The sequence below is a fragment of the Ipomoea triloba genome, chromosome 11, assembly GCF_003576645.1.
Source record: "Ipomoea triloba cultivar NCNSP0323 chromosome 11, ASM357664v1".
Classification (NCBI taxonomy): domain Eukaryota; kingdom Viridiplantae; phylum Streptophyta; class Magnoliopsida; order Solanales; family Convolvulaceae; genus Ipomoea; species Ipomoea triloba.
This window is the reverse complement of record NC_044926.1, coordinates 17,143,522-17,214,835: the sequence shown is the minus strand read 5'-3', so window position 1 is coordinate 17,214,835 and position 71,314 is coordinate 17,143,522. Positions and strand designations below refer to the sequence as shown.

The 71,314-nt window shown below is 34.6% G+C and overlaps 5 protein-coding genes across 10 annotated transcripts in view; 1 reads left to right on the top strand and 4 right to left on the bottom strand.

Moving 5' to 3' along the window:
* Positions 1-26,891: 26,891 nt before the first annotated feature.
* LOC115997568 lies at positions 26,892-28,945 on the top strand. Its single transcript, XM_031237151.1, has 4 exons — positions 26,892-27,023; positions 27,129-27,282; positions 27,398-27,461; positions 28,199-28,945. The coding sequence occupies exons 2-4, from the start codon at positions 27,158-27,160 to the stop codon at positions 28,502-28,504; spliced, it is 495 nt and encodes a 164-aa protein (XP_031093011.1). The 5' UTR covers positions 26,892-27,023; positions 27,129-27,157; the 3' UTR covers positions 28,505-28,945.
* A 2,907-nt stretch (positions 28,946-31,852) lies between these two features.
* On the bottom strand, positions 31,853-49,138 carry LOC115996281 (kinesin-like protein KIN-14K). Of its 4 annotated transcripts, XM_031235464.1 has the most exons (24): positions 48,979-49,138; positions 48,309-48,431; positions 48,059-48,213; positions 47,850-47,960; positions 47,378-47,651; positions 46,928-47,055; positions 46,434-46,517; positions 46,246-46,323; positions 46,052-46,147; positions 45,915-45,944; positions 45,568-45,601; positions 42,374-42,708; positions 42,212-42,293; positions 42,008-42,103; positions 41,717-41,896; positions 41,476-41,582; positions 41,226-41,404; positions 40,824-40,988; positions 40,483-40,736; positions 39,504-39,667; positions 33,219-33,338; positions 32,953-33,063; positions 32,291-32,362; positions 31,853-32,190 (listed from the first exon to the last, which is right to left on the bottom strand). In XM_031235464.1, exons 2-21 carry the CDS (start codon positions 48,409-48,411, stop codon positions 33,255-33,257), a joined length of 2,739 nt encoding a protein of 912 aa, XP_031091324.1. In that variant the 5' UTR covers positions 48,412-48,431; positions 48,979-49,138; the 3' UTR covers positions 31,853-32,190; positions 32,291-32,362; positions 32,953-33,063; positions 33,219-33,254. The 4 variants fall into 4 exon arrangements, with proteins under 4 accessions (XP_031091324.1, XP_031091322.1, XP_031091321.1 ...); XM_031235462.1 differs by lacking the exons at positions 45,568-45,601; positions 45,915-45,944; positions 46,052-46,147; ... (6 more) ...; positions 48,309-48,431; positions 48,979-49,138 and having other exon boundaries at positions 32,291-32,386; positions 42,374-44,081; XM_031235461.1 differs by lacking the exons at positions 45,568-45,601; positions 45,915-45,944; positions 46,052-46,147; ... (6 more) ...; positions 48,309-48,431; positions 48,979-49,138 and having other exon boundaries at positions 42,374-44,081.
* Positions 49,139-55,436: 6,298 nt separating this feature from the next.
* Positions 55,437-58,750, bottom strand: LOC115995622 (anaphase-promoting complex subunit 10). 3 transcript variants are annotated; one of them, XM_031234714.1, is made up of 7 exons: positions 58,607-58,750; positions 57,841-58,047; positions 57,679-57,739; positions 57,496-57,588; positions 57,266-57,336; positions 55,946-56,050; positions 55,437-55,853 (listed from the first exon to the last, which is right to left on the bottom strand). In XM_031234714.1, exons 2-7 carry the CDS (start codon positions 58,014-58,016, stop codon positions 55,784-55,786), a joined length of 576 nt encoding a protein of 191 aa, XP_031090574.1. In that variant the 5' UTR covers positions 58,017-58,047; positions 58,607-58,750; the 3' UTR covers positions 55,437-55,783. The 3 variants fall into 3 exon arrangements, with proteins under 3 accessions (XP_031090574.1, XP_031090576.1, XP_031090577.1); XM_031234716.1 differs by having other exon boundaries at positions 57,841-58,044; XM_031234717.1 differs by having other exon boundaries at positions 57,841-58,009.
* Positions 58,751-59,173: 423 nt separating this feature from the next.
* On the bottom strand, positions 59,174-61,954 carry LOC115996005. Its single transcript, XM_031235148.1, has 3 exons — positions 61,406-61,954; positions 61,140-61,306; positions 59,174-59,618 (listed from the first exon to the last, which is right to left on the bottom strand). The coding sequence occupies exons 1-3, from the start codon at positions 61,952-61,954 to the stop codon at positions 59,174-59,176; spliced, it is 1,161 nt and encodes a 386-aa protein (XP_031091008.1).
* Positions 61,955-70,131: 8,177 nt separating this feature from the next.
* The window catches only part of LOC115996004, a 2,012-nt gene continuing 829 nt past the window's right edge, over positions 70,132-71,314 (bottom strand). Inside the window, exons 4-9 of the mRNA XM_031235147.1 lie at positions 71,248-71,314; positions 71,031-71,163; positions 70,665-70,943; positions 70,585-70,588; positions 70,367-70,473; positions 70,132-70,290 (exon numbers count right to left, since the gene is read on the bottom strand). The exon at positions 71,248-71,314 is cut by the window's right edge and continues 21 nt beyond it. Coding sequence (XP_031091007.1) covers positions 70,132-70,290; positions 70,367-70,473; positions 70,585-70,588; positions 70,665-70,943; positions 71,031-71,163; positions 71,248-71,314 — 749 coding nt within the window. The remainder of the gene's footprint in view (positions 70,291-70,366; positions 70,474-70,584; positions 70,589-70,664; positions 70,944-71,030; positions 71,164-71,247) is intronic.

The window sequence follows — 71,314 nt, the reverse complement described above, 5'->3', positions numbered from 1 at the left end:
AGGCTTTGTCTGGCTTTGTTAGAATTAGTCTCCATATTATTAGCTTAGAAGTTGTTGTATGCAGGCTATTTAAGCTATCTTCTTTCCCATAATAAATCATTCACTTACTGTCTCTATATGCACCTCATTTAATCCCAATATTCATTTTGCATGAATCTTAAGGTCATTGAGATGAAAACCGCTCATAATTGAAGTGTTTTTTATTGTAGGTAAGGAAGACTGTGCAAAGGCGTGAACATGTAAGGGAGGCAATTTGCAAGTGAAAATGAGATAAGGAAGCACAAAACGAGGGGCAAAAGGGCACAAAGCGAGTCAAGGAGCGATATCGGAGCTTAGGCAAAGGTTAGGGATGCTCCTGGTCATAGTCATGGTCGTGGCTATGACAGTCACCTTCCCAAAGCATTTTCTGATTCCAGCTGTGAGCGTCAGCGTGAGGCCGGGAATCAAAAAGTTTTCTGGGATTGTCATAGGTCTAAAATCTGTTGCAGCTCCCAGTGATCACTGTTAAATCTCGGACGAGAGGTAGACCGTGATCACATGTCAAGAATTTGTTGAGTTTGTTTCTTTGACACAAATTGAAGGGTATAAATAAGTCTTGGCGATTATTTTTATATCACTTTTTCATTTTTAGCTTCTCTCTCTAAGTTTTTCTAAGGAGAAAACATCTCTTCATTTAATAATCAACCTTTAATGAAAAATTGAAGTTCATTTCAACTTGTAATTCATTTTTGTTTCAAATTCAAGATTGTGTTGTTCTTTGTTATTGAACTTTTTGTTATATATGGATGCTATATGATTTTAATTGCAACAGAGTCAGTTAGTACTCAAAAAAATATATGATTTTAATTGCAATATTAAATAGTATAATGACTCAATGATATTTCTAGTTGTGAGCTTGGTGATTTAAATGGACTCTTGCACAATTTGAGCCCAATTATGCAAGAGGTACATGGATAAGGGGTTGTCACTATGAGAATGGAGCAACATCATTGACGCACCTCTCACTAGTTCAACTTTACTTTTAAAAAAAGGGAGTTGGAATTGAAGGAGATTGAACGCCTCGTGTTCGATGAATTTTTTCAATTGGTTTGAGCCACCATGAAAATAGAGCTTAAAGCTAATTAAGAGCTCAATGTACACGAGAGTGGCATGGGCACTTAGTAGGGTCTCTTTAATTCCTTTTGAGACATTACATGGTCTATATCCTAGGCATCACTATAACAGCTATACGCAAGTGGGTAAGTCCAAGTCCCTCTATTTACAATTTTTTGATAATTGTTTGTTTCATTGTTCATTTTCATGTGTTTACTATTCAATTCTTACATGATTCTCATCTCTTCATTCATTAGCTTGATAAATAAAATAAAATAAAAAGTTTGATTAGCCCAAAATTGATATGTCTGATGACTTGAACATGCTAGCCAAAAGTTTTTTTGAAACAAGAAACTTCAATTCATTAAACCAAAACAGAGTTCAAACAAACAAGACCGGCCAAAACCGGGGAATAGAATCAAAAAGCTCACAAAACTCAACGCCGACCATAGACAGCAGGCAAACTCGATAGCCTGAGATGCTCAAAACTACTCTTAGTTTCACAAGTGGTGTGAAACAAAATATATATACACGTGAGTTTTTAAGTAATAAATTCATAAATTCATTTTTAGTACTTTATTTTTATTAAATTTTAATAAATATATTAATAATTTTATTACAAAATAAATTTTTTTTTATATTATAATTGTAATATATTAAATCTTCTTATTAGCAATTTAGAAATAGATGTTTGGAGTGTTAAATGATGCATAAGTTTATATTTATTATTGTAACTGTAACACCCCCCCCCCCCCAATTTCCTATAATAAAAAAAAATATTATTCTTTTTTACAACACTTATACAACACCTTTTTTTTTTTTGAAAAATCTTATACAACACTTAAAAATATCCTTTTGGTTTGATATGTTAGAATTTGTAAATTCAGTCTATTTCTCATAAATTTGATCTTTAATCATTAAAACATTTTACCATGGGCTGAAAGTTTGGAATTTCAAAGTATATATCCATTATGCCATTATTAAAAACGTTGGGTCTCTTTGGTTTGGACTCATATTCGTGTTTGGATATTAATTATATACTTTGAAAGCTCATATTAAAAATTATTTTAAGTTATGCAATTTGTTTAGAATATATGAGTTTAATGTTTAATTTTATGCATATTTGTCCTAAGCATAATATTTTGTTTTAAATTATGCAATATTTTTACTATGCCTTTAGCAATGCATAAATTTAGGATGGAATTATATTTCGACTATTAAGTCTAGCAAATTAAGTCCTTGACAAATATTTTATCTATATTGAAAATGAATTTATGCTAAGGATATTATTATCCATATATTCTTGTGGAATGGATTATGGTTACCATATATATTATTTCGTAGAAACATAGAAGTATATTTATATACTTAAATATTCAATTATATAAAATCTTGAATAACATGGATTATTATCCCATTTGTTACAGGAAAGACTTGCATGATATATGGAGCATGAGCGTGAATATTCAAACCTCTAGTCTAAACTTGGAAATTTAGACAACTTAAGGGTTGTTTTTGGAAAATGAATTAACTTTTATTAAATCAATTTTAGCCTGTGCGTTTGGGTGTAAGATAAATATCTGAAGTGCACAACATCCATTTTCCTTCGTTGGTATGCTTCCGCTAAATTATACAAATGAAAAGAATACTCATATTTTTGTATAAGGAAATTGAGGGTGTTACAAAAAAGGCCAAGTTGATCGTCATCACAAATAACACAATGGTCATCACCATGGATATCATCGACATTGAAATCGAGCATGTCCTGCTTGATACCAAAAGTAATACCAACGTCCTCTACCTAGACATTTTTCAAAAACTTAAAGTAAGCATAGACTAGTTTATCAAACTGGTGGGGGGCAACCTTGTGGATTATCCTTTGCCTAGGGGATAATCTTTGACGTCTACACATACACTAGCCTTGTAAATTGGTTTGCTGCATAAGTGCATAGTCCTTTGTGGATTAGAATATGTGATATTAATAAAACTCATAGCTAATGGCCTCAACCCGCCTCTTTAGAAACTTGGCAACTTGGGTATATGTGTATTTGATATTGGAATATCCATTCATTTGGGCCCTAGAGTTCGCCATCATACCCAATAGAAATGAACCTATTCTTCCATCCTTTATTGTTCTCGATGAAACTTAGGATGTTGCAAGTCAAGCTCTAACAATGGATCATCATAAGCCCACCCTCATACTTTGAGAGCAAGGGTCAAACCATGAAAAATATAATGGAATAGCTCGATAGTATAAGGGATCTTATACCAACTACAAATATGAGGAAAACATTCTAAAATATGATGCTTGTTCAGGACAATTTGACTACGGTGCACCTCATGGTTTTGTAAAAAGACCTGGAGGAAAGGGGTGAAGAAATCCTCAGTACAAAAAAAAAGGTGGAAATAACGACGGATTTAGTGACGGATTCATTCCGTTGCTAATTTAACAACAGAATAGCGACAGTTTAGTACGGATGAATTTTTTTTCAAAAAATTGAAAGTTAGCGATGGATAGTATGACAGAAAAAAATTTTCATTAAATACGTAGCTAATATTAGCAGTAAATTTTCGCGCAAAAATTTGAGACAGATTAGTGACGGATTTTCCGCGGGATGTTTAATACGGAAGCGGGAATTTTTTTCTGTTATGATATAAGAAGTAAACCTATAAGATATAGTCCAACTGACCAAAATGAATTTGAAATACAGATAAAAGAATTATTAGAATTAGGAATAATTAAAGAAAGTAGCAGTCCACATAGTAGCCCTGCCTTTTTAGTAAGAAAACATAGTGAACAAAAAAGAGGAAAAGCTAGAATGATAATTGACTATAGAGAATTAAACAAGAAAATAATATTTGATGGATACTTTTTACCTTATAAAAGAAATTTAATAAACAGAATAGCTAGTAAAAAATGGTTTAGTAAATTTGATTGTAAAAGTGGATTTTGGCAAATAAAACTTACTAAGGAAGCTCAACCTTTAACAGCTTTTAGTACCCCTCAAGGACAACATGAATGGAAAGTATTACCCTTTGGATTAAAAAATGCATCACAAATATATCAAAGAAGAATGGATCAAGTCTTTAGACCTTTAAATGAATTTTGTATAGTATATGTAGATGATATTTTAATATATAGTAATACTTTAAAAGATCATGTAGGACATTTGAATGAATTTATAAAAACTGTTAGAAAACATGGAATCTTATTATCTGAAAAGAAATCTGAAATATTTAAAAATACAGTTGAATATTTAGGATACATAGTCTCAGGAGAAGGATTACAATTACAAGAACACATAGTAACAAAAATAAAAGATTTTAAAGAAAAACTAGATAATAAAAAAGAAGTACAACAATTCTTAGGAATAGTAAATTATGCATCAGATTATATTAAAGATTTACCAACACTTAGAAAACCCTTACAAAATTTAATTAGAAAATCTAATATATTTGAATGGAAAGAGGAACATACTAATGCTATTAAAACTATAAAACAAAAAGTAAAATCCCTACCAAAATTAAGATTACCAGAAAAAGATGATCAACTAGAATTATATACAGATGCTAGTGATGTAGGATGGGGAGCAGTATTAGTTGCTTATACTAAAGAAGATATAGACAAGGAAAAATCTTTAATATGTGGATATGGATCAGGAACATGGAAGCCTAATGAACAAAATTATCATATAAATGAGAAAGAGGTATTAGCAGTAAAATTAGGAATAAAAAGATTTCATTATCATCTATTACCGGCAAAATTTATAGTAAGAACAGATAATACTCAAGTTAGAGCCTTAAAATTTATAGTAAGAACAGATAATACTCAAGTTAGAGCCTTTATTATGAATAAAATAGATCCATTACCAGAATTAAACAGAAGGAGATATTGGCAATCTTTCTTTTGCTATTAATTAAACAGAAGGAGATATTGGCAATCTTTCTTTTGCTATTATGATTTTATTAGGAGATATTGGCAATCTTTCTTTTGCTATTATGATTTTATTGTTAAACCTATATCAGGAACTAAAAATGTGTTAGATTTTATTGTTAAACCTATATCAGGAACTAAAAATGTGTTAGCTGATTTTTTGAGCAGGTACAAAAATGTCAAGTAGTAGAAGTTTCAGTGAAAAATGAAGAAAACAATAGAAGAAATTACTAAAAAACATGAATTAATATTAGAAACTCTAGAAGAGTGTGCAGAACTTATTAATATATTAAGAGAATATAAAGAGGAACCCAGTATTAATTCACCAGTACAAGCAGTATTAGAACCCCTAAAAACTTTTTCATCAAAATTAATCAACCAACCAGAATCTTCCACCACTAAAATTCCTTTCACCATGGCAGATAAAATTAAGTACCCCTCTCAAGTAATAGAAGCCTATGAAGTTATTAATAAATTTTATGAATATAAGTCTAATAATTCCATATTAAGAGTAGGAAAAGTAACAAAATATCCTAGATTTTTATGTACCGAAGAAGCCAACCATACAGCAGTATATAAACTATTTACTTATGGTTTTATTGATAAAATAATAGTAGATGAAAGCATGTATAATATAAGCAAATTACCAACAATAATAGGAGACTCATTATTAAAAATGATGGAAACATTTGGAAGTGGAACTTTTGGAATACAATTTTTTGATGCCTCTACAGACTTCTTAGGAAAACCAATAGTAATATGTCAACTATTTAAAATGAGAAAAAATACTACAATAGAAGGAGATAATAATAGCCTCAATATGAAAATCCCCTGTACCCTGGATAAATTCAAAGAATGGATGAGTCAAAAGAGAGCATGGGGAGTAGTAACATTAAAATCAAGAATTGAAGATATGTTAAGGAATAAAAAAGCTTGTGTAGTAGGACATAGCAAAGGAGGAGAAGTAGAAGAAATAATAACATTATACTATAATAATTATGAAGTAATAACCAGTGATCCCACATATTTAATAGAAATGCATAACAAATTAAAAAATTTAGAACATAAGCATGATCCAGTTACTATCGAATATTATACAAATGTCATCGAGCAAAGGAAAAAGCAGGTCACAGCCAAGGCGATCCCAAGTTCTGAAGATCCATTCTGAAGAAGTATTAACTGGCCTGATGTAACATCAGGTGTATTATCAATTATTAGCTATTAACTGGCCCAATGTAGCCTAAAAACTACAGTAAGCCAACGGCTCTCTGGCCCAATGGGCGTATTAACATATTAAAATATTATCATGGCCTAGCGATGGCGTATCATGGCATCAAAATATTATCAAGGTTCTCTAACCCAAGTGGCGTATTATCTGGTCCAATGGATGTATTAGCAGAATATTATCAAGGAAGATCTGTCCTGACGAAAAATTCAGGAGAATTATCATTATTAGCAAGTATTAAAGGAAAAATCTCAAGAGAAGAAATAAATTTCAACAAAAGATCAGTGGCAAAATATTATTATCAGATGGTGGCAAAAAGGAGATCCAGAAAGAATCCCTTATCAACAATGGAGCAAGAAGACAAAAATGCTAGAAGACAAAAATGTAGATAGCAAAATAAAGAGACTTTATTAGAACTTATCTTATTGTACTTAGTAGTTATCTTATTGTACTTGATGTAATAAGTTAGATCTTGTATAATTGTACTAAGTGTGTACTAGTTTGAAGACTTTTTGTAACTTGTTAGATAAGTTTGAAGACTTTTCTTGTAGTAGTTATCTTTTAGGAATGGTAAAAACTTTGTAAGTTTCCTACGAGGTTTTCTATATAAAGAACCTCTTTGTGAAAAAAAAAGAAGAAAAAAGTTATCAGTTAAGTTCAATCTCTTGTGTTTCCTTATGGCCTTCTAAACTTTCTTTCTTCTATAACCAACTATCAAGAGTATAAACATACTACCCTTAGAAGAGAAAAACTCTAGAAAAAATTATTAAACAACTGTTGGCGAAAGCTTGATAAATTGTGTGGAAATATCAAGAAGATCCGTGGAGGACTCCCAGCTTCTAGCCTATATCCCGTAGTTGAGTGAACAGTCAAGGGAGCAGAAGGGCAGGAAGGGTTGAGTATCCGGTGACTTGAGACGTCTATACAAGGTAAGAGCTAAGCTGACTTTGTTTGATGATTTTTAAGAGTAATATCTGAAGGGGTATGTTGTTTAGAAATTGATGGGAGGTTATAGATGTTTAAACTCAATGATGTTTATTTCTAAGATGATTTGTGTTTTCTTTATAATGTTTGTTCATATTATTTGCTTTATTAAATCCTTGAGTATATTAGATATAATTAGTAACTTATCCACCTTTTTTAAGGTTTAAGAAGATCTTGGAAAATATTAGTATGGAGTATAATGGAGAAGCTTCAACTAGTAATAGTCCTAATAATTTTACTAAAGAATGGAATAAAATTATTAATAATAAAAATAAATTAGAGCAGGAGAAAAGAGATTGGTATCAAGTAATTAATTACCATAGAACTAAATATATATTTTGTGAAAATAAGACAGGAAAATACTATCATTATGATAAATGTAAACAAACAATAAATAATTTAAACAAACTAGATAAAAAGATAGTAGAACTTGAAAAACTAGCAGCAGAACAAAGAAGAGCAGTATTAACACGTATTACAGCAAGATTCAAGAATTTAGAATACCCAGACTAAAATCATGAGTAGTAAATTTAGAGCAGGAAAACTTATTAAAACACTTGATAGAGCAATAAAAATTAATAAAGAAGCCTTAGTAGAAATAAAAAGGACTCATGAAATTCTTAAGGTAATACACAACAAGAATCAAGAAAAATATTACAAAATAATCCATAATTTTTCCCAAGAAATAAAAGAAACTAATACAAACATTACTAAGATAGAAGCAAATCTAAGAGAAGAAACTGAACAAATAAACCAATCCGCTCAACAAATAGAAGTTATTGAAATACAAATTACAAGGTTAGATACCATGAGGTATAGGATATTAACCAATTTCGGGGCGGGAGGCTAGTTAGAATTTGTAGGAGTATAAGGAATTTCTTGTATATTAACCAATTTATTTACATAATCCATAACAAGAAATTCCTTATACTCCTACAAACCTTATAATCCATAATTTATTAATTTTATATCGGCATATATTTTTTCTTTATCCCATAAGGTAATAGGGTTTTCTCCAAAGTTTATTTTTAATAGTTCTAAATATTTTTTCTTTAATTGTTCTAAATTATTATTTCTTTCTATTTTAATGTTATATATTTTTAAAAAATGTACTGGTAAAATTCTTTTTAGTATAATCCATTTATTACAGGGTGTTAATAGACTTAATGTTTCACTATTTATTACTTGTGTTTTAAAAAAGTCTAAAAAGTTGTTTCCTAATAATAAAGGGTGTTTCATATTATTTTCTTGATATATTATTGGTATTTTAATCATTAATTTGTCTAATATGATTTTTACATCTTCAGCTACTACATCTAGTTCTTTATTATGTTCATTAAATCCTGAGACTTTTATTCTATGTCTATTTGATTTTTTCCATCTGTATGGTGCTATTATATCTTTTTTAGCTAAACATATATCTGCTCCACTATCTATAAATATTTTTTGTATTCCCATCTTATTAGGTTTGTATTCTACATATGCTTCTATATAAACTACTACCATCTATAAAGTAAATAGTTATAATAATTTTCCATAATTTTGTCTCTTAGATCTTCTCCTAATTTTTCTTCTAATATTTTTTCTACTCTTTTTAAGGTTATCATCCTCTCAATAAAGTTTCTTTCAATGTTTTTTATTCCTAATTGTAATAAAACTAACCATCCTTTATGCGTATCCATTATTCCGAACTTCCATCCTCACTACTCTCATTATTACTACATTCATTAATATTTTCTTCTTCTTCTGGTTCTGTTTCACTGATATAAAATACTTCATATTCATACCATTGATCATTTTGTTCTTGTATTTGCTCTAGATTCATTATAAATTCAGTAGTATTAATATATTTTATTCCTTTTTGTTTTAGCTTAGGGCATTTATTAGCATAGTGTCCTTTTTCATTACAATTCCAACATCTACATTCATAAGGTTTTTTATTTTTATTTTCTCCTTCTAATGGTTTTATATTTCTTCTTCTTTTCCTGAATTTTCTCTTATATCTAAATCTTCTTCTAGTTTCAGGGGTATTCTTATACTTTCTAAATTTTTTCCTTTTATATCTTCTATAAGGTTTATAATATGGTTTATAATAAGATTCATTATTTCTATTTTTCCTAAATTTCCTATATTTGTTAGAATATTTTCTTTTTCTTCTCTTATCTTTATAGTCTCTATCACATCCAAATATTAATCTTTTCTCTGTAAATCCACATATTTCTCTTAATCCTTTCCTCTTATCTTTTTAAATCTTTTGTTGTATCCTATATTCTTCACATTTTCTCATTAAATATGACCTTAATACTCTAATTCTTTCTCCTAAGGTATTTTCTTTTGGTTCATATTGACTATATTCCTTAGTTATTTCTGTATTATATGGTGTTGGTAAATGATCATAATATAATTGTTGATATGTTATACCTTCTTCTTGGGAAAATCTTGCTTCATAAAAGAATTTGCTAAAGCTTATAGTATATTCTGGTAATTTACTAATTTTACAACATTTCATATTATTTAAATTCATTATTATTTCGGTTTTTCTTTCTGCTATTACTTTTTCTTGTGATACAAACCATCTTTCTCCTAAAAATTCTCTTTTTAATACTATATCAAATATTGATAACATAGATTTCCAATCTGTAGCATAACTAGGTGCTTGTGCTCTAAATTGAACTGTTATAGATTCAAACCAAAATCCTACTTTTCCTATTAAAGTTTTTGATATTAAGTCATAAACATAATCAAGATCTGCAGTGTAATTTGAGTTCATTAGTGCTATAAACATTCCTAAATTCCAGTCATGTATTCTTCTATTAATTTCTTGTTCATCATAAACATTATCTAAGTCTAGAAAATATCCATTTAAATTTACTCCTTGACTCATAGATCCTACAAAATCTTTAAATTCAGATTGTTGTCCTATTGGTATGTGGTCTGGTAGTCTTGTTTTTCTTTTGCTGATTAATTCTAAGTTTGGGTCTACTAATTCTTCTTCAGGATAATCATTAGCATCTTCATTTATTATATCTTCTGTTTCGGCATCCGTTTCTATATTATTATTGCTTTGGTCAAACTCTTCTTCTATATCGCTTGTTGGTTCTTCTTCTATTATAGCATTGACTGATTTCATTTTTCTTAGTACTTCTATAATTTGATCATTTTCTTTAACTATCTCTGTATCATCTTCTTCTTCTTCTTCTACTAATCCTTCTATGTATCCTACTATTTTTAAATCTTTCTCATTATTTTCTATTTCTTTTCTACTATCATCACTACAAGTATCTACACTACTAGTATCACTTCTTATCTTATCTTTTCCTTTTAGTTTTTTCATAGAATTTCTTAAATCTTCTACTTCTAGTCTTAAATTTTCCATTTCTTGTTTCATTTGCTTTAATTCTAATTTAGTATCTTTTAATTCTTTTTTAGTGTCATAATAACTATGTTTATATTTCTTATATTTATCTATCCGGTCTTTACTAGAATTTTTTATTAACTTACTATTTTCCTTTTTTAATTCTTCTATTTGTTGTGCTTGTTTTTCTATTTTTAATGACAAAAATTCTGTATATTCTGTTTTTTCTATAAATACTTATCTTTTTTCTTTTTGGTTTATTTTTTCAGTCATTTTAGATTCTTGTTTTATTGGTTCATACTTGTATCTCTCTTTATCTAATATTTCTTTTCCATATTTTGCGAGAAATGTTGCTATACTATTTTCTTCCATGATTCTAAAATTTTCCTCTTTTACTTAATAAAGCTAATTTTTCTATAGTTTGTTTTACGGGTTCTGTTAATTGAGGTTTCATCTTACTTATATCTATCATAATTGGTTCTTTAGTTCTTCTCCAAGCATCTATAGGTACTATTTCTGGTTTTTCTTCTAATTTTTTAAGGTCTATTGTTTCTTTATTTATTCCTGAACTTTCTATTCTTTCTTCTATTTTTTGCTTTTGTTTGTCTTTGTTTTCTAGTAAATCTATCTTTTCTAATATCATTTTAAAAGTTGGAACTTCTGATATATTCCATAATTTAGTCAATTCTTCTTTTACAATTTCTTGTATATTTAATTCTTGTATTTTACTTTGTTTTTCTTTGATTTCAGTTAACAATTTTATTATATTTTCAAGTTGTTCTTTTATTACTATCTCATTCCATATTTGATCTATTTTATCACTTAAGTCTATCTTATTCATTTTTATATACTCTTTTTCTCCATCCTCCTTCAAGTATTATCCATTCTTTTCTTGGTTCCTTTGTTCTTTCTCTTAATATTTTTATTTCATTTTCTATTTCTTCTTGTTATGATATATAATCTATGTATTTTAATTGTGAAACTATTAAATTTTCTTCTATTATGCTCTTTATTTGTTTTAATTCTTTTTCCTTTTTATCTATTTCTTTTGATATATTCATATTCTATTTATAAATCTAATTTTTCCTTGATCATTGATTTCAATTCCTTCATTTGTTATTTTATATCTTATAGTGCTTAAAAAATCATTTCCTAGTAGCAATTCATAAGGGCTATCATATTCTAGTACTCCTATATTAATATTATATTCTAAATCTTTTATTTTAAATTTTAAAACTATTGACTTAGTTACTATTATTTCTCTTTNAATGATCATAATATAATTGTTGATATGTTATACCTTCTTCTTGGGAAAATCTTGCTTCATAAAAGAATTTGCTAAAGCTTATAGTATATTCTGGTAATTTACTAATTTTACAACATTTCATATTATTTAAATTCATTATTATTTCGGTTTTTCTTTCTGCTATTACTTTTTCTTGTGATACAAACCATCTTTCTCCTAAAAATTCTCTTTTTAATACTATATCAAATATTGATAACATAGATTTCCAATCTGTAGCATAACTAGGTGCTTGTGCTCTAAATTGAACTGTTATAGATTCAAACCAAAATCCTACTTTTCCTATTAAAGTTTTTGATATTAAGTCATAAACATAATCAAGATCTGCAGTGTAATTTGAGTTCATTAGTGCTATAAACATTCCTAAATTCCAGTCATGTATTCTTCTATTAATTTCTTGTTCATCATAAACATTATCTAAGTCTAGAAAATATCCATTTAAATTTACTCCTTGACTCATAGATCCTACAAAATCTTTAAATTCAGATTGTTGTCCTATTGGTATGTGGTCTGGTAGTCTTGTTTTTCTTTTGCTGATTAATTCTAAGTTTGGGTCTACTAATTCTTCTTCAGGATAATCATTAGCATCTTCATTTATTATATCTTCTGTTTCGGCATCAGTTTCTATATTATTATTGTTTTGGTCAAACTCTTCTTCTATATCGCTTGTTGGTTCCTCTTCTATTATAGCATTGACTGATTTCATTTTTCTTAGTACTTCTATAATTTGATCATTTTCTTTAACTATCTCTGTATCATCTTCTTCTTCTTCTTCTACTAATCCTTCTATGTATCCTACTATTTTTAAATCTTTCTCATTATTTTCTATTTCTTTTCTACTATCATCACTACAAGTATCTACACTACTAGTATCACTTCTTATCTTATCTTTTCCTTTTAGTTTTTTCATAGAATTTCTTAAATCTTCTACTTCTAGTCTTAAATTTTCCATTTCTTGTTTCATTTGCTTTAATTCTAATTTAGTATCTTTTAATTCTTTTTTAGTGTCATAATAACTATGTTTATATTTCTTATATTTATCTATCCGGTCTTTACTAGAATTTTTTATTAACTTACTATTTTCCTTTTTTAATTCTTCTATTTGTTGTGCTTGTTTTTCTATTTTTAATGACAAAAATTCTGTATATTCTGTTTTTTCTATAAATACTTATCTTTTTTCTTTTTGGTTTATTTTTTCAGTCATTTTAGATTCTTGTTTTATTGGTTCATACTTGTATCTCTCTTTATCTAATATTTCTTTTCCATATTTTGCGAGAAATGTTGCTATACTATTTTCTTCCATGATTCTAAAATTTTCCTCTTTTACTTAATAAAGCTAATTTTTCTATAGTTTGTTTTACGGGTTCTGTTAATTGAGGTTTCATCTTACTTATATCTATCATAATTGGTTCTTTAGTTCTTCTCCAAGCATCTATAGGTACTATTTCTGGTTTTTCTTCTAATTTTTTAAGGTCTATTGTTTCTTTATTTATTCCTGAACTTTCTATTCTTTCTTCTATTTTTTGCTTTTGTTTGTCTTTGTTTTCTAGTAAATCTATCTTTTCTAATATCATTTTAAAAGTTGGAACTTCTGATATATTCCATAATTTAGTCAATTCTTCTTTTACAATTTCTTGTATATTTAATTCTTGTATTTTACTTTGTTTTTCTTTGATTTCAGTTAACAATTTTATTATATTTTCAAGTTGTTCTTTTATTACTATCTCATTCCATATTTGATCTATTTTATCACTTAAGTCTATCTTATTCATTTTTATATACTCTTTTTCTCCATCCTCCTTCAAGTATTATCCATTCTTTTCTTGGTTCCTTTGTTCTTTCTCTTAATATTTTTATTTCATTTTCTATTTCTTCTTGTTATGATATATAATCTATGTATTTTAATTGTGAAACTATTAAATTTTCTTCTATTATGCTCTTTATTTGTTTTAATTCTTTTTCCTTTTTATCTATTTCTTTTGATATATTCATATTCTATTTATAAATCTAATTTTTCCTTGATCATTGATTTCAATTCCTTCATTTGTTATTTTATATCTTATAGTGCTTAAAAAATCATTTCCTAGTAGCAATTCATAAGGGCTATCATATTCTAGTACTCCTATATTAATATTATATTCTAAATCTTTTATTTTAAATTTTAAAACTATTGACTTAGTTACTATTATTTCTCTTTCATCATTTGGATAATTATATATTTGAGGTTCAATTGTAATACATTCTTTTTCATTGATCTTACTTATATGGACAAAACTATTACTAGTATCCGTAGTTATTACTGCTATTCCCTCTGTTACAATCATTCTATTAAATATTGTTACGTTTATTTTTAATTTATCTAGTTTTTCATGTTGTTTATTTATTAAATCTAATTTTTTGGGTATAAATTGTCTAATTCCTGATTCCATTGGTCTTGATATAATTTGTTTTTGAAAACTTAGCTTAGACCCTTCTACTAATGGTATTAATTTTGATATTGGTGTTAGTCTTCTATTTTCAAAATCCATACATATATCTTCTGGTATTGTAATTCTAGAGTTGTGTTTATGTTCTATAGGTTCTAAAATATCCTGGTATAGTTTGGGTACTATTATTTCCATTTCCTGTTGTTTTCTTATTTGGTGATTTCCTGTTAAAGCATAAATCATTTTTGTTTCTATACTCATTACTTTACTTCCTGGAGGCATATCAATTCCTTGTAATCTATAATATAGAGTTAAGGCTAATTCTTTATGTTCATCTTCTAACGATATACTAAAATCTGGTTGTACTGTAAATTTTAATTTTTGATAAATTAGATTTCCTCTTACTACTGTTATTAAAGCATCTAATATATTTCCTCTTATCCTATCATCAGCTATATATATTTCTATAGGTGTATCTACATTTTTCTAAAAATATGCTTTTATAGTGAATTCTATTGCTCCAAAATAAACATTCTTGTATCTCTTAGCTTCTTTTCTTGATAATTTTGCTAATTCCCTTTTTAATATATCATCTGTTATCAAATTTAATTTTGCCTTTCCATTAATAGTTGTAATATCAATATTATTTTCATGTTTTTGTACTACATATCTTATATCTTTATTTCTATCAAACCATTTAGTTTTAAATATTTTATTAATAGTTAATTCTGATTTCTCATTTTTTAACGTTTCATAGACATCTTGTTTAAAGGTTAAGGTTTGTGTTGTTCCACCTTCATAAGTAACCATTTGATAATGTGTTCCTGATTCTTCCATTATTACCTTTTCTTTTCCCTTATCCATAATTTAATTTGTTGATTTGAGAGTAACATTCTTCTATAATTTGTCTATATTCTCTTATTTCTCTATCTTTTTGATTTTCTATTCTTAATTTTTCTTCTTTTAGTATTCTTATTTCTACATCCTTTTGTCTAATTTCTTCCTCTTTTACAATTAATCTATTATTTAAATAATTTATTTGTTGTTGTAGTCTCTTATTTTCTTCTATATATCCTTGTATTTCTTCATCTTTTTGTTTTATGATCTCTACACTTATTCTACAGCTTATAATATGTTGGTTAATATCTCTACTATATTGTAAAGGTTTTGCTGCTATATGTTCTAAAGCTTCCATTTTCTAGCAGATATAATACTTATATTGTTCATATAATATTTTTAAATATGCTTCTATAGTATTAATTGCATTTATACAATCATTTATTTCTATTATTATAAAGAACCAATCTTGTGACTCTTTATTAGTGTTTTCTAATATTTCTTGCCAAGTTTTTAATTTTCTTCTCCTATTTTTTAATACAAAACATAGCGACAAGATTATTAATCCACATATACACCTTTTTCATGGGACTCACAGAATTGCTTAGGCTCATGGGGCATAATACTTTGAATGCAATTTTCCTTTTTATTATCTAAGATTCTATTTTAACTATTTCAGGTTAGGTTTCATCCATTGCATTTTGATATACTTGCTAGTGGAAGCTTAGACCATGAAGTTCGCTATGAACTATGATAGCCTTTAACATTTGAAATTAAAATAATCTGTATTTCAATTTTCTTTGTGTTGTATCAACTGTGAAACTTTTCTTAATATAATATATTTTGCGATTATATTATTGAAATACTATATTATAGATTAATACAGGTATGCGATATAAAATAGTGGCATTTTAAAAAAAAATAAAAAATTTAACAATGAACAAAAATCGTAGCAAATTCATAGCTAAACATCTTATAACAATAACAAAGAATGACAACGAAATAGCGACGGAAATATCCGTTGCTATATTTAGCGACAGATATTTCCGTCTCTATTCCCTTATAAATTTCGTCACAAGTGATGGATTTTTTGTTGGTTTAGCGATGGAATTTCCGTCACTAAATTTAGCGACGGAATTTCCGTCATTATTCTCTCACAAATTTTGTCATCAATCGTTTCCGAGAGGAAAATAGCGATGGATTGTTTTCGTTTAGCGACAGATATTTCCGTTACTAAAGTTAGCGACGGAAAAAAAAATTCAGTCGCTAAGTTCTAGGCTTCTAGCGATGCGCCTTTTAGCGACAGACTAAAGCAACGGATTTTTCCTATTTAGCGACGAAATCATTCTATTGCTATTTACACTTTTTTTTTTTGTAGTGATTGGGGCATTCAGATAATCAAAGTAGACCCCAATCTAGTTGCCTTGGTGCAACTCAATGATGTTCTTTAGCACCCAACTTGTGTCATGCGTGACCTTACCTCGAAGCACAGTAGAAACACTCTCCAGTTCATGCAGGGTAAGGAGAGGTTGGCATCTTTCTACACTCCATAGCAAAGATACATATGCCTCTTACTTACTAGATTAGAAACACTCTCCAGTTCATGCAGGGTAAGGAGAGGTTGGCATCTTTCTACACTCCATAGCAAAGATACATATGCCTCTTACTTACTAGATGAGTAAGGGGCTTAACCCCAAGACCGGGGTATTGGGTATTATGGATGTCTCACATTGATCAAGTCTATAGATTTGTTTTGGTCATTCTATTATTATGTATTGTCTCCTTTTGAATAGGTATTATTAGTCTGATAGTTGTGCTGTATCTTTGGCATTTAGTTATTATATTCTTGTATAAATAGGATTCATTATTTGGTTAATAAATGAATTAGATTACTTCTCCGTATGGTATCAAGAGCCTCTTTTTTTCTCCACTGAGATTACTTGATCCTCCTCCCCTTCCTTTATCCAACAGCCTCTTAAATGGCCACCACAACTCCCATTCCTGCTGTCATTCATTTGAATGCCCCTACCCATTTTCCCATCCGGTTAACCGAGTCCAACTTTCCTGTATGGCAATGTCAGGTGACATCAACACTCATTGGTCATGACCTTTATGGGTACATTGACGGAACAACGAAAGCACCAACCAAATTTGCCGATGCGACAAACACTGCTGTCACTCCAGAATACACTGCGTGGTATAGACAGGATCGCATCATAGTTGGTGCTCTCCTAGGAAGTTGCTCGGAGACCATTCAGCCTCTAATCTCATCGGCTAACACTGCTTTTGAAGCCTGGTCACGACTCTCGACCAGCTATGCTAGTGACTCACAGGGACGTATTATCTATCTAAAATCCAAGCTAACCAACAACCCAAAAGGAAATAGAACCATTGCTGAATATTTGAGTGACATGCGCAAGATTTCGGATGCCTTAGCAGCTGCCCAAAGCCCAGTCAGTGAGAATGATCTCATTGCCTATGTTCTCAGCCAATTAGGAGACGATTACGGATCAATTGTTCCCGCCATCCGCGTACAAAAGTCAGGACTTACTTATGGTGATCTTAACAACATTCTTTCTGACCATGAACGTGCGCTAAAGAATTCCGAAGAGCAACGCCAATCCTTGTTGGTTACTGCTAATGTCACACAAAAGCAAAGTTCGTCAACTCACAATCGTGATGCCATGCAAAGTAACCGTGATGCTATGCAAAATCGTGGTCAAGGGAATTACAGATACAGGCGTGGCAATGGAAATAGGTCCAACAATGGAGGTTATCGCCAAAATATAATTTGTCGCTTTTGTAATTTTCAGGGCCATGAAACTAAATTTTGTAGGAAGCTTGCCAGATTTCTTCGTGAACACAATGTGTTCGAGACTCCTCAATCTCATAATTATGCCTCAGGACCTTCTGTTAATTCTTCTGTAAGTGGTACATCGCCAACTCAGTCATGGCTTTTTGATAGCGGAGCGTCTCACCATGCAACGACTAGTCCTGTGTCGCTGCCAACCTTCTCTGAGTACGGCGGACCTGACCAAGTGCACCTCGGTAATGGTAATTCCTTATCTATAACCCATACTGGTAGCACAACTTTACCCACTTCTTCTAGAAATCTTTCCCTTACCAATGTTCTTTGTGTTCCAAGTTTACGTCGTAATCTAGTTTCAGTTGCCAAACTCTGTCAAACTAACAATGTTTCGGTTGAATTCTTCCCTTTTTCTTTTCGTGTCAAGGATCTTCACACGGGGGCGTGCCTAATGCAGGGAAAGAACATCAATGATGTTTACGTCTCAGGAGTGTTGCCTTCGCCTCAACTTCATCTTACCACCAAGTCTGATATTTCTGAGTGGCATCATCGTTTAGGCCACCCTTCAAACAAAACACTTGAGTATATTTCCAGATCAAATAATTTGAGTTTTAAGCCCTCTAATGTTCGTAGTTTTAGTTGTGATTCATGTAGTTGTCACAAGAGTCATAAACTGCCATTTTCTGAGAATTCCCTAAAAAGTTCCAAGCCACTTGAATTGCTTTACACAGACGTTTGGAGTACGAAAGATGTTTCAGTAGATGGTTATTCGTATTATGTCATATTTGTTGACTATTTTACAAAATATATATGGTTGTATCCGCTAAAAAGAAAGTCTGATGTTAGCATAATTTTTCCTCAATTCAAGCGACTAGTAGAAAAATTTTTTGGCTACTCTATTATCTCAGTCTTTTCTGACAATGGTGGTGAGTTTGTTAAGCTCATTCCACTTTTCAACTCTTGTGGCATTTCACATTTCACAACTCCTCCCCAAACTCCTGAGCGAAATGGAACGGCTGAGAGAAGACATCGCCATATCGTTGAAACAGGCATGTCACTACTCAGTCGAGCGGCTTTGCCTACGTCATTCTGGTCATATGCTTTCGAAACCGCGGTGTTCTTGATTAATCGATTGCCTACATCAATCATAGGTAATATTTCTCCCTTTCAAAAGTTGTTTAACCGGGTTCCCAATTATAAAAAACTCAAGTGTTTTGGTTGTTTGTGTTATCCGTGGTTGAGACCCTATAACTCTTCCAAACTTCAACCGAAGTCCAAACCATGTGTTTTCCTTGGCTATTCGGTGTCTCAAGCTGCCTATAAGTGTTTTGATCCGATAACCAAAAAAATATATGTTTCATGTCATGTTCAGTTTGTCGAAACTGAATTTCCTTTTGGAAAATTTATTGCGTCTAAAATTAACCACAACCCTGGGTCACAGTTACCTTGTAGTGTTTTAACTCCATCATATACTATACCATTGGTTCTCCCACCCATGCCAAATTTTAGTGGTCACGATAGCCATCCTACTACTGAGAATTCAACTGCTTATTCTCCACGTGCTTCGGCGGCCCCTCTAGAAAATCTAACTCCTTCTCCACAGATGAACACTGAACCCATCTTTGCTGCATCTCAATCTCCCGCGTCGTCCCATGGTAGTCCTCTCAGTCAGTCAACTCATACCACTACTCAGACTCAACCCACTGAACCTAACCCTTCAGCTCGCACCTCTGAATCTAACCCTTCCTCTCATACCACTGAATCTCAGCCCCAGTTTCAGCCACGCCGGTCTACTCGACTTCGTGCCCCCAATCCAAAATATTATTCTGATGCTTTTATCAATGCTACCAGTACCCATCCGTTACCTGCTGCCTTGGAACCGTCAAATGTTGCTCAAGCGTTGAAACACCCGTTGTGGCGACAAGCTATGGACGCTGAATATTCAGCTCTACAGAAGAATGAAACTTGGGATTTAGTTCCACCGAGTGGGCAGAAAACAATTGGTTGTAAGTGGGTTTTTCGTGTTAAACGCAACTTAGATGGTAGTGTTGCTAAATTTAAGGCCAGGTTGGTGGCCAAAGGTTTTTTGCAGGAACCCGGGCGTGATTACTACGAAACTTTTAGCCCTGTGATGAAGCCAGTAACTATTTGGGTGGTTCTTACAATTGCTCTAACTCATCAGTGGCCAGTTCGACAGTTGGACGTCAACAATGCATTCTTGAACGGGACACTCCATGAAGACGTGTTTATGGACCAACCACCTGGTTTTGTTGATCCTAGTCGGCCGGGTCATATTTGTAAGTTAAAAAAAGCGTTGTATGGGTTGAAGCAGGCACCTCGTGCGTGGTATTTGGAGTTGTCTACCTTCTTGATTAATTTTGGGTTTAAAAAATCAGTTTCTGATGCGTCTCTGTTTGTGTATCGGTTGCATGGTGTGGTAACTTACTTTCTTGTGTATGTCGATGACATTGTTCTTACTGGAAATGATGTGGTCTTTTTGGATAGATTTGTGAGTCTTCTGTCTCGTCGTTTTGCATTAAAAGATTTGGGTTCGCTTCATCATTTTCTTGGGGTTGAAGTTGTCCCTGTTTCTGGTGGATTTTTCCTATCTCAGAGTCAGTACATCACTAATATTTTGTCTAGTTTTCATATGGATGCAGCCAAATCTGTTACAACGCCTATGTCTACTTCTGTTCCTTTGACTGCTGGTGGTTCTGCTGCGGTAGAGGATGCCACGGGTTTTCGAAAGTTGATAGGCTTACTACAATATTTGGGTGTGACTAGGCCGGATGTTGCGTTTGTGGTGAATCGGTTGTCGCAGTTCATGCATGCTCCTGAGGCTTCTCATTGGGTTGCTGTGAAACGTTTGCTTCGTTACTTAAAAGGATCGCTTCACCATGGGTTGTTTTTGCGTTCCGGTACTCCGCTTGTTCTTACAGCTTTTTCGGATGCTGATTGGGGTGGCAGTTGTGATGATGGTCGGTCTACTACCACCTTTGTAATCTACTTGGGGTCCAATGTTGTGTCCTGGAAGTCCACTCATCAGAAAACTGTTTCTCGCTCTTCCACGGAAGCTGAATACCGAGCTTTAGCGAATGCAGCGGCTGAACTTGTTTGGGTTCAAAATCTTCTTTGTGAGCTCGGTGTTCCGGTTCCTAAAGCCCCGGTGTTGTACTGTGATAATCTTGGCGCTACATATGTGTCGAGAAATCCTGTTTTTCACTCTCGTATGAAGCACTTGGCTTTGGATTACTTTTTTGTTCGAGAACGCGTGCTTGATGGTTCTTTGTGTGTTAAGCACATTTCTTCCCGGGACCAGGTTGCTGATGTTCTTACTAAGCCTTTGGGACGAGATATGTTTCTTCGTTTTCGCTCCAAGATTGGAGTCTCTGATGGATCCTCCATCTTGCGGGGGCGTATTATGGATGTCTCACATTGATCAAGTCTATAGATTTGTTTTGGTCATTCTATTATTATGTATTGTCTCCTTTTGAATAGGTATTATTAGTCTGATAGTTGTGCTGTATCTTTGGCATTTAGTTATTATATTCTTGTATAAATAGGATTCATTATTTGGTTAATAAATGAATTAGATTACTTCTCCATATTGGGCACTGGTGGTATGCTCAAAGGAGCCTGATTTGCCTACATCTTCATTATATCTAAAAGAGCTCGCTTCAACCACTTCTCCAGTGTGAGAAGAAGACGAAGAGGATGAAATCAACTCCGATCCAAGGTGTGAGAGAAAGACGCCAACGAGACCCTATAATTGTACTTGAGCTCAACATAAGCTAGCGTATATCACATTTTTGTTGTCAACATAATCATATGAGCTCATAATGTATAGCCCCTTGATTGTTAACACTCTCAGAATATAAATGTTATAATGTATAAAGGTTTGTGTGTTTTCTACTAATAAACATTTCTATAAATATATAGAAACTTTTCATACATCAATTTAACAACATCATTTTGAAAGCACCCTCATTGTTTTAAACTCAATACAAATTGGATTGACTCGCTTTACATGCATTACTAGCTTTAAACTAAATACCTACAATCCAAACATGCATTATTGCTTTCTATCCAACATTGTATTCTTTTTTTTCTAAATATGCATTGATTGACCAAAAAGCCTAAACCTGCATCGTTTTTTAAATAAATATGCATAGTTTGTTCATTCAAATTTTAATATATTTATAAAAATATCATTGCTTCTTGATTTAAACATAAATATCTGTTTTTTTTCTTTTTTCTTTGTATGATAAACAAACAAGATTTAATTTATTCTAACAATTATTTTTACATTCTCCAATTTATAAATATAACCAATTATTTATGGAAAAAACTTGGTGGTTTATAAAATATATTTATTCATATCTCTCCTATTTATACTACTAAGTAGGTGGTTCCTTGTGCGCAGTGAGAAAAAGTCTAGCCTCTATTGATCAGTTGTTTATCCTTCCACAAACTGACGGGTCGAGGTGTGGGAGCGCTGGGGGGGGGGGTGATTTCACCTTTTGTCACAAGAGTATTTGTTTAGAAAATTAGTGTTGGGCACTCCACTATGGGAGCATCATAGTTAACTTCTCCCAAAGTTACTTATATCAAAGTATTTGGGAGAAGAGTATCATAGTTAACTCACTAATACTCTCCGATAATTGTCAAGTAGTTTGTAGCTCAATGACACCTCTGTGACCCTTCTAAATGGGAGGTCACAGGTTCGAACCCTAGTAGGGACATTGACTCTTTGTGTTTCAATAGGTGAGAAAATATGTATAGACAAAGTAGACTCGAATCTAGTTGCATGCACCCTACTAGTTGCCTTGGTGCAACTCAATGATGTTCTTAAGTACCATACTTGTGTCATATGTGACCTTACCTCGAAACACCATAGAAACACTCTCAAGTTCATGTTGCCTTGGTGCAACTCAATGATGTTCTTAAGAACCCTTACTTGTGTCATATGTGACCTTACCTCGAAACACTCTCAAGTTCATGCACGGTAAAAAGATGTTGGTATCTTTATACAACTCCATAGCAAAGAAGCCGAAGCCAAAGATACATGTGCATCTTACTTACTAGAGTAGGGGGCCTAACCCCGAGACCTAGGTATTGGGTACTGGTGGTCAGGGGGTCCACTCAACTGTGGTGCTTGGGGGTTGGAGTACATTTCCCATACATGACGAATATCGTATGCTCAAAGGACAATTGTTATACCATGGATCATATATAGTCGCATTGTAGACCTTGGTCCAAGAATTATTTGTCTATGATTGATATATTATGTACATGCAGTTAATTATATGTTTGTAAATAAATTGAATGCACATAACATGTTAATTACAAACACATAAAATTATAACTATAGATACACAAACTGTTAACTGCAGGTACAAAATATATTAACTGTAGAACATAATATGTTTGTTAACGTAAATTAGTGTTGGGCACTCCACTATGCGAGTAATAGTTAACTCACTTCTCTGATAAATCCAAGAGTTGTTATATAGTGAACCATGGACCATGATCATCGAATGAGGTGTACTAAAATTAAAATGATACTTTAGTGTTGAGCAAATACCAATTTTGGTCCCACGACTATTAACAAAATGACAATTTTGGTCCACATTTTTAATTTCTACCAATTTTGGTCCCACGACTATTATTTTAGTACCAATTTTCATCCACAACTATTGTTTTAGTGTCAAAATTTATCGCGCAGGTCACCCATCCATTTAAAACGTTCAAAAATCTAAAATTGTTCAGGATGTTTTCGTCATTTTCAACTTAATATCTCAATTTCAGTATAAATAAATGGATATAAGTCCTAAGATCGATCAAAATTCGCAGTTTGTGAATTGTGATCGATCTTAGGCTTGAATCTCTTTATTCATGCTCAAATTGAGATATTGAGTTGAAAATGATGAAAATACCTTTAAAAAATTTTAGATTTCGACACGTTTTAAAGGATGGGTGACCGACGTGATGAATTTTGGCACTAAAACAATAGTCATGGGACCAAAATTGGTACTAAAACAATAGTCGTGGGACCAAAATTGATAGAAATTAAACATGTGGACCAAAATTGTCAGTTTACTAATAGTCGTGGGACTAAAATTGATATTTGCTCTCATTTAGTATTATTATAATGAAACTAGTGCGTGTGGAAAATGAACTTAAAAAATAGAGCATATTATTGTCAAATGAAATTGTAGTATAATTAAAATAATACTTTAATAATACACTAATAATATGACTCTTTGTGCTTCATTAGGTTGAGAAAGTAGCTATAAACAGATACTACATTGTAACAGAGTCAGAAGTACTCAAAAAAAATATATCTTTAATATTGCTATATGAAACTAGTGTGCATGAAAAATGAAACTAAAATTCAGAGCATACAATAACATATGTTGCCAAATGACCTAAAGTGCAATTAAAATAATACTTTAACATTACTATAATTAAACTAGTGTGTGTAGAAAATGAAACAAAAAAATAGAGCTCAATCAATAATGTATATTATCAAATGAAACGATAATAGAATTAAAATGATACTTTAGTATTACTATAGTGCAAATAGTGTGGAGAGAAATGAAACTAAAAAACATAACGATATTGTCAAATAAAACTGAAGTGTAATTAAAATGATATATATTTATATTCCACGAATCCACGCTATACAATCATCAGTGAAATTTGCCCTATAACCGAATCAGTCGTTATACCGTGGACCATGCATCATGACTGATATTGCAGTTGTGTTGAACTAGTACTGCAGTTGTGTTGAAAGGGAACTGCAGTTGCGTGGAACAGAACCCGTTTCATCCGTCTAGAATTGCAGTTGTGTTGAACTGATACTGCAGTGTGTTGAACGGATGAAGTGACCTCTGTTCCGCGCAACTGCAGTTCCTTTTCAACAGAACTACAGTATCAATTCAACACAACTACAGTATCAACCATGATCATGGTCCACAATGCATTGTGGACCATGGTCCACACTATAATTTGCGAGAGTTAATTCCACTTTTTGTCCTAGACTTATTAGGCGTTTGACAGAATTAGTCCGCCATAATAAAAATGGTCAGATTCTAGCCACGCTTTTTGGTCGTTGGACACTTTTAGTCCTCCGTGACTTTTGCCTTCTTAGGACTGTTAATTAGAAGGGCTTTTTGGTCTTTTTATGTTGTCTTCTTCTCATTCTTTTATTCCTCCATTTTAGTGGTTGTTTTCGAACAAAGATGAACAGAGTTTGAACACCAGCTGCATCAAAGAAGAACAACAACTCCCCTGCACAACGTGCAAAGCGAGCAAAGAAGAGTATAGATGTGGTTATAAGCGGGGTAGATATGGATATCCCGAGCATCCCAACTCCCGTGTATACCTGCACCGGGACACCTCAACAGTGCTACCGGTGGGGATGTGTAGGCTAGCAGTCAGCGTGTTGCACCACAACTATATCAATGTACCCTTTGCCTATGAACAACAAGAGACGCGGGGCAAGGATTGCTGGACGGAAGATGAGCCAGGGTGCATTCAAAAAGGTTTTGGAGAAACTCGCGGGTGAAGGCTATAACTCCACTAATCCTATCGATCTAAGGACTCACTGGGCTAAGCATGGAACTAACAAGTTTGTGACCATCAGTAAATTCCTATTCGGGTTATCAGTTGTGCCATTTCCATCTTTATCTTGTATATATGTTGGTGGCCTTTTCTGTTTCAGAGCCGCGTACTGACATTTTAGTGCTCGAGGATCGTCGATATCCTCTTCTCTAGCTCGTTTTGAAGCCGGTGGCGGTTCTGAGGAATGTGGTCGTTATGAGGAGACAACACAGGAAGTTTATCAGAAACACTGCCTTTACGCAGACTACAATTGGTTTACTCTATCAAAGCTTGTATTGCTTGGACTCTGAGAGCCTAGGGAGACAAACCTCAGTCTGAATGGTTAGTTTACAGTTTACCATTCTCTGTTTAGGTATGATGTACGTTCACATAGCCATGAGAAGGCGAACCCCCTACAACAAATATGAATTTGCAGATGAATACTCTGTAATTGACCATGCTTTTCATTTTACGTTTTCCGTCTCCATATTGGAATAAATAGGTATCTTTCATGGAAATGGTCAAATATAGAAATGAATACTTGTTTTCATCTTACCTCAAATCCTCAATATAAGCCCAACATCTTGAGCTCTGAAACATGGCTAGGATCAAGTTCACAGACAATCATACATCCTTATTTAGTGCTTCTCGATCTTCTACCACATACTCCTGTCAAACAGATCTAAATAATGACAATGAGAACAAATGAATTAATTTTATTATTAAACCTCTAAGCAAATAACAAAGGATGGGCAATAACAGTTGCATTCATTTATGCAAAATAAAATAAAATAAAATAAAAATGCGACGCCGGGCTCTTAAACTTCCTCCGCCTCCGCCGCCGTTGTCCGGTTCTGACGTCGGAATCCTCCGCGTACATTATTATGGCGCTGGCTATCGTTAACGGCTTCGCGCCGTGAGACCTCATCGTAGCAATAATTCTGGCGAAGAACGCCGACATCTAGAATCGTTAGCTCCTCCGTCCACCAATTCGGCGACGACCTGCTTGGAAAATTAGCATCCACGCATGGCTAAAAAAAATAGGAGAAGACAACATAAAAAGACTAAAAAGCCCTTCTAATTAACAGTCCTAAGACGGCAAAAGTCACGGAGGACTAAAAGTGTCCAACGACCAAAAAGCGTGACTAAAATCTAACTATTTTTATTATGGAGGACTAATTTTGTCAAACACCTAATAAATTTAGGACCAAAAGTGAAATTAACTCTAATTTGCGATAATACACGTGCATCACGCCAACCGGGTTGCACCCAAATTCCATCCGGGCCAACCACTTTACGGTTGCAAATTCCAATCTTTCTTTTCCTCCGAATACGATGAAATATCATCCCCACCACACTCCTAACTCTCACAGTCTTCTTCTTCTTCATCCCTAGAATCTTTCCCCTTTCTCTCTCTCTCTTCTCAGTTTTTCGCATACCGGCACCTAAATCTTAGGTCTACACTCTACACTCTCTTTCCTTCTCATGTCTGTTTACCAAATACGTTTTATATGCATACGTTATGTTGCGTATATCTGAAATAGGTTTCGTGTTGTTGCAGGCGTCGGATCTGTGAAGACATAGGGCGAGATGGAGGGGGATAGAGAAAATTGGATGATGATGACGATGAGCAACAGCATCGCTTGCCCAAAGCCGCGTAGAGTTGGTGGCCTCGTCGATGAACTCACCAGGCCTTCCTGCTTGCAGCCGTTCAGGTTTTGTTTTCCCACTGTAAACTCGTCTCTATGAAATTAAATCAGGTTATTCCTCTTTCCGTTATGGAATTTTTGTATTTTTTTTTTCTAAAACTTTTTGGGGTTTTATTGGCAGTCAACAGACGGAGGCTTGTGATTCGGAAGCTGGAATTGAGCTTTTGGAAATCATTCTTAGTAAGGTAATATCTGTTTTGAATTTTTGGTGTTGATTGTGTTGTCTGTTTCTTAATAAATTTTGAAAAGATATGAAAGTTTCTCTTAGAGTTAGTCTTAGAAAAATACTATCTTTCTTGTATTAGTTGTTGATCTTGGGTCGATTAAAAATTCTTCCTGGTTATTTTGGGTTTCTACTTGAAGGAAGCATATCAGGAGGAATTTGGGATTTTTAAAACCTATTTTCCTCTTTATGTATGTGCATGTGTTTTCTGATCAGCATCAATAGGTTAAATTTTTTATACTCTTTGGGTGCAGAAACTTAAGTATACTCTTTTGTTTATGGATGGAATATAATTAATTTCTTCTCTTTAAATGCTAGAAATACTGCTGATGGTCACTAGTAGTCTGTGTCTGTTTTTATGTCTGATCAATTTTCATGAGATTTAGTGGTTATTTGATGTTTGTATAAATATATGATGAATTTTTCATGAATTAATATCCAATTTGGTCCCTCGACTCAAACTTGCTCAATTTCATCCCAACTATGCAAGTTTTACCTAAAATAGTCATTTGTCCAACCCAAAATAGTCCTGATTAGGACCATTTTGGTTAACAATTGCATAGTTGGGGATGAAATTGAGCAAGTTTGGAAGTTGAGGTGTAAAATCTTAATAGTCGAGAGGCCAAATTGGGTATTAACTCAATTTTACATACTTCTCTAGTTTGTTCAATGAAATAATAATTATTTGTGTGGAAATAGGGGGGCTGTCATGTTGGAACCCCCAATTTGCAGATGGCTTCATCGCCACCTTTTTTCAGTGGGTCGCCACCAAGCAGGGCTATGAATCCCCTGATTCAAGATTTACATTTTGGGCATGATGATTTTGTTGCAGTCCCATCACCTCTTCGAACAGTAGTGCTGCCACTGCCATCACCACCTCTGACTCCTTCCTCTACTCGCATGAATGGAGGAGGATGTGGAATGAGGTTCGGGCAAAAGCCAGCTCAGGTGCGAATTGAAGGGTTTAACTGCCGCCAAAATTACAGCATCTCAGCTGTCTCCTAGAACTAATCTTGAGTTTGCAATGGCCCCTGAAGATGCTGAAATGTAGATTAAAACCACCACAGGAAGTAGAGATTTTTGGTCGAGGGGCAAACCGACCTGAAAACTAAACCAATTTGTTTATCTCTGTATATAGTGTGACAACAAGTCTGAAAATGAGGGTCTTGTTATGAGCATTGTTTTTCTCTAATGAATCTATCATGCTGTGTGTATATTTTTGTGGCATGATGGATTCAGGGAATGTTAAGAGTCCTGCACAATAAAGAGAAGTAGCCAGAAAGGGGAAAGAAATCTCTGCCCTTTGGATTGTTTAGGTATTTGCCTTAGCCAATATGAGTTGTGAACTTTATATTTCTGAACTGTCCTCACTTGTAATTGGAATTTGAAGAGGAGATGATGGATGCTCTATTATTTAAAGAATATATGTTGCTGGAGTTTCTGTTCTCTTTGGTGTGTCAATATCCACTTGGTAGTGTTTGCATTATTTGGAAGTATTATAGTATGCCCAAGATGCCAAATTACTTTAGGCAGAAAACTGAAGTGATTGGGAACCAGGTGTAGAATCACTCTATTAAGGATAAAATTTTGTTCTCTATTTTTTAGGGTGGTAGTGGGGTTTGGGTTCTATTCCACCAAAAGGTTTAATCACCTACCCTAAGGGTCCTCCAACCCGATAAAATATCGGTGTGCACAAGGGATTTGTATCTATTCATTTTGTGCATAATTTTTGCATTGTTGTTTTCTTTTTTCAAATATTGCCTACTGAATAAGTGAGTTAAGCTTGTGCGAGTAGGATTGGGTTCTATTTCAATGTTTGATGGAATTGAAAGGTTTAATTTGAGTTGGTAACAACCTTTTGTTTTCATTCAAAATAATGATGGTTATGAATATCTTTGATAGGTTATTTACAAAATGAGAGCGTGTAGTGTCTGAAGCTTGCAATATTGTGCATGGATGAGCACCACAGTTTGGTAGACAACGAGTAAGGAGGATGGGTCTACTTTGTAAATGGCCTTTGGTTTAAACTCCCCTGGCAATTGATTTATCTATCTTTGTTTGTGAGGTGGCTGTCACTTTAAGTCTCTATCAATGGGGACTACAGCTCTACAAGCCAAATCCTAAACCAAATCCAGCTCACCATCAAAGAATGATGCCCCCACTTGTGCTTTAATTCTCTCTTTTCTCTCTCCTCTTTGTTCATTCACTGCCTGCCATAGTCCAAAAGGCTCAAGGTGGTAGTTGAATTAGTGGGGGAGAAAATTTTTAAAATAATACAAAAAAAACAGGATATAATTTCTTTATAACACGCTGTAGAAAATTCATTCATTTAGTATTAAGCTGACCAAAAAGAGGGTTTGTTTTGCAAATTTCAAGTATTTGTAATGGATGGGGAGGGGGAGGGGGAGGGGTTGAGATAGAATTAAGTAGAACAGATGTTGAGAATAGATTGAGTAGAGAGTTGAAACGAAGTAGTCGTTATACCATGGTCCACAATGCATTGTGGACCATGGGTCATGGTTGATTATGCAGTTGTGTTGAACTGATATTGCAGTTTTGTTGAAATGATACTGCAGTTGTGTTGAAAGGGAACTGCAATTGAGCGGAACAGAAGACGTTTTGAACTGATACTGCAATTGTGTTGAAAAGACACTACAATTGTGTTGAATAGATACTGTAGTTGTGTTGAACGGATGAACGGCCTTTGTTCCGTGCAACTGCAGTTTCCTTTCAACACAACTGCAGTATCTTTTCAACACAACTACAGTATCAGCTATGATCATGGTCCACAATGCATTGTGGGCCATGGTGCACAGTATAATTTGCGGAAACGAATAGAAATTGAGAGAAAAGAATTCGCATTCAATGTTAAAATTCTCAACAATAATAATTCAAAAAATAACAAATTCCTCAGTTAAATACAAACTAACAAATAATTCTGAGAAATAACAAACAGATAACAACCTCTAATCTACGCATCTATTGTCAGCAGTTCCTTATCCCCAACTCCAAGGACCAAACTATGGAATTGCTTAAGAGAGGTCGGGAGTTCGAACTCCCTCTCGTATGAAAAAAAAAAAAAAGTAATTTGACCAGTACTTTGTCCTTTAATTGGGTCAGTCTAGTGTGAACGGAGATTAGTCTGACTATGATACGGGTTTAAAGATGCCTCCTACCATTAAGGCCTGCTCAGAACAGGGTCGGTTTGTTATACCGTGGACCATGGTGCACAATGCATTGTGCACCCCGTAAAGAGATGAGTTATGTGTATTTTAGGCAATCATTCTGTGTATTTATGTTAGTAACACATGTTGTGACGTGTTTGTGCATTCGAATGTTAGGATACACTGAATATTAACAAAAAATACACAGAACTCATCCTCCTAACATTCGAATGCACAAACACATCACAACTTGTGTTACTAACATGAATACACAGAACGGTTGTTTATAATACACAAAATATTGACACAAAATACACAGAACTCATCCTCTTAAACATTCGAATGCACAAGCACATCACAACCTTTGTTACTAACATAAATACACAGAATGATTGCCTAGAATACACAGAATGATTGCCTCTTCTTACGGGGTGCACAATGCATTATGCACCCTTGTTCACGATATAAATTGCCGAACACGGTCTACCAAAAACCAAAAAAAGACCACTAAGAAATTGCTTCTTAATGTGATAGTAATCCTCCCATGTTGCTTCCTCTTTAGGCAAATTAGTCCGTTAAAGCAGAATTTGTGTCACCCTGGCTATTTCTCTTAATCAACATTTTGTTAAGGATTGCTATATGCTCCATCTGGCCTTGTGAGAAGGGGTTCATCCTGAGCCCACCATGGATCCATGAGCTGTGAGCTTTGATACCAAATGTAATGGATGGGGGGTTGAGATAGAATTAAGCAGAAAAGATCTTTTGAAAAGATTGAGCAAAGAATTGAAAGGAGAAGAAATTGAGAGAAAAGCAAATGCATTCAATGTTAAAATTCTCAACAATAATAATTCAAAAAATAACAAATTCATCAGATAAATACAAACTAAGAAATAATTATGAGAAAAGTTAATTTCGTCCTAAATTTATAAATGGCAGTCCACTTTTAATCTTTTTTTTTTCTTTTCTTCAGGGCATCCCCCTTGATCATAGTATTATAATGACATGACCATTTTGTATTCTCCGTCGACAAAATAGTTGAAATGACACTAAATACAATGACATTTCGGTCTTCAAATAGAAATGTTTTCAAAAAAAAAAAACTAAAAATATAACTGGTCTACCCATTTTGTACAAAAAAAAGATCGAAATGCGATCCTTGTACACAGCAGAAGGACATTTAAACCGCAAAATGTGTCCATTCAACCCCTCAAAATAAACCATTGTCATACTAGGAAGTAGGAACATAACTGTTCAACCAAGAAAGATAACTAATTATGCACTATCAGTATGGGGAGGAAGCGAGGGGATTAGTCACTGTGCCCAACGGCGGAAACCCTGGGCTACACCCCAAAAAAAGTAAGGGGAGGAGATTGAATAAATTAATCAAATGACAGAATTTCCTGGCAGCCCAACAGTTTTACACAAGGAAATTTATGAAGAAAATAAAATGATAAAGCTACATGTTAACACTACTTCCTAGTTTTCACTTTTCATCACTGGATTGGTTCTGCTGGCAGAATCTCATTCCTGAAAATAAAATGGGAAAAGGATTGCATTATTGCATGAAGAACTTGAAGATATTCCCTGTACATATCATCAAACATAGTAAATTAGTAATTCTTCTTACCAGTTGGGAATTGCAGAGAAATAACCAGATGAGTTTAGCAGGGTCTTGGAATTTCAGGTTTGCTTTTAGGGTCTGTAAGATGAAAAAGAACCAATCCTAAAACTGTATCAGTTTAATAGATAGAAAATTAATGAGGGTAATGGAAACCAGGGGTGTGTTTGGTTAGTGGGGTTAGACGCAAGGAATGAGAACGAAAGTCACACATGTTGGTTGTTTGGTTGACAACTATTTAAAACACAGGTATAAGATTTGATTACCTCTATAATTACAAAACTAATTACCTAATTGAAATCAGGTATCATTCTATTAATTCAGTCTTATCACTCCTCATTTCGTCGCTTCCTCACTCATCTCTCCTTACTTCATCAACTTCCTCACTGCATTGCCTACTCACCCAGTCACCCCATCACCACTCTTAAGATCAATTGCCTTGATTTTGTCTTTGTATTTTTAAAATCTTTATTCTGATTATAGGGTCGTCACTAACCAAACATCAATATTGATAATTTATTCCAATTCCACGCTACTACCAAACATGCAAATAACTTTCACCAAAACCCATTCCAATTACCAAGTATTTGATTCCGATTCCCATGTTCGAACCAAACACACCCTACGTCACCAGTGGATTGTAATCAGCAAGAAGAAGATATGTCAATTACCTCTAGCCTAACAGGTTAAAGTGAGGAGGTTAGGAGTTCGATTCTCGCCTTGTACAAATAAGGAGCATTGGTGTTTAGTTCCTTTATTGGGTATCCAGTTCCTCCGCGTGGCTTTATGGGGAGTGCAGAGGAGAAAGAACAAGAAACAATTAATTTCCTTAATACTTATTTCTATATTTAAAAAGGAGACTTCTATAAAATAATTTATTGACGCAATATTAATTTAAAGGTTTAGGGGGTAAAGCAATAATAATACTAATACCAACCTTAATTATGAGGAGGAGCAAAGTGAAATTAACCCTTCACACTTTCGTGACTTTGGCATCTTGCTGCAATTTCTCAATCTCTTCATCTTTTGCAGCTATTGTTTCCCTGAGAGATGTGACCTGCAAAGTTAAATAAAATCAGAATGGCCAGCAGTTAATTTGCTTAGAATGGAGAAACAAAAAATTTCTTTCCAGCTTCTTGGGTTAACACACAGTTTTTAAGATGCAATGTCCTAAACTTATTTACTCATTCAAAAACTGGCTGTAAATTTCAATAAGGATAGCATATGACCACAAAATTGTGAAGCTTCTAATTCTATATATGTCGTAAAATACTAGTAGTGTTTGTTAAAGATTACAAATTGTGTATTAGACAACACTTTTTTGCTTATTTAAATAATCAGTGCCAACTACTATATAGTGTGATGAGTGATGACACCTCTGTTACCATTTCAAATGGATGGTCACAGGATCGAACCCCGGTGGTAGGGCATTGATTCTGTTGGTTGAAAAAGATTGAGAAAGTATTAAACAAATACTACTTTGTAAAGAATTGAGTGTTTCAAAAATAATAAAAATAATCTGTAGGGAACTTAAGGTAGATTATATAGCATGAATACACTCTGAAATCTAGATTACACAAAGAGTAGTCAAAGACTACACATATATGTACCCATAGGCTAACGTAGAGTATATCACCCACGTAGGTTATATCAACCAGTTCACACACAGGAAATATCAAAGAACACACATGCAAAATACCAAGAGGCACAAGCAGTAAACTCAATACCCTTCTCCCTCAAGCCAGATCATCATGTGCTCCAAGCTTGCTACACACTTGACTTGACTTGACTTGACTTTTGGTGCTCACACAGGCACCCGTGAATACAGACACTCGAGCACGAACAATTAAACACACTTGAACGTGAACGCTTATACTCCCTACCAATCATCTTTTGTAAACATAATCTAAGTCAAGAGCCCACACAGAATTTGACTGTGAGAAAAGAGCTGTAGTAGCAAGAGCTGTAGTAGAATTTTCAGGGATAGAAGTAGTAGCACCATTAAGACAGAGAAATTCCTCATACTCAACTTTAGAGATAATGCGAGAGCTTGAATCAGCCGAGGGTTTGGTTTTGAGTAATACTTGTTGTCGTAGGCTTTCCATGCAAGTTCCAACATGATGTCCTGGTTTTTTGCAGAGACCACAAGTTGGCTTTCCATCAATTCCATACAAATCCCAACATTGTTCTCGTGCATGCCCCGATTTATTACAGAAATCGCAAACGCAACACATATCTCTTCCTTGGCCTTTCCATGGCTACCATGGGATTGGGAAGCAAGAGCTAAATGTTAAGTGGTGATTTCTTTAGGAGTAGTAGACATCTGAAGAAGACGTTTGAAGACTTCTGTAGTATTTGGTGTCATTCTTCATTGAGTATTTTATTCTGGATTTCTTTGTATTTTGATACAAGCATGGAAAGTGTAAAAACCACCCAATATTTGTCTCATTGAGCCAGCTGCTCAGCTGATCCATCAATGGGCATGAGGGTGTCATATTCAATCATCAACCCTTGGATTTTCCCAAAGAAAGTTTCTATTGACATTTCTAATTTTCTAATATTTAGCATCTCATCTACAACTGAATAAAATTGAGAAATGTCATTTGTATATGTTAGACATTATATGGTAGGAATATATTTAGTATGATCTTATGGATTCTGTGCATATTCTTAGAGATTTATTTCCGATCCTTATCTTAGTTAGTATGTATATTCTTGTATAAATAGGTGTATTCTTTTGACTGAAATATATGAAAATATGGAGTTATCCATTGATCATGGTATCAGAGCTCCAGGTTTGAAAGAAAAAAAAAAAAAAAAAAAAAGCAGAATTATTTTTTCTTCTTCTTCTGCACTCACGGCAGAAGTTTGGGTCGGGATCTTCGCCGGCCGTTTGTTGTCACCGCCAGCACAGAGAAGTCTGCCAAGCTTGGGGTCGTTCTAGGCTTAGTTTTGCCATTGGAGGTTCTGGTAACATCTTTTTGTGTTATTTTGGTTCAGTCAGTTTCCAACTGTTGGGTTGCTGGGCGTGTTGTTACCTTGTTATTTGGCGTTATGGCTGAGAATAATTCCAAATGGGTTATTGATTCAGGAGCCACGGATCATATGACATGCAATTCTAGCCTCCTGTCTACTTTTAAGTCTCCCCAACTTGTCTTTTAATTTGCTCTCTGTTAGTCAAATCACTCGTGCTTTGAATTGTTCTATAACATTTTTCCCTAATCACTGTTTGTTTCAGGATCTTACGACGAAGCAAATTATTGGTAAGGGACATGAGTCTGGTGGTCTCTACATTCTTGATTCCCATATACCAAAAACCGTTGCCTGCTTGGGGTTGGGTACTCCCTTTGAAGCTCATTGTCGCTTGGGTCACCCTTCTTTATCTTTGTTGAAAAAGATGTGTCCGCAATTTAATCATGTGCCTTCTTTAAATAGTGAGTCTTGCCAGTTTGCTAAACATCATCGAGTTAGTTTAAGTCCTAGAGTTCATAAACGAGCAAATGCTCCTTTTGAGTTAGTTCATTCGGATGTCAGGGGTCCTTGTCGTGTTATGTCCAAATCTGGGTTTCAATACTTTGTTACTTTCGTTGACGACTATTCTCGTATGACTTGGTTATATTTCATGAGAAGTCGGTCTGAATTGTTTTCTCATTTTTGTGCTTTTTGTGCTGAGATAAAAACACAACTTGATATGCCTGTTGTTCGTGTTTTGAGAAGTGATAATGCGAAGGAGTACTTTTCTGGTCCCTTTTCCTCTTATATGCTTGAACATGGTATTCTACACCAATCATCTTGTGTTGACACCCCTTCTCAAAATGGGGTTGCCGAAAGAAAAAACAGACATTTATTGGAAACTGCTCGGGCTCTCATGTTTCAAATGCAGGTTCCCAAGCATTTTTGGGCTGATGCCGTTTCTACTGCTTGTTTCTTAATCAACCGTATGCCATCTTCTGTGTTACATGGAAAACCACCTTATAATGTCTCTTCCCACAAAAGTCGGTGTTTCCTATTCCACCGAAAACATTTGGGTGTACGTGTTTTGTGAGGGATGTTTGGCCTAGTGTTACAAAGTTAGACCCAAAGTCACTAAAGTGTATTTTTCTGGGATACTCACGTGTCCAAAAGGGGTATAGGTGTTACTGTCCAACTACAGGACGATATCTGGTGTCTATTGATGTAACTTTTCATGAGGATGTTTCATTTTCATCTCCTTCACCTTCTCATAGACAGGGGGAAGATGATGATGATGTTCTCATCTATACAATTACCACCACTCCCACTTCCATACCCACTACACGGCCTCCAATCACTCAGGTATATTCCCGTAAGCAACAGTCTGTTCTTCCAAAAACAGTTACCCTAACCCCGGAAACCTCTTTGGCTCCTGCTCCTAAGCCTGCTTCTTCGTCAGAAGATCCAGATGACTTGCCCATTGCCCTCCGTAAAGAAAGAAGATCATGTACGTATCCTGTGTCATCTTTTGTCTCTTATACTCACTTAACTCCTACATCATGCTCTTTTCTTGCTTCTCTTGACGTCATAACCACACCTAAAACTGTCAAACAAGCCTTATCCCACTCTGGTTAGTGTAATGCTATGATTGAGGAAATGAATGCTTTAGATTTCAATGGTACGTGGAACTTGGTGGATTTACCCATAGGGAAGAAGGCCATTGGGTGTAAATGGGTGTTTGCGGTGAAGGTTAACCCTGATGGGTCAGTGGCTCGATTGAAGGCTCGTCTAGTTGCTAAAGGGTATGCACAAACTTATGGTATAGATTACTCTGACACATTTTCTCCCGTTGCAAAATTGACCTCTGTCAGATTACTTATTTCTATGGCTGCTGCGTTTGATTGGCCCTTACATCAACTAGACATTAAAAATGCTTTTCTACATGGTGATCTTCAAGAAGAAGTCTACATGGAGCAACCACCTGGGTTTGTTGCTCAGGGGGAGTATGGTAAGGTTTGTCGACTTCGCAAATCTTTGTATGGCCTTAAGCAAAGCCCCCGTGCCTGGTTTGGGAAATTCAGTCAAGCGATTGAGAGGTTTGGCATGTTGAAGGGAAAGTCTGATCATTCTGTTTTTTATAAACGCTCTAAAGCAGGTATTATCCTATTAGTGGTTTATGTGGATGACATTGTCATTACTGGAAGTGACACCGCTGGTATTGTATCTCTTAAAATGTTCCTTCATAGTCAATTTCAAACTAAAGATCTTGGGACACTAAAGTATTTCTTAGGTGTTGAGGTAATAAGGAGTAAGAAAGGTATATTTCTCTCTCAAAGGAAATATGTATTTGATCTATTGACAGAAACAGGAAAATTGAGAGCTAAGCCATGCAATACTCCAATGATCCCTAATTCATAGTTAACAACAGAAGGAGAGCCATTTGATGATCTGGAGAGATACAGACGATTGGTTGGTAAGCTAAACTACCTTACTGTAACCCGTCCTGATATTGCTTACTCAGTCAGTGTTGTAAGTCAATTTATGGCTTCTCCAATTGTTGACCATTGGAGAGCTGTAGAACAAATCTTGAACTACTTGAAAGGGGCTCCGGGGCGTGGAATTGTATATCAAAACCATGGACATATGAGGATTGAGTGTTTCACAGACGCAGACTATGCAGGGTCCAAGGAAAACCGAAGATCTACAACCGGATTTTGTGTCTTCTTTGGTGGGAACTTGATCTCATGGAAAAGCAAGAAGCAGAATGTTGTCTCATGGTCAAGTGCAGAGTTAGAGCAATGCCACATGCCACTTGTGAAATCTTGTGGATTTATCACATTCTGAATGAAATAGGATTCCAGGCTTCTATTCCTGCAAAGCTATGGTGTGACAATCAGGCGGATCTCCATATTGCAGCCAATCCCGTCTTCCATGAACGAACCAAGCACATTGAAGTTGATTGTCATTTCATTCGTGAAAAGATACAACGAGGCTTAATCTCTACAGGGTTTGTGAAGACAGGAGAACAATTAGAAGATCTTTTTACAAAAGCCATGAATGGGCCTCGAGTAGATTACTTGTGTAACAAGTTGGGCATGATCAATATCTATGCTCCAACTTGAGGGGGAGTGTTAGACATTATATGGTAGGAATATATTTAGTATGATCTTAGGGATTCTGTGCACATTCTTAGAGATTTATTTCCGATCCTTACCTTAGTTAGTATATATATTCTTGTATAAATAGATATATTCTTTTGACTGAAATATATGAAAATATGGAGTTATCCATTGAACAGTATAAAGGAACTTGGCTTCTTTCCATACTGAAAAACAAGTTTGGAATGGGTGAAATATGGGTATTACTTCTTGTGAAATGGACTGCCAAAACAAACTACATAACTTGGCATCTGCCCTTTTCCAAACATCTTGTTCATACTGAATTTCAGTAGCTTCCTTAGTCAAATGATCTTCAACTCCTTGACCCATAAACCATATTTCAACAAACAAACCCAATCTTGATAATTCTGAGATCCTACTAATTTATACTAGTAATAGAGGGATTACGAGACAGATTAGGCACAAACGCAGATGATGGGTTTTCAATAGAGGGTGTCTTTTCACTATCATCAACACCACTTCCAGCCATGGTTGACAGGAAAGTATGGAAAAATCACCGGAAGGTCGCCGGAGGGTTGTAAGCAAACCTGGAAATTGGAATGTTTTGCTGGAAAAAGCTGTCAAAGACGGTCACACAAGCTAGCACGTGACAGCGGGGTGATCGAAGTGTGGGTGACGCATACGGTGGTAACTGGTGGCTGGGAAATTATGGGTCAGCTGGATTTTCTATTCTGAGGAGAATTGAAGTAGTATTTTAATTGGAAAAGTACACTAGAGTGGGAAATAGAAAGGGAGCAGCCTAGAAACAGACCATGTGGTTCACCGGAGCTTCGCCATAAAAAAAACAATCAGGCCTAACAAGTTGAATAAACTGGAAAGGTTTTGTTTATGCCATGGCTTGAACACACTCTGGATTACACAAAGACTAAACATATATACACCCATAGGCTAACCTAGCGTATATCACCCACATAAGTCATATCAACCTGTTCACACACTTAGGAAATATTAAAGGACATATACATTAAACATATGCATAATACCAAGAGGCACGAGCACTCAACACATACTACAAAATTGTAAGTGTTACCAAACTGGTCAATGCTCAAAAGTTCCAGATTTGCAAAATTTGTCAAGTGATTATAGAATACCTGCTCCATCAATTCCCTAACATCCTTGCCATCTTTGCTGCTCTTGGCAGCCCCTAGCTCTACTCCATATGCCCTTTCAGCAAATTTTAATGTGCTTAGGGATTCAGAAAACGAAACATGATCGGGATTCAGCTGCACAAACATTAGGGTCTTTGCTTGACCACCTATAGCCAAGATAAAATACAATAAAAATAAAATGATGATAACAGATGGATGGAAAAGTTTATATTCTTTTTTTTTTTTTCAAATTCATGTCCAAGAGCTTCAAAATAATCTTTAAATTGCTAATTTTTTTCCAATTGAATATTTCCAATTAGGAACAATGGCTAAAGGGTGTAATAATAAAATAATGGAAAATTCTTAGTAAACCAAACTCACTTCCTCACTTGTAGACCTTGTAGCCAACATTTAGCTATAACAACAACCACATGGTGCATAGGCAGAGTTGTGAGCACAACTCACCTAAGGAATTTCCAATAGCAATTCACAAATATACACAAACATATTTACATATATACTCCATATGCATTTTTGTATTAAATACTCAAAATATAAAATATTTTCATTAACTTACTTTATTGGGAATACTCTTATTATCTAAAAAACAAGCTAAGGTAACAGTACTAGGGCTGCTTATAGTCATACTAAGAAACCAGGCAGTCCATGCAATATGCTGTGTGTGTCTTGGACCACTCTATCATATGCAACTGTTGCTTTTTATTGCTAGAGCTATATATTTACATCAACAATGTTGTTTGCCTTTTTTCATTCCCTTAGAATTAGTGTGTTGGGCTCTTATATCATACAGTTATAGTAGGAACAGATATGCGGCCTTCTCCTTTAAAGAGGTTGCTTAGAGTTTGAATGTATGATCTAAGAGTTAATATTGAGCACTTGGCTTACTTAGCTGAGCCCAATCAACACTATCTGTGAAATTCAAATTTACGGGGTATGGATGTATACTTGGGAAATGATATACCTAAGGAGCTCTGAAGAACCTGAGTAAGCTTGCTATTTCTGTATGGGACATGAGGACTTTTTGTTGACAAAGCAGAAATGACATCTCCAAGGGCGGCTAAAGACTTGTTTATATGTTGTGCCTCTTTCAATCTGTCCCCTGCTACCTCTGAGCGATCTATTCTTTCACTTCCAGCAAGATCCACTAAATGAAGGCTGCTGTTCATGGATGAACCACTTTTCTTATCCATCCCTCGAACATGAATAGTTAAAATGCTGTTTGGAAGTTTAGCAATTAGCTTAATATACAATTGCAGCATGGAACTTTAAGAATGATGAAATCTTAATACTCGATTGTGAAACCTGTGTGAACGACTGCTTCTTTCATTCATGGAAGTTGAGCTTTTTGCTCTGCTCTTTAATCCAATATTCATTAGCTCCAACACGTCAGAGGGTTTGTTAACTGGAAACATGCTAGCATCTGGGACAGCTAACCCATTGGGTTGGGAGGTATTCAAAATCCCAAGTGTGTGCAAATCAAGGAAAATAAATGATTTAACTGTAAACCTGAGATACTACAGAGTTAACTTGAAAAAAAATTAGGAAAGCTTAAAAAAAGGCAAAATATAAATACCAGGAAATGATAGAAATGTGGAATTCTAGTGCAAAAACAGGACAAAAAGCTAATGCCAGAACTAAGATTGTTGTGATTAATTGATGCTTTTTATTAAGCCACATAAGAGGTTATGATTCATTCAAGGATATCTTTTGTGAGAGCCATCACTTGAAAGTAAGTCACGAACTTGTTCATTATATATTTCCACCATTTGAACTGTTATTTCATATGAGAAAGCATTTCCTCTCGTCTGTGAAATTCGGAAAAGATCATTTAAAGCACGATAATTGACTCCCCATTGCTCTTCCGTTGCTCCGTCAGGGCCAGTCTGTAGAGTATCCCCATCATACTTAAAATACAGAGTAAAAAAAAGAAAATTATATATAATGGATTTCTTACCATTGTGTAAGTTTTCCCTGAACCAGTCTGACCATATGCAAATATACATACATTATATCCATCCAAAACTGATTGTATCAATGGCTGTATATCTGCAAATACTTGACCTGCAAAATTTTTGAACATACATCAAGTCTCTCAATGATGATAATGTGGAAGCGTTCAGTTAAAAATAAATGGGATGATAAAAGTCAAGACTGACTAAAAATCTAGAACACAATGTTGAAATTTGTTTCAAAACCTTGTGTTGCAGATGGACCATAGACCTTGTTAAACTTGAATGACCGGCGGCCTTCTTTTGCTTGTTTGGAAGGATTCATAACAATTAGCTCCCCATTGTCGCCAACATATTCAACAATTGTTTGCTTGTCCTTTTGTTTAGGAAGAAATGGCCTTACCCGGCAGTATACTCTAATATTTCCTAAATTATCAAAGAGCTATGAGAGAAATACACCATAATCAATTAAAAAGACAAAAAGAAATATTTCGGGTCACATATACGTTAACTTATAAAGGAAACATAGAGTAGTACCTTTTAACTCCTGGACCTCATTGTGTAGCTTCCTATTTTCAGCAAGAATTACAGAATAGCTTGCAGCTGCATCTCCTAATGACTTGATTTTCACACCTATATTGAAATATACTTTTGTAAGAGCAATGCATAACTTGTAACTTCCAAATTACAAATTCCTGTTATAATGAATTTAACAATACCATGCCATGCACCAGTATTTACCTAAGTGATTAAATTCCTCTGAGTAGATCTTTTGTGTTTTAGAAACTTCTTGCCTTATTGATTGGGATGAAAACCTTAGTTCCTGAGCACAATAAATGTTTTAAATTGAAAATGATATGCAAGATGGAAATATAAGATGAAGAAAAAATTGTCAAAGAATACACGTAGTGCTCCAAGCTGGAATTCTGTAAATATTTGGTAGATGTGTTGTATCTTGCTCCACTGCTGAGACTTCGCTTCTGAAAATTCTTCAAGTTCCTGTACTCTATTTCTTGATTGTGTAAAATGGTTCATAACTTCCTTTAATCTTTCCTCAAGGCTCGTAATTTCCTTTAACCTTTCCTCTAGACTTCGTTGAACTTCTCCGGTCTCTATTTTCATTTGCAAGCAGTTCTGTTCGTAAGTTTTTTTAGCCTCTTCGAATTCTTGTTTCAAAACTGCAATTTCTTGATTTGCATCGCCCTTTTCTTTCATCAACCTAGCCATATCATGTTCTCCTGTTTTCATCAGCAAGCATTGTTGTTCATATGATTTTTGAACTGCTTCAAGTTCTTTCTTCAGAACTGCAATCTCTTGAATGGCATCATTCTTTTCTTTCATCAACATAGTCACACCATGCTCTTCTGTTTTCATCTGCAAGCATTGTTGTTCATATGAGTTTTGAACTGCTTCAAGTTCTTTCTTCAGAACTGCAATCTCTTCAATGGCATCATTCTTTTCTTTCATCAACCTAGTCACATCATGCTCTTCTGTTTTCATCAGCAAGCATTGTTGTTCAGATGAGTTTTGAACTGCTTCAAGTTCTTTCTTCAGAACTGCAATCTCTTGAATGGCATCATTCTTTTCTTTCATCAACCTAGTCACATCATGCTCTTCTGTTTTCATCAGCAAGCATTGTTGTTCAGATGAGTTTTGAACTGCTTCAAGTTCTTTCTTCAGAACTGCAATCTCTTGCATGGCATCATTCTTTTCTTTCATCAACCTAGTCACATCATGCTCTTCTGTTTTCATCAGCAAGCATTGTTGTTCAGATGAGTTTTGAACTGCTTCAAGTTCTTTCTTCAGAACTGCAATCTCTTGCATGGCATCATTCTTTTCTTTCATCAACCTAGTCACATCATGCTCTTCTGTTTTCATCAGCAAGCATTGTTGTTCAGATGAGTTTTGAACTGCTTCAAGTTCTTTCTTCAGAACTGCAATCTCTTGCATGGCATCATTCTTTTCTTTCATCAACCTAGTCACATCATGCTCTTCTGTTTTCATCAGCAAGCATTGTTGTTCAGATGAGTTTTGAACTGCTTCAAGTTCTTTCTTCAGAACTGCAATCTCTTGCATGGCATCATTCTTTTCTTTCATCAACCTAGTCACATCATGCTCTTCTGTTTTCATCAGCAAGCATTGTTGTTCAGATGAGTTTTGAACTGCTTCAAGTTCTTTCTTCAGAACTGCAATCTCTTGCATGGCATCATTCTTTTCTTTCATCAACCTAGTCACATCATGCTCTTCTGTTTTCATCAGCAAGCATTGTTGTTCAGATGAGTTTTGAACTGCTTCAAGTTCTTTCTTCAGAACTGCAATCTCTTGCATGGCATCATTCTTTTCTTTCATCAACCTAGTCACATCATGCTCTTCTGTTTTCATCAGCAAGCATTGTTGTTCAGATGAGTTTTGAACTGCTTCAAGTTCTTTCTTCAGAACTGCAATCTCTTGCATGGCATCATTCTTTTCTTTCATCAACCTAGTCACATCATGCTCTTCTGTTTTCATCAGCAAGCATTGTTGTTCAGATGAGTTTTGAACTGCTTCAAGTTCTTTCTTCAGAACTGCAATCTCTTGAATGGAATCATTCTTTTCTTTCATCAACCTAGTCACATCATGTTCTTCTGTTTTCATCAGCAAGCATTGTTGTTCATATGAGTTTTGAACTGCTTCAAGTTCTTTCTTCAGAACTGCAATCTCTTGAATGGCATCATTCTTTTCTTTCATCGACCTTGTCACATCATGCTCTTCTGTTTTCATCAGCAAGCATTGTTGTTCAGATGAGTTTTGAACTGCTTCAAGTTCTTTCTTCAGAACTGCAATCTCTTGCATGGCATCATTCTTTTCTTTCATCAACCTAGTCACATCATGCTCTTCTGTTTTCATCAGCAAGCATTGTTGTTCAGATGAGTTTTGAACTGCTTCAAGTTCTTTCTTCAGAACTGCAATCTCTTGAATGGCATCATTCTTTTCTTTCATCGACCTTGTCACATCATGCTCTTCTGTTTTCATCATCAAGCATTGTTGTTCAGATGAGTTTTGAACTGCTTCAAGTTCTTTCTTCAGAACTGCAATCTCTTGCATGGCATCATTCTTTTCTTTCATCAACCTAGTCACATCATGCTCTTCTGTTTTCATCATCAAGCATTGTTGTTCAGATGAGTTTTGAACTGCTTCAAGTTCTTTCTTCAGAACTGCAATCTCTTGCATGGCATCATTCTTTTCTTTCATCAACCTAGTCACATCATGCTCTTCTGTTTTCATCAGCAAGCATTGTTGTTCAGATGAGTTTTGAACTGCTTCAAGTTTTTTCTTCAGAACTGCAATCTCTTGAATGGCATCATTCTTTTCTTTCATCGACCTTGTCACATCATGCTCTTCTGTTTTCATCAGCAAGCATTGTTGTTCAGATGAGTTTTGAACTGCTTCAAGTTTTTTCTTCAGAACTGCAATCTCTTGAATGGCATCATTCTTTTCTTTCATCGACCTTGTCACATCATGCTCTTCTGTTTTCATCATCAAGCATTGTTGTTCAGATGAGTTTTGAACTGCTTCAAGTTCTTTCTTCAGAACTGCAATCTCTTGCATGGCATCATTCTTTTCTTCCATCAACCTAACCAGATCATCATCATCTGTATTCATTTGCGAGTAGTGTTGTTCTGATGTTTTTCGAGTTGCTTCAAGTTCTTGCTTCAAAACTGCAATCTCTCGATTCACGTCATCTTTTTCCTTCACCAATCTAACCACGCTATGTTCATCCGTTTGCATTTGTGAGCACTGTTGCTCATACGTTTTTTGAGCTGTTTCAAGTTCTAGCTTCAAAATTGCAATCATTTTACTGGCATCATCGTTTTCCTTCATTAATCTAGTCATATCATCTTCATTGATTTTAATTTGTGAGCAGTGTTGCTCATAAGCTTTTCGAAATGCTTCGAGTTCTTGCTCCAAAATTGCAATCTTTTGATCGGCCTCGTCCCTTTCCTTCATCAATGAAACCACATCATGTTCATCTGTTCTCATTTGCCAGCACTGTAGTTCATAAGCTACTGGAGCTGCTTCCGGTTCTTGTTTTAAAACTGCAATCTCTTGTTCTCCACTTTTCATTTTCTCCTGTATCTTGCTCTTCTCATTCTGTAATGTGATTTAATAAAAATGAAATACATATTCTTTAAAAGAATGTAAAACAGGAAAACAGAATTTAATGATGTTATCGAGAACTTTGAAATGAAATTTGCGGCTGCCTCTAACAACATTGGAAGGTTGTAATCACCTTGGGAAGAAAATAGTTAATTGTAGTACGGTATGGATGTTAGATCTTAGATGTACCTAGTAGGTAAAGACTTCCTCAATCAAAGGTGAATGTTGATTTCAGCAAGAAATTAGATCTAAAATGTGAATCTCTCTATTTCAGTTAATTTTGTCATCTGAAATACAAAAATCACACCTTAATATGCCGGACTGGGTTCATGACTATCTGCATTAAAGAACTTCTTATTAGGCAAAGAAGGGTGGAAGCTGTGAAGGAAACACAGACAGACTTGAAAGTATGTTAGCTCTAATGAAACATGAGAAGTTCCTTACTGTCTCTGTCTCTTCTCTCGTGCCTGTTGCAAAGGCTTCGAGATCTCTAATTCTTGACTGGTATTTATCTTCACGAGCCTTGAACAGATCACTTTGCTTCAAGCAAAAATGAACAGTCTACTAAGTTTGTGTTAAACTCCAACTTCATAGAAAATTTATATTAGGTCAAAGCCAAATAGCATGGTGTAGTTTACCATTCTTAAGTGTTCTGCTTGTGTAGATATCCGCATTTCTATCTCTTGAACTACCTTTCTCAACAGGCAGGCTACGCGCTGATGATGGAAGCAACTAAAAGTGTTAAGAATTTATATTTTATGATACTTGTGAACACAATATAACTAAACACAATGCTTGGAATCAACACGCATATCTAATTCCATACTTCTGGCACTCCTCCATTTTTTCGTTCAGTGCTTTCATCTAGAATTCCATTCACAACACTTAAAAGAGAGTGTGTTGGAGCATTCTGAAAACAAGATCGTAAATGAGATAAAAGTCATTGATTGAAAAAACCATGTGCAGACCTTTAATGAATTGATCAAATAAGTTCCATCACTAGGGTTCAAGATTTAGCCTTATGATAAGCAAGCCCCTTTCCAAGCATTAGGCTTGGGCTTGAATCCCAAGTCCTCCCTCCATCCCCTATCAAGATGTGCCAAAAAAGAACAAGGTCACGAGTTCGAATCCCAGCCCTCTTGGTTTGAGCCGGTCAGCTATGGACAACCTAGGCTGGTTTACCTCCTTGTGGTCCTTTGTTGACTAGGATCACAAGGCGGGGTTTACCCAGTGCACACCCTCAGGTAGTGATTGCGGGTTTCTCTTGTCACCCAAAAAGAACAAGGTTCATCAACAGCAAAATGGCTGTCTTAAACTCACACCCAAACGGTTTGATTTCATTGCTTCTGAAACTTTTGTAGGTAACAGGTCAGCATAACTTCCTTGTTTAACCTGAAATACTTCCTGGAATCTATGCCCAACTTGATGCACCGATGCAGCTGATGGATCTACAAAAGGCAAATGAGCAAAGGAGTGATAAGCAAATCGAAGAAATTAATAATAAAAAAGTACTTTGTAGCTACTAGGAAATAATCAACATATGATAGAGTTGGTGGAACCCTCAAATTCAAGTAATTTAAGAAGCATTAATCGAAATAAAATATATGCCAAACAAAATTTTTACTGGTCATGAGTTGCAGAAACTTATTTTCTTCACAGATACAAAGTACATCTTGTGAGCTGTTAGAAATATGTAAATCACAACAATTGGATCACTACATTGAAGGAGAAGATATGAAAATTAAAGGGAGGTATATAAACTAACAGTACCGGCCATTACTGGAGTATGCAATGTGCGCTTAAACTTTGAGTCTAAGTTCTGCCTCTCTTCTCTAGAAGATAATGAAGAATGAGATTGAGAAGATTGTTGTCTTTGAGGAGCATCACCACATCCAAAATGTTCTCCCGCTTCCTTCCATCTTATATTAGAAGCATTTCCAGATAGATTGGATATATGCATATTCAAATTCTTGTATGCTCCAACATTTGGCATATAATGTGTTTTAAGTGTTAAAAGGCAATCAACAACGATTTTCATACACCCCTGGAACATGTAGCAGTTTTAGAGATGAAACGTTGAAAGCAAATAACATTAACTGTTGCAGAAAGGAAGCAGAATAAAATGTTCTTATTGGGCATAAATAGAGCATAAAGAAGTTATTGACCCTTGTCAATTCACAAGTTCATATTCAACTAAACTACCTCGTGAAGATAGCTAAAAATTTATCATAGTGCTACTTACGTATCCTAAATCTGATGGATGGAACCTGGACAATCCCAATTTATCCATACCGGATAAGAACCTTCCAACATTTCCTGAGCATGATTCCCAGGAATGACTAGAGCCACCATCCTAGATGAGAAGGCAAGAAAAGGGTATCATTGGACCATACTAAAACAAACCAATCTCCTAAACGTCCTTGTAGAAGTCGGCAAATTTTATTTTATTACCTCTATCACCAAATTGGGCTCCAATTTATTCAGTAGTTGACACAAAACACTACCATCAGCTAAGAATGCTCGAAGTTCCTCATCAGAAGCATTTACCGGCAAATTCAAATGAAGAGTATCGTTTATCCATTCCACCACCGCGGCTCGGTGCTTTGCTGCAGTAAGAGGGAATAGGGGAAGAAGAAGAAATTAGTCTAATCAAGAGATTATATTAAAAAGAAACTATGGTGCTTTGCACATTTGAGCTCACCATTACTACTTGAAGAGGGCTCAAATACACGACAGCTAATAGATATATTTGAGTCATTGAGTCTTCCATAGTCTTTGATCAGGGGAGTTGCTACAGAGTTCATGGTGGAAAACTAGTGTACATCTGTATAGGACAACCCAAAAGTAGGAGCAATGCTAAATAGAAAGATGAGCTTCATTGAACAGAAAAACATGAAAAAAGTCCAGAAAAAAGTTATATAAATTCATAAATGGAAAAAAAAAAAAAACAAAACAAAACAAAACAAAACAAAATAATAGAACTTTCAAATCCAGGTTCTTGCTTTAAGAGAAAATTTGTGGGATTCAAAGGAAATTGATAACTTTATGCAAAATTAATATCCTTAAGTATACATATATACTTACTACAGTAAGGAAAATTGAATGCATCCACAATTAAAGTCACCTCAATTTCCAATTAAAACTCATATAAGCTTACAAATATTCATAATCACAAGAATCCTGAAAGCCCAAATTTGCACATGAAGAGCAAACCCACATGCAGAAGTTCAAATCAAGAACGGTAACATGATCATTGATATCATGCAGAGAAAACAAAGCATACCACAAATGAAATTCTTCAAAATCCTGCAACAAAGACAGCGTTTTGAACAAAAGGATCGAAACTTTATGAGAGGAAGGGGGAAACGAACCTGAGAAGATAGATGGGAAGGCTTGGAGCTCTGCACATTCATTAGAGAAGACAATGGCAATTTTAACTTTTGTTATTATTTATGCATAGATTATATTCTTGGTTTGGTATGAAATGTGAAATTGTACTTCTTCCGGTTATTTGTTGTTGCATTGGGTGTAGCATTGCCCATTCCGCCATCCTAGGAGCTGCTCGCTTACTTACCTCAGCTAAGGAAGTTTCTTTCCTATTTTAGGGGGTGTGTTTTTTAAAGGAAAATATTTTACTAAAAGTGGAGGAAAATGTTTGTTTTTTGGTGTTTGCTTCATGAATTCATTTTTCATTAAGGGTGTGTTTGGTAACCCGTAAAATGGCTTTCGAAAAATGTTTTTCGAATTTTCGGTGTTTGGCAACGTTCGGAAAATGTGGTAACAGAAAATGTTTTCCGTTGATCAAGGGAAATCAGTTCATTTTCCGGGAAAATGACTTATGGAATTTTTTTCCGTAAGTCATTTTCCGGAATCGCCAAAATGGTCGTTTCACATGTTCTCGATCAAAAACAAGTCATATCACCCATGACCATAGACCAAAGGGTGGGGAAACCGTCAGAAACCCATGGTTTCCGCCGGAGACCTTTGCTACGTTTTTTTTTTATATAAATTATATTTTTTAATAAATAATATTATTTTAATATTATTAAAATTTTTTATATTTTAAATAAAATATTAACAATGTTTTATTTCAAAAAAAAAATTACAATGTTTAATTATACAATTCTATGCATTTTCTAGAAAATGAACCAAACACACAGAGACAGTTTTCCATAATACATCCAAACACTGGAAATGCAACTATTTTCCGGAAAATGACTCATTTTTCAGAAAACATTTTTCAGAAGTCAATTTCATGCTTTTCAAACGGACCCTAAAGAAATAACATTGGAGGAAACACAAAATTATAGAAAGGACATGAGATTTTGTTTTCCATGAGAGTTCCAAAAAAAAATGAGATAACATGATTATTGTAACCTTGTTATTTTTTCTTAATTATTATTACTTAATATTGTGTAGAGATATATATGTCTTTACATTCGTTATTTCTTACAATTTCAAATTCAATCAAATAATGAAATTCATATTCTTAATAATTTATTTTTCACTAGCCAAACAATGAAATTCATCTTCCTAGTAATTTGTTTTCCATTGAATTTCAATTCCATTTTCCCTCAAATAAATTTTGACGACGACTTCCAGAAAATTCTTTGCCTCCATAATCGAACCGTTCAGAGAGTATGAGGGCCTTCTAGCAAGACTCATCTTGAGCCGGAACATCCAATTCGGTTCAAAAGAAATGGACCGTATTGATGAGCATATATTTTAGTGAAAATAATAATATCATTTTTCACAATATCAATACCATGACAGGTATAGGAGTTTTGTTACATATAATCCCAAATTCTACTCTCACTTTTATTCTCTGATGTAGCAAACAATGATAAGTTATTTTTATCATATAGGTCCCAAGAAAAATGTCTACATCAAGATCAAAAATTTGATAGTAGAACTTGGGAGTCCACGTAATAATTTCCTATGTACAGACCATACCTATAAGAAAATGAAAATGATGGGGGAGGGACTATGAGCCAGGTCTAAGAAGTTCAAAATTTTGGACTAAAATTTTTGAAAATCTAAAAAATGAGTGCAAAATGCGAAGAGATATAAAACGTTGGAGTTTAAATTGAAAAGATACTAAACTTAGGGACCAAAAGTATAAAGTTGATAAGAATTCACAGTTAGAACTTCAGATTTCTCTCGCGAGCAAGAAAAGAAATATTATTGAAGAGCGTTATCCAGGCGATGCCATCGTATGCCATGATGGTCTTTCTTCTGCCAGTTGGCCTATGCAAGGAAATTGAAACCACCATGAATGAATATTGGTGGGCAAGGACTGCGAGCAGTGGCAGGGGTATAAAATAATGGAGATCCTGGGAAGGGCTGAGTAAACTAAAGGCCAATTGTGAGATGGATTTTATACGTCTTAGGGAGATGAATATTGCACTAATTGGCAAACAAGCTTGGCTACTAACCACAAAGTCGGACTCCTTGGTTGCACAGGTATACAAAGCTCGCTATTATCCTATGTGTTCTTTTTTCGAAGCTCAGCCAGTAGCAATCCATCTAAATATATAAATTTTAGACTAAAATGTCATCCCGCACCATGAAGCCGCACCCTAAATTTTCATAAGTGCTATTTCTATGCATAAATTATAAATTTTTTTCCGCCTAGACTTTTTAGCAGGTTTTCCTGTTGCCTTGCTGACATGGCACCAGTAATATTGATAAATGTCAACCCCTCCGTCCACCTCACCTGCTGGCTAGCGTAGAAAGGCTTCGCCTTCACCTTCATCAACACCCATTCCGTGCACTACCACCTCACCAAAAGCAACCGCCAGCATGTTCTCCGGCATCCGCAAGCCTAGCCTCCACATCCGCTACGTCACCATCTCCGATGACCTCTCGTCGTCTGCAAATTTCGACGACCCCGTTAACTGCTTGATCACTGATGGTTTAATCTGCCCTGTCAGCAACCCTCGAAATTTTGGGCAGATTCAGCAACATGTGTAGCTTCAGATTCCCTCGGCGACCCCCGAAATTTGCAGACCAAGCAGATCCCCCCGGAATCTACCCAGGACCATTGACCAAGCAGATTATCTGAAGCTACTTCGTCGTCTGCAAATTTTGGGCAGATTCGACTACATGTGTAAGTAAATATTACAATATTGCAACTAGAGGAAGTATCTTCAGATTATTGCTTGGCTCAAGGGAATCTGCCCAGGACCATTTGCCTCTTCCTTGCTTGCACAGCTCGAGAGAATCTGCCCAGAAGTTTTGTCTCTTTCATTCACTCCATTATTAACAATAGCTGTAGATCCTTTCATTGTTGTGGTGTTCGGTGCATACTCGTCCATGGAGAGGCCACCTTTGACAAATGTGAGTATCCGGATCTACACTAGAATATAATGTAAGCAAGGAATGGCTTAACAGCATTGCACTGAGGATAGATAATAATGCTTCATTACTTATAGTGCTAGTTCCTAGATTCTCCAAGTTAATTGATGATATGAACCTGCTCCGTGGACAAGTGGTAATCATGGGAACCAGTCGAGGTCCTTACCTAATGTTAAGGAGATAAAGAAAGGTGCTATTGAAATAACTGAAAGATAAAGGAGCTCCTGCATCTGCATGGGATTATGATGTGAAAAGCAACTCTTTTGAAACACTGTTTTAGGATCATGCCATGTTCTATTTGACAGTAACCTCGTTAATGTCATTCCTTTTGGATAAGCTTGGACAATAGCAAATGGTTATGAAAAAAAAAGAAGAAAACTTTACATGAAACTTGGGTTTTGGCATTTGGACAGACGGCAACCTTAGCTTTAAGGTTGATCTGAGGGATCACTTGCCCGAAAAAGTTTGCATTGGCTTCTCAGTAGCAACAGGAAGTCTCTTTGAGAAACACACTATCACCGGGGGCAGCTACTGGCAGTACTGTTATAAGTGCATGCATTTATGGGCAGTGTAGGAAGAGACAGTCAAAGAATGTGATTACTCTTGGTAAGAACTCCGCCAAAGCTAGTGCTCAGGTTGTCAAAGCGACACAAGAACCAACCTTAGAATGTTGTGCTAAGGTGTGCCGCTAGATAATTTGCAGGCGAAGGATTTGATGTCATACATTCAAGAAACGGAAACGGAGACGGTGTGCCGCTAAGTAATTTACAACTCAATCCAATACGCAAGAAACATAGATTTTGTGCAGTGCGATCAATTATTGGCACTTCTGTACTGTCGTAGTAATGAGTTTGTGGTGAAAGAAACTTCTAAGTAACCAAACACTATAGCCGAAATCTGTGATAGTCTGAACCGTTTTAGGGCAGGAGATACTTCCTTACTCCGACAAGGTTTGGTTCTTAACCGTTTTAGGGTTGAACTGTTGTGCTCTGTTTTCTAGTCATCTTCATCGGTGATAAACTGTGATTTCTGGCCATCATCTGCAGCAAGAACACTAATTGCACCCAAGTTGCAAGAATTTCTTATGGAATTTGTAAACTTCTGATTCATATTCGTTGGATCTTTTATAGTGCGAAGAAGCAGAATGAAGGAGAGGGGGCCCTTGAACTCGTGAGGAAAGTGAAACTCTAGAGAGAGAAAAAAACAAAATGGTTAAATGGTTGCCATGTCATACTTGCCAATAAGAGCAACATTATCAGTGGAGTTTTTTCACGTATTTTAAGAGTTTTTGTAAGTGTGATTAGAAAAGAGAAAGTGAGAAGAAGAAAAAGAAAAAAGGAAAAACAAATAAAATCTGACAAAAAAACAAAAAAAATTAAAAAAAATAATAAATAAGTGTATTTGAAGTCAGAGTGGCCGCCAGCTGGCGGCCACTCTGACGCGCCCCAGGGGCGATTGTGCACCACGCGCCCGCTGGGGCGCAGTGTTGCGCCCAGACGCCGCGCGTCTGGGTGTTTTTTTTTTTTTTTTTTTTTTAATGTTCTGACATTCTCCTCCATTTTGCAGGAGGATGATTTCCTTTAATTTTTGCCTCCATACCAATGCATTGAATCAAAGTGAAGATCATAAACTGACATTATCCCCTAATTATCCACAGATGGGGTTGCTCTAACAAAACACCTCCACATCAGCACATTATTACCTGCAACTTGAAGAAAACCTGCTAAATAGTCTAGGCCGAAAAAAATTTATGATTTGTACATCGAAATAGCACTTATGAAAGTTTAAGATGCGGCATGAAGAATCACTTATGGTTCATGGTGCGGAATGACACTTTAGCCTAAATTTTATATATTAATGCTAAACTTAATATTATGAAAAATTAGATTAAAAATAACTTCAGTCAAGCCTCGTTAAACGAATCAGACAATAAAAATGGGACGGAGGTAGTATTACTTTTATATTACAAATTATATTGTATTTAGTTTTAATAGTGTTTTTGTTTATAAATATAATTGCATATTAAAATTTTAAATACTAACATTAGAATTTTAACAAAATAATAATAATTTCCAAAATATTTTTAAAATAATAATAATTTAACTGAATTGCGACAAAATGTGATTTTAGCGATCGAATATTCATTATCATTATGGCAACGAAATCGGTGACAAGAAGATTTCTGTCGCCCAAAACGCGATTGAATCACGACAATAATTAGTTCTGTTATTTTTTTTACGATAGAATTTTGGGACTGAATCTTGTTACCTGTTATTGTATGAGATGGCGACCGGTGCCGGTCGTCGGAGCTTCGTCGGTATCTTGTTACCTGTTATTGTAGTCAATTACTGATTTTTGGTTTTAATGTACAAAAATGACTAGTTTATGGGCTTAATTTTACTTTTAAAAAGTTCAAAGTCCTAATTCCATTTTGGTGTAAAGTTAAGGGGTGTATTTGATCCTTTTCCCTATAAATTTTTAATATACTAAAAGTACATTATTTAAAAATATAGGTTTGACTATTTACCGACTAACATTGTTGGACAGAAATCTTATTATTTAGGCAAAAACTTGTGTGAGACCGTCTCACCATGAGACGGGTCGGGTCGGGTCGGGTCAAGATGCAAATGTAACACTTATATGTACAAATGTCATACTTATATGCTCAAATGTAATACTAATCAGGAATAAAAATTTTGTTACTTATTAGGGTAAATGTAATACTTTTAAGGGAAAATACAATACTTTTACATTTCGATTTAAAAGTATTACATTTTTCCTCAAAAGTACTATATTTGCCCTTATAAGTGAGAGGCATTTGTCAACATTACTTATTATGAAAAATGTATTACTTTTTCTCTTATAAGTAACAAAAATTGTATTTTTGATTAGTGTTATATTTGAACATATAAGTGTGAGATTTGCACATATAAGTATGACATTTGCATGGTGCTTTGACCTGACCCGATCCGTCTCACGAATAAAGATCCGTGAGACGGTCTCACACAAGTGTGACCCTATTATTTAAATATTCATTTGCGCATTTCAACTCAATTTTTGTTGGAAATAGTTTTCCTCATATAAAATGAAGACTTAGAAATGTTGCCAAACGTGTGAAAAGAGAAAAACCTATTAAAACGTCTTGATACTCCGACGGAACTCCTCCAACTTCTTCTGAATGTTCTGAGTGGAAGCAAAGGAGATACTTTGCAAGCCGCCTGTTAAAGATACTGTCATCGCTGCCTAACCCTTCGCCATTTGTCGATGCCTAGGTATGATATACAATTCTTTCAAATATAAAATATACACTATACTTTATACTAAATTTCTTCAGAGTGTAGTAAAATGGATCTGAGCATATATACGTGAGAACCTTCAGATTAATTTCATGTATTCATCTCTCCTCAAAAAAAAAAAAATTTCATGTATTCATCTAAAATGATTAAGAGCTAAAAATCAGACAAAAAATATAGTGGTGCTTCTGTAATTATTACAGTACATTTGAAAATATTTGATAATTCATCCACGAATAACTGACAACACACTCATAATCAATAATAGTGATCTCAGGTGTATGAACTATTAGTTCCACAAGTCATGTTTATCCTCTCATATTGTTCTCATTTTCATTCAAATAAAAAAACTTACAAGTTAACATTATCCAACATTTTTAATTACTCGATGGACTAAAACTGCCCAATTTCAATCAGCCAGCATTGCATTGCATTGGGCCATGATACACTTGTTTTGCACTTTCTAAACACCTACCATCCTTAAACAACCTTGAATCAGCTGTTTTGTTACATTGAAACATGAGTTTTACCTCACAATAGAGTAGGTAATGAACTCTGTTGAGGTGAACTGGAATGGTTGAAGTGGAATGGGATTCCTGCATAATTTAGATATACTTTGTGAATTGGTGATATCATCTATAATTTAAGATTAAAAATTCAAAGCAAAAGAAGAATGTATATGACGCACGGCCTAGGTCCATAGACTTTAATCTGGCGGATATGAGTGTCCCTCCCATTCAGATGATTTGACAAAATTGCCACTTGCAACATGAAAGAGTTGACAAAGGTTTCACTACAGCACAGCACAGCACAGGAAAAACTTGTATGGTTAGTGAGCCTATAGCATCAGGAACAAGTCAAAATGAAAGAAAACATAATGGGAATGTGCATCACAAATGCTGAACAATGTTCAGTAAACATTGTGGCATAAGCATTCTTTTATTTAAAAGCAACAACTATTGTAGTCAATGTGGCTTTCTCCCTTTGTCACTTAAATCCACAATGATTCCACTAATCCTTTGGAAAAAATGCAGGACTAGAATCTCATTACTCAACCTGATTCTCCTGAGCAATTAATCTGCCAAAATTCAACAAATAAAGCTCTCTCCAAAGTACAAGGCTAAAATCTCAATCTTTCCTTAGAGTAGATGAAACACAAGATGACAGTGATTTTCAATTTTACAAGGAAAAAATTTCTACATTGACACTTTGTTGTTTAGTAGAATATATATCAGAAACTGTAAAGAACCACAGTAAGGCAACTCCATTCAATTTAATGTTGAGTTTCATATGGGTAGAAATTGAGGGGATATAATTTTAGAGAGATTAGGAGGGAAAGGAAATTGGAGAAGTAAATTTGTGATGGATGAGAAGAAATAAAATGAGATGAAAAGAAGAAAGAGAGAAAATAATGAGAAAAGAAGATGATACGTGTATTAAGGCGAGGGAAGACAGATTATATGTTTAGTGTGAGTTGAGAAAAGAATGATTGAGTTTCTCCTTACATCACAATTGGGAGAGGAAATATTTGATAGGATGGATGATTATTATCCACCCCATTCTCTATTGGTTTTCTTTTTCCTCCATTTCCTTCCTATCAAAACAAGAGAAATTTAAATCTTAAGCTCTCTTTCCTTTCCTCCCATTATATTTTCCTCCATTTTCCATCCTTCCAAACCCACGAGAAACAAAGGTTCCAAGATGATTTACTTCTTTAGAAGAGGATTTCATAAACATGTTTGATAGAGAATTTCCATTTACAAAACTAAGTCAATGACTTGGAGGTCTCCTAAACTCATGGGTTTGGTTCAATCAATCAATCAATCCCCTCACTTTACATGAACTAGGAAAAACAAAGAACATGAAAACTAATGAAGGCAACAAAATGGAAGGAAAACCAGTGCAAGAGATATGTTTATAATTTTATACAAACAATATAAATGTATGTGTCTGTGTGTTTTCTTTTAGATAAGTGTAAAACAATATTTTGAAAGCTTCTATTTCTCACCGAGGATCATTCCCAGACAATGATATATACACCCATCCGGTTGGCTTGACAAGTTCCACTGATTTTATCTCCTGTTTTAGCAAATGAAAGGCTCCAAATCCACTTAAGAAAAACATTGAAATGTTGAATAAAATATGCATTCCTACATCACATTTTCAATATTAAAACTGAAGCTCATCAATTGAACAGGAACCCCTAATCAATCCCTAAACACACACACACACACGTACCTTCAAGTTGTGGAAACCATCACCGGCACGAATTGAAATCTTACTAGGGGTGTAGCTCTCATCAAGCTTGAAATCAACATATAAAACTACTAACTGGAAAAACAATATAGTTAAAACATGTAAATGCAGCTCATTTTTGAAAGAAAAACAAAATTTCAAGATGCAAGTAAAAAAAAAACATACTTGGAGCTTTACTTTCTTCTGGAACTGTATATTTACCAGATGAGGTTGTGCACCATCAGATCTAAACCCCATTTGAAGGGGGGAAGGGAGAGAGAATAGAATTAGAAAATAGAGACATGAATTACACACACCGATGAAGAGTATTTATATAAGTTTACTAACTGCCAGTATGTATCAAGGTTATCATCTCGAAGGGAAGTAATGCCATTTCCAGCTTTGCAAGAGCTGACACTCCAAGCAGCCTTCTTAGCCATCTCACAGAGGTCATCATCAACCAAAAGCTGTTGGCTACCTCCTGTCAGCTTCCCTTCTTCCTCTCCTTCTGATGAATCTGCCATTGAGTTTACCTTACTTGGGTGGACTTTGCTGCTATAAAAAACATCTCAGAGGATCTAATTGAAGTAAGAAAAATTAATCAACTGAAACAAAACCCCTAATTTTTGAGAAAATCCTTCCTTCATCATACAAGCTCAAATCCACTTCAATGCCAACACTGAAGAAGCATGAATGTTGATATAGAAGTTTTGTGCATAAAAATGGTTACTTATTCCCTCACTTTCTTCAGTGTTGGCATTTGCTTAGAATTTGATAAGGAACAAGGAAAGCTAGACAGAAAGGGGAAAATGCTTTTAGATTAGATGAAGCTATCATTTATGTAAAGTAACTAAGGTTTAGGAGATGAAGAAAGGTGGGCATATCCTACATACCAGATTTATCACAAGGTCTCTACTTGTTAGTTCATATGTGCATAAAAGCATCTTTGGTAAAAAAAAAATAAAAAATAATTATCTGATATCCTAGTGTCACTATTCTTATCTGAAATCCTAATCAGCCTTCAGGGCTAGAAATTTCAGAGTAGAAAGCGGACTAGAAGAAAGTGGACTAGAAGAAAACTAGAAACTAGAAGGAAGGAAGTAGAAACACCTACCGGAGGCGTAGAAAACTAGAAGCGGGGGAGGCAGAGTTCAGAGTTCTCGTCGCCTCGTCGGCGCTGTCGCAGCGGAGACCATAGATCGGAGACAGCAGTATCGACGCAGCGGGGAAGGGCGGAAATGCAGAATCAGCAAGGACTAGGAAGTAGGAATTAGGTTATTATTATTATTATTACTACTAGTAGTATTTCCACACCCATGCGTTGCACGGAATGGATTTGTTATAATATGTGAATAATATTTAGAGCAAATTGCCATTTTGGTCTACTGAGTATATGGGTCCTATTAATTTTGGTCCACGACTTTCAAAAGTGTTAATTGCATACCACGACTTTAAAATTTGTATCAATTTTGGTCACTCCGGCGAAATTGCCGGCCAAATGTCGCCGGATTCTCTTAATCTCTCCGATCAGGCTTAATTGTAGGAGCAAAAATGTACTTTCCATCCCTAAACCCAAAATAATCCAACCCAAACCCAACCCTGTTCAGCTCACTCCTCCCACATTATCATCATCCTTTCTCTGATCAGTAGCGTTCTTAATCTCCCTCTTTTTGTTCCTGTTTCAGTCCTTCAACCGCTTCAAAATGGACCCAAACAGCCCCAAACCAATCTGGGGTCTCGCCTTTTTCTCACCCTGTTGTTGCTGCTTCTGAATCCTCAAGGCCGCGTCGAGAAGCAAAGCCGCCGTTCTCGCCGGAACGTTGAGCCTCACCCGCCCATTCGGCGTTCTTGAAGCGGAGAGAGGCGAGGGAAAGGCGAGAGGAGACTTGCGAACATCCGGCGAGGAGGAGGAATCTTGGAAGGAGAAGAAACATGCATGTTTATAGAGACTGCGCTTCGTAGCAGAGCACTTCTTGAGCTGAACAGAGGTTTTGGGCGGCGACGGAAGGCGGCGGTTCTCACACCTCCGGTCGGCAATGTAAGTGTTGAGCTGAAAGGGCTCTTGCTCTTCTCTCAGAAGCTCATGCAAGTACTGCTTCTTCTGCTGCATTTTAAACACTGATGAGCTGAGGCATATAGAGAAGACGAAGAAGAAGGAGAAAGGAGTTTTGGGGATGTTGAAGAGGTTTCAACTTTTGAGAGGAAAAGGAGAAATTGGGAATGAATGAAAAGTTGGGTAGAAATAGTGGAGAGAAAGGGAAGGAATGAGGAGAACCGGGTTGGGTTTGGGTTGGGTTATTTTGGGTTTAGGGATGGAAAGTACATTTTTGCCCCTATAATTAAGCCTGATCGGAGAGATTAAGAGAATCCGGCGACGTTTGGCTGGCAATTTCGACGGAGTGACCAAAATTGATACAAATTTTAAAGTCGTGGTATGCAATTAACACTTTTGAAAGTCGTGGACCAAAATTAATAGGACCCCTATACTCAGTAGACCAAAATGGCAATTTGCTCTAATATTTATATCGTAATACAATTGTGTAAACCGTAATATAAAATATTATATAATGTAATTGGAGAATTGAGTTTAATTCATTGTGTTTTGTGATGTTATTATTGCTTGAATATGAACAAATTTTTTTTTTCAAATAACTTGAATATGAACAAATAATTACCAATTAATAACAAACATGTAGATATACACATTTGGAGTTGATACATTAAACAATTTGCATATCAATGTTTAGGATTTGTATTAATTGGTTTAATTACTTCGTTGTGTAGCAACTCAATTATAGAAATTATATGTACGCAAGATATATGTTTTATATAGATATATAAAAAATTTGTCATCTTTGTATTAAAAAAAAAAAAGAATATATAATATAACTTTTTTGAATTACACATTATTGAAAACTTCTTTGTAGACAACATTGGTAGTAGTAAAAGAAGTTTGTCCATACTCGTCTAGAGCTAAAACTTTCAAACCATCAGGATGAGTTACTCGCGAAAAAGCCACGTATAACTGACCGTGATTAAAGACCCATTTTTTTAGCAATAACCCAACATGAGTTAGTGTTTGACCTTGACTTTTGTTAATAGTCATTGCATATGCAAGCATCAACGGAAATTGTTTACGCTGGAACTTGAAGGGCAATCTCGTATCAGATGGGGTGAGAGACATTCGGGCAATAAGAACTTTGGTCCCTTGATGTGTCCCATTAACTATTTTTGCTTCCACAATATGATCTGTCAATCTTGTGACAATGAGGCGCGTACCATTGCAAAGACCAAGAGAGTGATCTATGTTCCGCAATAACATAACAGGTGCACCAATCTTTAATATCAATGAATGATTGGGAAGCCCAGACAATCTCAGACTATTTAAAAATTCAGGAGTGTGTACTTGTGATAGATTTTCGCCATCTGATTCTGCCTTACACAAAGAGTCACAACTTAAATAAGTTCGACCTTCTGCAGTGTTTATGTTGCACATGTATTGATTAATTTGATCAACCACATCTAAAGTCGGTGAAAGGATCGCTCGCCCTTCTAGGTCCAACTCATCAATCATGCCATATCTCGCGCTTGGGAATGTGCTTTACACTATAGTTGCTATGGGATCATGTCCACAGTTTAAGAGAAACCTTGGCGGAATATCAATCTCAGACAACCCATTGTTTACAACCCCTGTTATCCCATCTCCTATGTTTGCAATCCATTTTGAAAACCAATCAACCGTCTGCCTATCTTCCTTTGAAGCTAAGCTCCATAGTCTCAAGTTTTTCGTGAGCCTCAATACCTTGCAATTTGTCTAGAGGTATGAAGAATTAATAGTTGCTCCAACAACTATCGGTCTCGTTGCTTTGGGAATAACTGGAAGAATTTGTCAAAAATCACCGCCCAAAACTACTGTCTTTCCACCAAATGTCTTTTCAGCACTACTCGGTATGGCAAACCTCAATAGATCCCTCATGGTTTTGTCCAAAGCCTCAAAACAGTGTTTGTGAGTCATTAGTGCTTCATCCCATATTATCAATTTGCTCCTAATTATAAGCTCAGGAAGGTCACTACCTTGCGATATATTGCACGTGGAATCTTCATTCAATGAGAGTGGTATAGCAATTCTAGAATGCGCTGTCCTTCCTCCCGGTAATAATAAAGATGCTATTCCACTTGAAGCAACATTTAGAACAATATCTCCGCGGCTCCTTATCATTAAGGATAACGTCCTCCACACGAATGTCTTGCCTGTTCCTCCGTAACCATACACAAAGAAGAGTCCACCTCCATTACAATCAATATCATTCATCACAGAGTTGTAAACATTCTTTTGCTCATCCGTCAATTGTGTTACTAATGTTTCATGCTCTATCTTCAACGATTCCTTATCATACGCAAACTCTTCAGCTATCAACATGTTTTCCATAAACCTGATGTTGGTTTCATTTGGAAGTGGCATTTCTGGAAAGTCTCTCAGACTCTTCCCCCACAAAGATAACAATTTCTCCAACTCCACAAGAGCGACCTGTTTCTTATCGGAATTTGATAACAACAGATCTTGATGGTCCAAAAAAAATGATCAAATAATTTAATTTTATAAATAATAAATATAAGTGGAATAAATTTTTTGTATGTCGAAATACCTGGATTGTTCATGCGACGTCGATGATGAAACTGTGCATCTTCTGCAAGAAATTCCCAAACAGCATCCCAAATCAAGCTGTGAATTGGTTGTGCTTAACTGTTTGGTTCTCCACAATCTCATCGAGTGTCTGATCTTCACCATAGACAACATTCTGTTGGTGCTCTAAGTGAAAATTTAACTTTTCCACAGGTGGCGTCCGATAATGTATAGCATACCCAAAAAGCCTCCACGTTGCTTCACATGCTGATATGTACCGACAATCATAGTACATGTTAATTTCATCAACCACATCACCATTGCGTCCATTTGTAGAACTACTCATGAACTCTGCCGTGACCCTATCATTTCCCTTGTTCACGTATTTGAACAAAATATTTAATAGATCTGGATTGGTTGCACCATTCAACGTTAATATGTGCGCGATATTTTAGGAGCAGATGTTTATTATGCGCAACAACATAACGATTATCAAATTCAATTCCATTCCTAGCGATTATACGCCCATTATCACGCCTTCTGTAGATCGGGTAACCATCTTTATCCAAACACGTATGAGTAACATATTTTTTTGGAAAAAACTTTGCACATTTACCATTTATCATACAGGGCGAATTCTTCCGAAGTTGTCCGCACGGTCCGTGCAACATGAATTCGCTGACTACGTCATGGTACTCAGTGTCAACATCTGGGTCAGGAATTTCAGCTGAAATAATAGCATCAATCTCAACTACGGAATTAGCCCTATTTATTGTTTTGGCAAATAGCAATATGTGTGCGTGGGGAAGTCCTCTCTTTTGGAATTCAATAGTGTAGATAACTGAAAATAAAATAAATAAAAATGAAGATTAAAGTTTATACATTTAACTTAGATTTAATTAAGACAAATGCAAATATGTATGATAATGAAATACCTCCACATATGTCGCCAAACAGCTTTTGTGTTTTGATGTCTTCAATCATAGCATCAAGTTTCATTTTAAACACGCGACAAATAATATCTGGTCTATCCTCTGGTTTAAGGCCACGATGGGCAACATACTGCTCAACCTCAGGCCACTTCGGGTTGCAAGTGAATGTTATGAACAAATGTGGATAACCGATTTGTTTGCATATTGCCATTGCATCTTAATAGTTCTGAATCATATACTTGGCTCCACCTGTGAATGATGATGGTAGTATAATTCTTTTACCCCGACCGGTAGGGTCTAATTCTCCCCTTGTTAATGCATCGCTCAATCCTTGATAAGCTTCACAACGCAAAGCCTTCTGATGAGTTCTAATGTAGATCAATCGTGCAAATTCAATCATTGTATATGCATCAACCAAGTATTGTTGAAATAACCTCCTAGAATACAATAATGTATGGTTTTCATTTACTCTCTCATGTATATAGAATGAGAAATACTCTTTAGGATTAATTCTTTTCCTACCACCATGATGTCCTTGGTGCCATGCATCAGAGAATGAAATATCTTCACGGTAACCATCTTCACCGTATGGGAACAACAAAGGATACTGTAGCAGCAGATACGCAGGGTTTAATTGGTTTATCAATATGTCTAGATCACCCATTGATGGGTCCAGATCCCCGACAATAAGTGCAACTACCTCATTAGCGCTTGGTAAATTATATGTCCTTCCATCTTTGCTCCGCTTGCCAATTAAATTCATCTTAACCTCAACAACTGGGTTAGATTGGATCTCGGTTCTTGCCATTTTGAAACATTTGACCAAAACATTATTTTGGTCCAACATGTTTTTTAATTTTTCCACAATATCTTCGCGAATATCACCTGAGTTATTATCTCGTCTGCATAAGAAAAAAACGAGACTAAATAAATAATATTTGAATATCTTTATGGATAACGAATGAAAGTTAAAATGAATTTCTTAAGAAAACATACCTGACAGAATTGATGCGATTGGGGTAGACCCTTCTCCTGGAACTAAACTTCCAATGCAGTGATAATTTTGACCACTAATTCTAAATACCGGAGGTGCGTTACCAGTGTTGATTGACCTATCCACTCTACCACCTAGAGATGTGAAGCAAAACATGTTGTTATACCTTCGAATATTATTGAGGAAGTGTGTGCTCTGTTCAGTATGACCAAAGTATAAGTTCTGTAGCACAGGAGGAGGATCCTTCATGCGAGGTAATTGTATCTTGCCCTCGTAACAACACTTTGTGTATTTCGGCAATCCGCGTGTAGCATTTTGATTTGAGCGCTCTTGGCGCCAAAATAAGGCACCACAATAATTACACGAATGAGAAGCATCTCCAAGGTCGAAATACGAATCTAGTAACGTAAATAATTTATAATTAACATATATTATTTGTGTTGTGTAAAAAATTAACAGAAGGAAGTTTTGTAATTTAAAATAAATAATTACCATATCCATTATTGTGAGATGCAACTTGTTCGTAATTCGAGTTTAAATTCCTGACATCTGTTCTTGATGACACCTTATTGGAATTTCTCACAGTTGACAACAAAGCGCGATTACATTGAGGATCCAATGTTCTTTCCACTTTTAAAAAACATAATGAATTGTTAATTTAGTGTTAATTAATGGAAAAAGTTGTTAACACAGGCTACGAATACTCAAAAGAAAAAAAATTATTGAACAATGAAGTTTAAATTACCATTTGATACATCAGCTAATGGTTGGCGTGATGAAGATGTTGAAGTTGACATATTTGAAATGTTAAATGAACATTGAGTGAACGGTGAAGATATGTCACGCATATTAACTGCAAAATTTTATAATGAAATATATATAACATGAAAGTGACAATATATACTTTACTTTTATTTAAACATATATAACAAAACATTTAGCATAGACAACAGATGAAGAAATAGGTAGTCAATGAATATATGAAAGTGTTACCATCTGTGATGACAGATAAAGGTGTGATAGGTGGAATTTCAACGTTCAATGCATATGAATTTGGGTTGCTTGCAACTGCAATATTTTTTATAAAAAAAATAATAGAAACAAATAAACACTAAAATAATGTTAACACGTAAAATTTAAACAATGATTAAATGACTAAATACATTAAAAGAAATTAACAAATTACTTTAGTCATGATGAGATATATAATAAATTGAATATAATATATACCATTTGTGGTTGCACTTAATGGTGTTCCTCTGGTGGTCACAGAATTATCTTCGAATGGAGTTGGATGAACATTAACTGCAACAATTTAATATAATACATGAATAAAAGTTTGAGTATCTTTTAACAAATTATGTTTTATTTTATTTTTGAGTAATAGTACCGTTGCTTGGTCTGTTAATAGGTGTTAATGAAGAGCATCCATTAAATCCACCGTACAATCGTTAATTTAAAAAAACAATTAAATGGAAATGTGTTTATAATAAAATAAAATGTAGAAATTATTAAAATTAAATTGAATGAGAGTTTAATTACCATTGGTAGACATGTTAATAGGTTTCCTCGGAGAGCACATCATAAATCCACCGTACAATCGTTCACTACCGACCACTGCAATTATTTATATAAACGAAGAAAATCTTAAAATGATTAAGTAAAAGAGCTAGCTAGGGTTTTGATATAACATATTTGCTTACCGTTCACTATGGGATTAACTGGTGTAAATGCAGGTGAACCAACAACTAATTGTAACGATGATTGAACATTATCAAACAAAATATTTGATTGCAATAACGATGCTTGTGTATTATTATCATTACACAACGGCTCGTTTTCTAAATAAAAAAAAGACAGTTAAAATGATTGTTAAATAATGACTCGTGATTTAAATATAGAGCAATGAGCACAATAAACAATTAAATATTATATCTTATTTGGATATGTATTTTTATTGTATATTTTTTTTTCAATTTTGAATTACATATTGTATTTAAAATGGCATAACCCAGTGCATCAGAGTCCCAAATTGTTAAAGAAAAAAACATTTTTTATGAATTCGGTACAATTACACATTTACGTTCAATTAAATACATTATCTTTAATATTACAGAGTAGGAAAACTTATACTGTATATAATAATACATTTAAGTAAAATAATGCATATAATAATAAATTTAATTAAAAATAAAATATTAAAAAAATAATTATAATAATAAGTCCTTTACAGCCCGTTTGGTTGGATGGAAAAGATTCGAAGGAAACGGAATTCAAATTCCATGGAAAACAAATTACCAAGAAAATAGATTCTATTGTTTGGTTAGTGGAAAAGAAATTACTGGGAATCTAAATTCCATTGTTTGGTTGGGTTTGGATTGGTGAGGAATAATGTGTATAAAGACCTATATGCCCTTATTATTATTATTATTATTATTATTATTATTATTAAATACCTAAACCCACAACCATTATTATTATTATTATTATTAAATAATTAATTAATTAATTAATTAATGTTAATGTTAAGGTACATCCCATAACCCATTTCTAATCCCACCAGCCCATAACCCATTTCTAATCACACCAGCCCATAACCCATTAGATATAACAAATCCCTTCCCACTGGACACTGCTGCGATCCCACTCGGCAGAAGGCAAGAGAGGAGAAGAAAATGGAGGATCGAAGATGACGATCTGGTGGTCAGAGATGGTAATCGTGGGTTCACTCGTTGCTTGACTCTAGTTGGCAGTTTTCATTGTTGTTTTTTGTTTTTTTTTTCCATTTTAATTTGTGAATTAAAAAATTATAGGTTTGTTTGTGTTTTTAGTTTTGAGGATGAAGATGAGTTCCTTGTTTGATTAGCTTGTTGACTTGGATTGATAGTACTTTCTCTTTTTTTTTTCAGTATTTTTTTTGTTAATAAAAGTATGTGGATTTTGGGGATGAAGATAAACTGGTTGCTGTGCAAAGTCTCACAGGGGTAATCAAGGAGAAGCAAGCATAAGGGTAGAATAGTCCAATCATTTCAATCTTTCTTCCCATCTACAACGGAAAACAAAATACCAGGTCCATGTTCGGATTTTGTTTTCCACATGTTTGAGGAATTAGTTTTCCATTGGAAAATAATTTCCTATGAACCAAACACCATAAAGTACACTTTTCCTCAAACTTTAGGAAAAGATTTTCCTTGGAACTCTCGTCGGTGAATGAAGAAAACAGATTTTTTTTTAGTTTTGAATTTGTTTATTTATTTGATTTTATTTTTTGGTTGATGATATAGGAGAAGCGGCATTTTATCGATGTAGTCGAAATTTGGTTGGTAAGCCGTGGTTCTCCAAATCGTCAGGTAAGGTTCGTAACGATTTTGTGATTGTTTTCGATTATTTGCATTTTTGATTCGTGGTTTTTGTGTGAAAACCTAATTTTTGGTTGCATGAAGGAGTAATTAGATATGAGGTTGTTAAAATTTATAATTTACGTTTTTGTGATTTTATTACTTCGCATATTCCTAATTTTTGAGAAGTGAGAATTAGAATCAAAGTTAAAAAAAAAAAAAACTGAAATTTTCAGAAATGTGCCAAGTAAACATATTCTTTGTTTTCTTCTAAAATTTTAAACAACTCAAAGCAAAAATAATAAGTCTGTGAATATTATATATGTTCATAACTCACTGTATATGTTCATGTTTGTGTTTCAAAATATATGGTTTGATCAATTTCATTAATCTAAAATAGGGTTCTAACATTTTATATCTTGATTTGTGTGACTCTAAATATATAGATATCATATAGATAATAAGTAAAACAATGATTCAAACACTATATATTTGAGATTGAATTTGGGACTTACCTTTGTCTGTGGTTTTTTGTTTCTTGCTGCCCCTATGAATTGTTGACCCTGTGAGTTTCTTCATTATGTTATTTGTTTGAATTGTGAGAAACTGATGCAAGAAAAAAAATAGTTAAAACTAATATTTAGTTGTTTATTTATATGATCAATAGTATTGAATTTGGAGTGAATAATTATAATATTATTATTTCTTTCCTTTATTAGATGTCTAAAATTATTACAATCAATAGTCATAATAGGTAATTTGGAGTATAATTGTAGTTTTGATTTATTTCCTTAATTGAATTAAAAAAATAGCATTATGTTTTGAACTTTCTTTAGTAGTTGGGTCATTAGTTCTTGCATATCTGGAAGATATATGATATCGAATTGAATGAACATTTCCTCTTGCAGCTCAGGTTGAAAATGGTATCGTATGCGTTTAGATCCTTACTCCTGAAACTAACACCCAGCAGTCTTTCATGGCTTCCACTCTAATGAAAGAGGCTCCTCCCCACTCTCCAAGGCCATCTCAGGAGAAAAAGCCTCAGGTTTCTGCTTCACCTAGCCATGGTGTTGCCCCTACAGCAAAGTAATTTGTAGCATTGTTAAGAGGTTGCCTTTTTGTATTCTTTTGTTTGGTTTAAGTTTCAATTTGTACCATTGTTTAGAGGCTGCCAATTTTGTATTGTTTTATTTTTGGTTTCGTTTATTTTTTTAATACCTTGTTATAAACTATATTTTGTTTAAAAGGTGAGGCATCCCCATCTTTTGCTTTGGATATATAAATCTGGATTTGTGAACTGATGCTGTTGACTGATGTTCCGCATCTTCTTTATCCATTTTAATTTCTTCAACATCACATATCTCTGAGGATACTGAGAAAGCAAATCAGTTAACTGTTTATAGATTTACTGGTTTGGGTATGTGGCACCAGCAGGGGATATTTTTCTAATATCAACTGTGGAATTTGTTGTGTTGCAGGTGCAACTTCTTTCCTTTTCACTGAATACCAATATGTTGGTATTTTCATGGTTGCTTTTGCTATTTTGATCTTCGTCTTTCTTGGCTCAGTTGAAGGTTTTAGCACAAACAGCCAGCCTTGCACATATGATGAGACTAAATTGTGCAAGCTTGCTCTTGCTACTACTGTCTTTAGCACCATATCTTTCTTGCTTGTTGCTCTTACTTCTGTAGTTTCTGGTTTTCTTGGAATGAAAATAGCAACTTATGCAACTGCCAGAACAACTTTGGAAGCTAGAAAGGGTATAATAATTAATTACAATGGATAATGTCTATTACTGGTTATGGCCTTGGTGGATCTTCAATGACCCTTTATGGCAGAGTTGGTGGTGGCATTTATACAAAAGCTGCAGATGTTGGTGCTGATCTTGTGGGCAAGGTGGAGCGAAATATTCCAGAGGATGATCCCAGATGTTGGTGGCATTTGTTGAAATTTGAGGTCTGAATATGTGTAGACATCTATTTTCTTAGACCGTCATTTTCCATTCATTGAAACACCTTGGGATGTCTATTCTTTTTCTACCAGGTTAATGCCTGCAATGGTTTCTATTGTGACTGGTTTTCGCCAAATAAGGCTTATAAACCCAAGATGTGGATCGAAGCCTGGACTGCTTGGTAACTTGCATACTTTAGTCTTTTTCCGTTGTAAATATATGTGCTCAATGCCAAATTCCATATTTGACCTTGCTAATAATCTCGTTGAATGCTATTGCAGGTTTACTGAATTTGGAGGTCCAGTACCTTACCGTCCAGCTGAGGATTTGGCTTATTCTGTTGCAAAGTTCATAATGAAAGGCTGCTCATTTATCAATTATTACATGGTATGTTCCTGGTTTTTTGATGTTCCATAGTGAAACTACCTCGGGATTCATCTAATTTTCTCTGCTTTTTCAGCATCTAATTGTTTTGTTATTTTTCTTTGGTTATAGATTCTCCATTTCGGTCTTGAATATGCCCCCATTAGTACTATCCTTAATAAGTGAAAATATATTAAATGCGTTATGGAAAGTTCGAAAATGAAATATTGTTAAGTTGTGCAAAACAGTGGCAGCATTTTGAAGATTGTTTAAAAGAATAATACAAAAACATAACATCAAATTATAGCATGTATTAAACAAAAGTGTAAAACTTAACAGAATAAACCATCTGTTAAGTGTTAAGTCTATTCAAAGTAATAAAAACACCAAATGAAATACTTATTGTTCATGCTTAAATAGCTCCAAAATAACAAAGGCTAGCATGGGTTGGGCTCATTCTTAGGCTTTTTCAAAGTCTTTGAAGATGATGAACAATCCATGTTTGTTCTCTTCAATGATTGCTGGTCAGGAGTGCTTTCATCAAGAATGATTACTTCTAAATTAGACGAAGGTATAACTTCTAGTGATTCAATGCCCTGATTCAAAAAAATAATAAACATTAGCATAAAAGAATTTAAAACAATATTTATAAACATGTTAAATAGTACAAACTTGTCCAAAATTTTCATTGAATTCTTTTTCCTCAGCAAGCTTCCTAATCACATTGCCTTGTTCTCCCTTTTTGAAAGAATTGCTTATTGCTTCGTCAGCTTGCACTCCTAAAACAGTAAAAACAGCATTTCCTCTGTACTTAAATTGATCCTATCTTGTAACTATCATGAACTTCATGGTCTTTCCAATAAATCTCTCAATCTCATTGGGCATACAACCCTCCTATTCCAACCAAATAAACATTAAATAGTATAAAACAGATAATATTATTAACATGCTCAAAAACAAAGTCACTAACCTCAGAATATTTCCCCTTTAACTCGCTAGCAGTGATCCCTAATAGAGGCGAACACACATTATCCCAAAGAATTAGTTGTCCATCTTGCTCATCATCAAGTACATCAATAACCAATTTATACTTGATTATTTCGTCAGGACTTTGTTGGTCACATGACTTACAATACATTTGATCATTAATTTCTTGAATTTTCTTCCCACAACCCTTATTCGCACATGCAATGAAGTACCAATCGCGTTGAATATCTGTAATTTCTCCAACGACCCAAAATTCTCCAATCTATAAATGGTATTTAAAATGCGTTAGAAATTGAGCAATTGAATATTGTAATGAATTTAATATAAATTGAGTATAAATCTTTTTGACATTCTTATCATCATAAATATCCATTAAAGAAGTCACTGTCATATTCTCATTTGACATAGTTTCCAACGATCTGGATCCCATGTTTCTGGATCTTGAGCTTATAGTCTGTATTGGAGTCAAGAACCTAAGCAAACTATTTAAAATAACTTGTAAACATAAAAGATATTACCAAAAATATATTATTATACGGTGTGACTAAAGTAAATTGTATTAATACCTATCCTTGAAAGCAAAAAGCTCGGGGCATTCATAGTTGAACAAAACCCTAGTTGCAGTATACGAAC

Excerpts from the sequence above, each read along its gene's own strand:
- LOC115996005 (XM_031235148.1), bottom strand. The coding sequence starts at position 61,954 with ATGCCACTTCCAAATGAAACCAACATCAGGTTTATGGAAAACATGTTG. Across the intron at positions 61,307-61,405 it reads AGACATTTGGTGGAAAGACA|ACAAATTGCAAGGTATTGAG; the intron begins GTAGTTTTGGGC and ends TCATACCTCTAG. Across the intron at positions 59,619-61,139 it reads GAGATTGATATTCCGCCAAG|CTCATCAGTGTTTAAAATGC; the intron begins GTTTCTCTTAAA and ends TATATGCCTCAG.
- LOC115997568 (XM_031237151.1), top strand. The coding sequence starts at position 27,158 with ATGGAGGGGGATAGAGAAAATTGGATGATGATGACGATGAGCAACAGC. Across the intron at positions 27,283-27,397 it reads TCCTGCTTGCAGCCGTTCAG|TCAACAGACGGAGGCTTGTG; the intron begins GTTTTGTTTTCC and ends TTTTATTGGCAG. Across the intron at positions 27,462-28,198 it reads TGGAAATCATTCTTAGTAAG|GGGGGCTGTCATGTTGGAAC; the intron begins GTAATATCTGTT and ends GTGTGGAAATAG.
- LOC115995622 (XM_031234714.1), bottom strand. The coding sequence starts at position 58,016 with ATGGCAGATTCATCAGAAGGAGAGGAAGAAGGGAAGCTGACAGGAGGT. Across the intron at positions 57,740-57,840 it reads AACCTTGATACATACTGGCA|ATCTGATGGTGCACAACCTC; the intron begins GTTAGTAAACTT and ends AATGGGGTTTAG. Across the intron at positions 56,051-57,265 it reads TTGTCTGGGAATGATCCTCG|TGAAACCTTTGTCAACTCTT; the intron begins GTGAGAAATAGA and ends GCTGTGCTGTAG.
- LOC115996281 (XM_031235462.1), bottom strand. The coding sequence starts at position 44,071 with ATGAAAGAAAAGAATGATTCCATTCAAGAGATTGCAGTTCTGAAGAAA. Across the intron at positions 41,405-41,475 it reads CAGGGAAAACTTACACAATG|ACTGGCCCTGACGGAGCAAC; the intron begins GTAAGAAATCCA and ends GATACTCTACAG. Across the intron at positions 40,989-41,225 it reads AGTGATGGCTCTCACAAAAG|ACTTGGGATTTTGAATACCT; the intron begins ATATCCTTGAAT and ends TGATTTGCACAC.